The sequence below is a fragment of the Glycine soja genome, chromosome 2, assembly GCF_004193775.1.
Source record: "Glycine soja cultivar W05 chromosome 2, ASM419377v2, whole genome shotgun sequence".
Taxonomy (NCBI): Eukaryota; Viridiplantae; Streptophyta; class Magnoliopsida; order Fabales; family Fabaceae; genus Glycine; species Glycine soja.
The window spans coordinates 8344515-8407978 of record NC_041003.1 but is presented as its reverse complement, the minus strand read 5'-3'; the positions used below and the strand labels follow the sequence as shown (position 1 = coordinate 8407978).

The 63464-nt window shown below is 31.5% G+C and overlaps 5 protein-coding genes and 1 pseudogene across 5 annotated transcripts; 2 read left to right on the top strand and 4 right to left on the bottom strand.

The window, feature by feature from the left end:
- The first annotated feature begins 8466 nt into the window (after positions 1 to 8466).
- Positions 8467 to 11547, top strand: LOC114385398 (F-box protein At2g39490-like). Its single transcript, XM_028345464.1, has 3 exons — positions 8467 to 9447; positions 10827 to 10988; positions 11088 to 11547. Exons 1-3 carry the CDS (start codon positions 8653 to 8655, stop codon positions 11307 to 11309), a joined length of 1179 nt encoding a protein of 392 aa, XP_028201265.1. The 5' UTR covers positions 8467 to 8652; the 3' UTR covers positions 11310 to 11547.
- A 12248-nt stretch (positions 11548 to 23795) lies between these two features.
- On the bottom strand, positions 23796 to 24619 carry LOC114385391 (zinc finger protein ZAT12-like). Its single transcript, XM_028345451.1, has one exon. It carries the CDS (start codon positions 24496 to 24498, stop codon positions 23956 to 23958), a length of 543 nt encoding a protein of 180 aa, XP_028201252.1. The 5' UTR covers positions 24499 to 24619; the 3' UTR covers positions 23796 to 23955.
- Positions 24620 to 30135: 5516 nt separating this feature from the next.
- On the top strand, positions 30136 to 35448 carry LOC114385383. Its single transcript, XM_028345439.1, has 6 exons — positions 30136 to 30324; positions 30440 to 30573; positions 33045 to 34448; positions 34542 to 34610; positions 34691 to 34889; positions 35202 to 35448. Exons 2-6 carry the CDS (start codon positions 30571 to 30573, stop codon positions 35270 to 35272), a joined length of 1746 nt encoding a protein of 581 aa, XP_028201240.1. The 5' UTR covers positions 30136 to 30324; positions 30440 to 30570; the 3' UTR covers positions 35273 to 35448.
- Positions 35449 to 36682: 1234 nt separating this feature from the next.
- Positions 36683 to 43909, bottom strand: LOC114385374 (2-oxoglutarate dehydrogenase, mitochondrial-like). The gene is made up of 9 exons (XM_028345426.1): positions 43594 to 43909; positions 41858 to 43473; positions 41537 to 41763; positions 41103 to 41435; positions 39967 to 40213; positions 39209 to 39337; positions 38071 to 38286; positions 37840 to 37963; positions 36683 to 37337 (listed from the first exon to the last, which is right to left on the bottom strand). Exons 2-9 carry the CDS (start codon positions 43430 to 43432, stop codon positions 37099 to 37101), a joined length of 3090 nt encoding a protein of 1029 aa, XP_028201227.1. The 5' UTR covers positions 43433 to 43473; positions 43594 to 43909; the 3' UTR covers positions 36683 to 37098.
- Positions 43910 to 45241: 1332 nt separating this feature from the next.
- On the bottom strand, positions 45242 to 48156 carry LOC114372356 (annotated as a pseudogene).
- Positions 48157 to 50068: 1912 nt separating this feature from the next.
- LOC114385364 (ras-related protein RABE1c-like) lies at positions 50069 to 54677 on the bottom strand. Its single transcript, XM_028345415.1, has 8 exons — positions 54412 to 54677; positions 52382 to 52454; positions 51814 to 51914; positions 51435 to 51500; positions 51070 to 51167; positions 50823 to 50885; positions 50647 to 50739; positions 50069 to 50437 (listed from the first exon to the last, which is right to left on the bottom strand). Exons 1-8 carry the CDS (start codon positions 54482 to 54484, stop codon positions 50354 to 50356), a joined length of 651 nt encoding a protein of 216 aa, XP_028201216.1. The 5' UTR covers positions 54485 to 54677; the 3' UTR covers positions 50069 to 50353.
- Positions 54678 to 63464: the final 8787 nt, after the last annotated feature.

Below are 63464 nucleotides of genomic sequence, written 5' to 3'. Positions count from 1 at the left end.
CATTTGGATATACATACATACATACACACACACACACACACACATATATATATATATATATATATATATATATATATATATATATATATATATATATATATATATATGTTTTATTATTCAGTTATTGCACTTTATACATTAAGGTTATTAAATGATCTCATTGAGGTAAAGTAGGACAAGCTAAAAATAGACGTGTACAGACCACCTTCATGTAATTTTCATGCTACATATTTCATGATGAATCTATGTCATTTGATTATGTTAGCATTAGTGATCATTGATGGGTTTAGTTGTAATTGATACAATGAAAACTGCTTTGTTCTATGTGCGGATATAATCAATGAACAAGATTTTTGGAATATGCTCAAGGCATGTAATGACAAATTTTGAGCTCATAAAGTCTAACACATTCATAAGGATTGTAAGGATATATATATATATATATATATATATATTTGTGACCAGTGGGAGATTGTTAGCAATTTTGGGTCATTGATCGAGGTCGTACCCGAATCAAATAAACATTAAAAATGCAGTATCTAGGAAGTGATTCTAGGCCGTCTCCCAACGAGCAATGGTCAACGTTCATAACAAATAGTAATAAAATAGTAATGAATGGCGGGGTGTTTGTTTTTGTAAATTAAACAACGAACAAGATTTAATTAGAAAATATCATAATTAAAACACGTTGTTTCCCCTTGATTCACAAGCAAGTCTCTTATCCTAGGTTACGAGAATTTATCCTTTATCAGTTCAACCACTTAATCCAACACTAAATTAAATTACTAAGCGAAATTTAACATAAGGCATTCATTATGAGATTAAGCAATACATACACCAATTAATGATGAATGAAACTGATCATTAAGCATGAACATAAATTAAGCGCAGAGACAATTAATCAAGCACTAAACATGCATGGATTAATAACAACAAATACAGAGTAATTGGTGAAGAGGAAAAACTGATCAGAATTCAATAGTAATAATAAAAACTCAAAGAGAGTTGTGCTTGATCCTCAAGAGAAAATAACGCTTGAGACTTAGCCTTCCATTAATCAATAGAAAATGAAATTGTAGTAGAAAACAAAGAAAACTAGAATTATTCTCCAAAACAAAAAAAACTAAAACGAAAGAGAGAGCCTAAAACTAGAACCTTGGTGTTGTTATATAGTTATCAGTCCCAAAGTTTACAAATCTGTTTTAAGTCCAAGCCCATAAATAAAATAAAATCTAGATAAGATAAGACAAAATCTAGATGAAATACAATCTAGATAAGATAAGATAAGATCTAGATAAAATAATATCTAGATGAGATAAAATCTAGATATGATAAGATAAAATCTAGATGAAATAATATCTAGATGAGATAAAATCTAGATAAGATAAGATTTGGTAGAATAGAATTGTCTGCTCTTTTCAAGTTCAAGCCCAATTCCGAATTCAAGCCCAATTACTTATAATTCTCCTGAAATTAAATTAAAAACACAAAATTAATCCAGTAGGCCCAAATGATAAAACTACATAATTAATTTGACAATTAAGGCTAATCAGTAATTAAAATGATGACAAAAAGGGTTAAGAAATATGAGAAAATGATGACACATCAGTCATACATACATACATACATACATATATATATATATATATATATATATATATATATATCACATAATTGAATGAGTTAGGGCTATTATTTTGTTAGCCAAAATACTAAAGTGGTCTAATCAATATAAAATTATGGCTAAAGACATATATGTCATGAAAGGCTAATTGTGTAGATACCATTAGTGATATTATAATTTGATGAGGGGCCAAATTATAATTATCAAATTTGGGGTAAATGATGGCAGTTACCAATACAAGAGGTTATGGTCCCGGTTTGTAGAGAGAAGCGACAAAACATACAATTTTGCTTTCTTTTTCTCTTTATCCCCATCAGAAGAGAAAAGAAAATTCTGAGAAGAAAATAAAGCTCTCTACATCTAGAAGATCATAAAACCAATCTTGATCCTCATCAACCTTTCATCATTCCATTATGGCTAATCTAGGTACACTTCCGCATTTAGTTTTCATCATGATTTTGAGTATGGGAACACAATGTGGTTTTATTCATCTTTATGCAGTCATTTCTCTTTACATGGATAGTAAGCATGTGGTTAGGATTGATGATTGTCTATTAGAATCAAATTAGGTTGATTGATTGAATCCCAACATTATCTACTCCAAAGTCTTTGAATGCGCCACCACCTATGCATCGTGGCTCCACCACAGTATCTGTATTCTCAGGGTCAACAATACCTCCCCCAATGTCAAAAAGCAACATATGCATCAAAATCAAATGCATCATGATGTGTTGTTACTCGTTAATCTTGAAATCAGACATCTAAAAATAAAGCAATGATCAGTTTGTATGGAAGGAAAAAATCATACTCGCAGAATTCAATAAAAATGTCTAACTCACATGCACACAAAGTGTTCAACTAAATGCCTCAATGAAAAACGAAGTTAAAGAGAGAAAGTTCCTGAGTTTGAAGTAGGTACAAATGTTGTTGTGGGAGAGTTAGGAGAGGGAAGGTGATGAGGAGAAGAGAGGCGTTCGTTCACCGGAGAGGAGGGAACTGCCACTAGAAATTTCCACCTGTGGCGACGAAGGGTGATCAGAGTGGTTTCCTAGATGGGGTTGGGAGAATCTGGTGTAACACGACCTATGATAATAAGATAGATCTAGCCATTAAAATTAATGGTCCACTATCAACCACCTGTTAAGGTGGCACGTCATCTCATTGATGCCTCTAATGTGGTTTCGCACATGTATCACTGACGTGTCCAATCAACGGACAACGGACATGTCATCACGTTTTGGATGGAGACTATCTTTCAATTTTTTTTTTGAAGTTTTAGGAATCCAATGAGAAACAAAAAAATTTCAATTACAAAATTTGGATATATTTCATAATTCTTCAACATATTTAAGCCTTATTTTATCATTGTCTTATATATTTTAAAAATGTTGATAGGGTTTCATTCATTTATTTGTTTACATATAAAATAATGTAAAGGTATTTTATTTGAACTAAACACATTATATATTTTTTAAATAATTGAGATAACCTTTTTGATAAAATCTTTGAGATTTTTACCATTAGGAGATGTTTTTTTTCTAATTTATTGAATGGGGACAATTTTTTGAATTATTTATCAAATGAGAGTAAGTCATATGGATAGTTACGACTTGAGATATAGAAGTCATCATATGATTTTTGGGACTTTATTTATTTACTTTTAACGAAGTTGTATCCATGACCACAATTTTAGTTATTTTTATTTTATTTTCAGGTTATGACTTCGAAGTTGTGTGATGGTCTACGACTCTAGTTTTGTATTTCCTCGTGCTTTAAAATTGTGCATTGTATATCTTTTGTAACTTTTTTCTTTCTAATTATTTGTAAGTTATTTATTTTCTATATTTATGTTTCTAATATTATTAATTATTGGTTGCAAGAGAATTAAAAAAAAGATGTAAACAAAATACTTAAATTAAAAAATGTAATGCATTGAGTTTTTTTACTTTTAATATTAATAGTGGGATGATGTCCCATAGGAAGATCAATCACTCGTATATATAATGAGATAGATGAATCAATTCCAAATAAGTCTAAGAAACACTCATTGTATAGAACTGAAAGACGTGATTGTGGTAATTGTCAATATAAACAAGTTGATCCCTAATATTGTGCATACTTTCTATTTTTATGTTTGTGGATAACTTATATTGTTTCATTTATTTTAATATACTATGTTGTTTTTATTTTAAGAAATTTTTGTATTAGTAAATTATTTTCTTATTTAAATTATTTTAAAAAATATTTTTTTATTGTTTTTTTAGGATTAATTGTCAAAATTAAATAAGTTAATAATACTATAAAGTCGGAGGACAATTCAAGACTTTAAAGTTGCAAGATATTAGCAACTTTAAATTCATGTAGTTCTATATGACTTTAGTACATTTAATTTCAAAAAGAAATAAACATTAATAAAATAACAAAAATCATAAAATAGTTTATGACTTCATTAAAAAAACAAAAACAAAAATCTCAAAAATCACACGATTTCTGTATCTAAAGTCATAACCTTCCATACGACTAAACCCCACTTGGTAAATAATTCATAAACTATCCCCATTTGGTAAATTAGAAAAAAATTGCCCCCTAGTGATCAAAAAGTCACAATCTTCTCCTTACCAACTATACCTTTAATATAAGCAATAAAGTTCCATCTACACTATATGAAAATTGTTATGTATACTTGGTTTTTGCACTTAAATTAAATAGCAATTATCTCATTTTTTTTCTCTTTTAATGCTCGGTTTGATAGAAAAGATAAAAATTTCGATTGTTTTTTTTGCCTTCAGGAAGTTAATGTTAATGAATTTTATAGTTTTAGCTTGTTTTATAGAGTTTTAGTACAACAACAATGGACTGAAAAATGTTAGAACTTAAGCCGTTCACTTGGTGTGCCTGTGCGCGCTCAGCGCGAGAAGTCCAACTTGGAAGAACATGTGTCAAGCATCTAGTGGTCATTGAAGTCAGATGTAATGTGCATGACGCTTAATGTGTGCACATGCAAGCTTAGCGTGTGGGGTCTTTTGAAAGAAATAAGATAGTGGACTGTTTTTGAGGAGTTTAGAAGGGCACCGTTCAATTGAACAAGAGGAGATTGCCTAGGGCATTTTTCTAGAGTCTAAAACCACTTTGGGAGCTCTTCTTTTTTCATGTTCTCCATTTTCTTTGATTCTTCTGGTTTTTGGTCTCTCATTACCATGAGAGGCTAACTTACCTATTGTTGGGGGCTTGGATACCAAACACTGATGTAATGATCTCTACTATTCATTTAATGCTATTTTAGTGTTATTGCTTCCTTTCTATGTTTATTGATTTGTTTATGGTTTGATCACTTATATACATATGTGTCATAGTGTTTTAATCATTGAAAAATGTTTTTACACTAAGAACTTGAAGGAACTTCTAAGTAACCCATATCTAGGGATGGAATGGTATTGATTAGCCTTATTTATGCACCTTCACTCTTAAAGAAGTTACTTGGTTTAGCTTTCTAAGGGATTAGTAACTTAGACTCTTTCACACGAGAGATCATGACTAGAGTATATTAGTTGGTGAAGGTAACAATTGTAATAACTTTAAATGGTAAAAAAATATTAACATTACATCAATAGTTCATTTGGTCGGTCAAGCATCCAACACTCCTATAAAATTTACACCAAGTTATCATTTTTACCTACAAAGTGTTTATTTTTCTTGTATGTTTGAACCTTGCTCTATTTTTTATGTCTTTTATTACTCTTGAACCTTATTAAATTTATACACTTTTATCTTGAGATATATTAGTTTTTCTTCGTTCCATTACTTAAAATTTGGTTTATACAAACTACTAGCCAAAACAAAATCCTTGTAGACTCGACACTCAATCTTATCATTTATTATTGCTTGTATGTATTGGTACGTTTGTCAAGGAGTTAACATTACATTGGACAAATACTTTCTCTCTTCCTCTCTTTCTATATATAAGACTCAATTGTCTAATTCATCGAAATTATGAAAAATGATTAATTTATTTGGTAACAATAAATTTATCTTAAATTTATATTTTTTTTCTAAAACTATTCCTATAATTAATATTCTTTTGTAATTGTTTGTCAATATAGTTTAAAATAATTAATATAAGAAATATTATAAATTAAATTTTAAAAAAAATTAAAAAACATCATTTGAAATTTGAGTCTTATAAATAAAAACAAAAAAGTCACTCACATTGCCTATTAACTTTTCATGACAACATCAATCAAGATTTTAAGGCAACAAAAAAGCCAACAAACGAACAAAAATAGCTTTCAAATAATGAACCATCCATACTATATTTAAATATTTGAATAGTTAGTAGGAATAACAAAGAGGAAAAGTTAGACACATTACAAGAATTACACATTGTTATTATTCAATATTTTTTTAGAAACATTAATAAAGTATTAAATATATACATTTAATATACTTAATAAACTTAAGAGTTTGTAATTTATTAAAATATTGTTATTTTTTAAGAAATGAATATATAAAAATAATTAATAACTATATTACATACTAATTAATAATTAAAAATTAAGTGAATATATGAACCAAGGAGATAGTGTCTTAGCATCTGAGATAACAATCAAAGGATATCACAGATCAAATACATTACATATAACATAAACAATTGTAGCAGCTAGTCAAAACTCATTTGATGATACAATTGTATCATTTGAAGCATAAAACTCACCTAGACTGAACATCTTCCTTCCCCCTTATCGTAAGACAAAGGAAATCCCAGGGTTCACTCTTGTCATCACAACATAAAAAAAGACCTTCAACTACAACCTACATAATAATAACAATAATTAAACAAAACCAAAAAATCACACAAACTAACAAACCCTAATTGGAATTGGAATAATAAAAGAGAGTAGACAGAAAACATGTGTTTGTTTACAACTTCATTTTTTTGTCCCACTCAACAAAGCAACCGTTGATATCTAAAAAAATTGAAACTTTGGGGGGGTAAAAACAATGAATCTTAAGAATCCATGATTTTGTTTCAGTTTATTTTCTGGTTAAAAATTGAAGATTGAAAGTTAGAAAGTGAAAAAGGGAAGTAAAGACCTACAAGTAGGAGTGAATGTACCGAGAACCTCTTAAAAATTGAAGATCGAAAGTTAGAAAGTGAAAAAAGAAAAGTAAAGATATGTAAGTAGGAGTGAAGGCAACGAGAAGAGAAGAGAATAGGAGAAGAAAGAAAGGAAAAGAGAAACAATGCTTATGAGAAAAAAGTGGAAATGAGAGTGTAAAGGAGTAGGAAAGAGAGAGAAGGAAATGAGGATTTTAGAAAGCATAAATTGACAAAAATAACCTCAAATTTAGATAGATGTCAACATATTAGAATATCCAATTTTATCTTTTCGACAATCTATTCGTTTGCATAAAATATATATATATATATATATATATATATATATATATATATATATATATATATATATGAAATGAGTGAGTGTTGTGTAGATAAATTACTCAACTTTTATTAGGAAGGCGTGTCGTGTGGCGTGAGCACTAGCAGGATAGACTTTGGTCCCACGTGTATTTAATAGCTGATACTTTACAAGTAATTATTTTGTTTAGGACGACTCCCTATGTATCATCATTCATCACTCAATTCTGGATTCATTGCAGTCACGGTTTTCACACATTTATTAGCTACGTAGTTATGATTTTTAATTAGGTTAAAGTAGTTTTTTTATTCTTTTAATTCAATTTATTTTTTAGATTTAATTTTTTAAATTAATTTAATTTGATACTTCAATTCTAAAGTATAACTGATTTTAAATCATTACAAAATACATATTTTTAAAAAAATAGATCTATTTTAAAAATGAGAGAATAAATTGATTCGATTTTAAAAATTAGAAAATGAAATTAAATAAAAAATTAAATGATCAAATTAAAATAATAAATGAGAAAGAAAAAAACTAATTTAATCTTTGAAGTATTCACTTTGAATTGTTGAATTAAGATTGAATAATTTATATATACTTTTTCTTCAATAAATTCGACTTAAAACATATCTATTTAAGATTTAAATTCTCCAAATTTTATTTGATATAAATTCGATAACTGGCTAAATGTGTGAACACGAAGCCTGCAACCAATTTAGATTAATCATGACTTTTCCTACACTCTGAATTCATGGGCAACAATCTGTTCTAGAAGAAACCAATTCCAAGAGGACCACGAAATCCTCAGAGTCCATTCCTTCCATCAGCAAAATTGTTACTACCTTGACCTCAACATTTGTACTTTTACTACGCCAATAGAACTGGTCCTCGCTAAGCTTCTCTCATGCAAACCTCGATGGTAAGAAAAGATTAAGAAAAATCTAATGGGTCCATTATCCATAGATACAAGCTTTGCGTCAATTCAAATCAACAATTATTAAGAAACCTTGATCTGCTGAAAGATTTCTAGGTCAATTATAATATAAAACTCAAATCACGACTTTAAATTAAAGATATAGAAGAATTTGCCAGTTATACAAGCTACTCATTTAAAAGCCACCGAAATAGTTATTGCCCCCCATTTCACCATATACATATGTTGTCGTAATGAAGGAAAAGTCCAATTTTGATTAATGAAGCGGTTACAGATAGCATTTAATAGCCTTCAAGAAATTTTTTTATAGAGATAATCATACTTAAATTAAATAAAATTACGCATAAAAAATTAGATAAAATTATTATTACGGACAAAACTCTTTTTAAGTATTTAAAACACTTATAAAAAAAAGTATTTAACTTAACCATATATTTATAACTTGAATTTGAATTTGTAATCACCGGTTAAGATAAAATAATCTCGTGATAATTGATTTGATCCAACACTCGATCGGTGGTAGCCTCCTCTGACAATTAATTACATTTATTTGTTTTACATATCTCCTTGTTGTGACCTGCATAGTTCACATGAATTTTAAAGTTACAAATATATAGATGTCATTGTAATCTTAGTCCAAACAAGACCATACTGAAACAACAGATTCATTCCATATGGGAAAGGATCTGTTTAGTAATTTACCAGACGAAATTCTAGGTCGCATAGTTTCATTTCTACCAAATGAATCATCGCTAGAAACCAGCCTTCTTTCTACAAGGTGGAGGGACCTGTGGAATGAAGCTCTTGTCAAACATGGAACTCAAGAGGATATCATAGGTGTTGTTGCTGGTTTTATCACACGTTTTGAGGAGTTTGATCCATTGAAGCATCCTAGAAAGCTTCAATTTCACTTTGCTGAAGACAGTGTAGTCTCAGCAACCGTTGCAAATAATAACAAGCTTATGCTTCATTTTTCCCCTTGGAAAGAAGAGATTCAAATGGGGTATGAGTTGGAGTTCAAGCAAACTAAGCAACACATAGCCACCTACCAGTCTTTTCCTTCCACTTTCTCAGTCAAAACCCTCTATTTGAAATCGGTGAGTTGTTTCACAAGTAATATTGCTGCCTCCATCGTTTCAAATTTGGAGCATCTTCAGAATTTGGTGGTCATTGACTGCAAAGGGTTGGAATCTTTGAGTGTTGACTCCACCTCTGAGCTTCACATGTTAACCATCTTGGATTGCTTAGAGTTGAAGACTCTCCATCTCAAAACTTCTAGGCTCAAGTCTTTTCGGTATCGTGGGCCTCTTCCTTTGCTTAGGCCAGAATATCATTTCAACCTGCGTGATGCCATGCTTGATTTCAGATTAGGACTAAGCTGCAGTGGTTTAAAGACCAAGGATTTTGATGCAACCCTTTTAACAATAAAGAACTGTGAAGTTCTTACTCTGTGTAAATGGACTTTTGAGGTATGTCATGCTTGTTTAGTTGCAATTTTTTGTTATTTTTTCTATACATTGAGAAATCACACCATGGGTTGAATCTCTTGTTGGGAATAAATATATATATCTAAAATTTAATTCATCATGATATCAATTTCAGTAAAGAATTATTATTTATTTTATTATCATATTTATTATTTTATTAAATTATTAATTTAACAAATTCTTAATTAAAATTAGAGATTTGTTATGATGATAAAGATTATGATAATGAGAAATAAATTTTTTATAATTTTCATCTAAATTATTTTTTATCGTAAGATTATTATGAACATGACATCAATAATTCGGATAGGTCAATATATATATATATATATATATATATATATATATATATATATATATAATTATCGTTATTGAATAAAAATTAATAGATTTTATTTATTAAATTGCATATATAGATGATATATATGTGGATGTCATTATTGAACTGACTTAATTGAAAATTTCTAATAGTTAATATTACATTGATATGTCAATTGAAAGTTCTCAAGAAGAAATATAATAATTTCCTTTGACATGAGATTATCATAGTAATTAATAAGTTATTTGTTATATTTTAACTTCAGACACCTAATGCCTTATGACACTAGTTGAATGAATATTGGATATGATTAATCAAGAATTAATGATTAAAATATAATATATGATATAATTTTTATTTTTATAAAGATAAAGAGATATATAATTATTTTAAATCTTTTCTTTTTTTCTTTGAAAAATGATCCAAATTCATATCTCTTTAACATTATAAATAGAAGTGAAGCATGTAGTGAATTAAATCACACCAAACACAAACTAAAAAGTTAGTTTTAGACATGAAAAGTAGAAAGAAAATTTGCTCTTTAGAGTTCTACTCATCACAAAGAATTGATAGAAAATATATTATCTAGATGTGAACACAAATGAAGTCTTCACATTATTGAAGAAAAATTTTGTTCCTTCATGAACACATCTTTAAGCACACAAACTTATTTTTTTTATTTATTATTATTGTATATTTTTTAATGTAAAATAAATAATAATTTTTTGCTACAAGTATTGATAACATATGTAACTATTACCTCTACCTATATGCAAAATTGTGTGGGTTGACATATTCTTACAACTTTAATATGGTGTCATATGCTAAGGGTTTCTATCACCATGTCCATTTGTATAGAAAAATATGCGGTGAAAGATATCAACCTCTAAAATGAATATTAGAATTTTGAAAGATTAGTTTTCTGATTTTTGACTAGAACATAATTAGGTACATCCTGAAAAAGAATGTTCTAAGATGTCTCATTTTCTTTTATGCTGTGAACTATGAACAATTTAACTCCAAAAAGGTTCTCTTTTTGTAGGAATTAATATGGCCATCGATTTCTCCTCTATCTGGGAGCTTCATATTCTATAAATTAAGAGAGTTATGGTGGATTGACAACTATCATGAGGATGAATACAACACAGATGCCTTGTTCTCCTTCTTGAAATTATGCCCTTCCTTGGAGCATCTTTTTGTGACTGTAAGTTTCTTCCTTAGGGATTAATTGAACCTGTTCTGCTAAGCTTTTTAGGTTTCTGACATAATTCTTTTTTCTTTTTTTTTACCGATTGATGTGCAGATTGATCCTGAAAGTTATTCGGCTGGAGGGTCCAATTCATGCTTAATGAAAGGGACTAAATGCACAGAACTGGAACATCTTAAACTGATAAAGTTTATGGGATTTTCAAGTCGAAAAGATGAAATCTCATTGGCTAAATGTTTAATTCATCTAATCAAGGGAAAGCCTCCAAAGATAAAGACTTCAGATGGGAATTGCTTGGATGCAGTGTTTGTGCAGTGATTTTAGATTTCTTCAACGTTTTCAAAAGCTAGTCCAATTCAACAATCTGTTTTTATTTTAGATTTCTTCAACGTTTTCAATTTATTTATTTTTATTTTTCAACTGTTTTGTAGGTTTTAATTAAATTTGACTAGTTTTAAGCATTCTTGTTTTGAACCCCACAAAGAAAGTCTAGTAAGCCTTAAATACGGTTCCTTACTCCCTATTATGGAAAAGAAGTCAACGATTACAAGATCAATATTCAATAGTACACTCATCGAAATATTTTCTGTTTCTGTTTGTTGCAATGAACAATTATAATCAAATTTAAGAGTCGGTTTTAACTACAGAACAAATAAGACAGATAAAGGAAGAAAAAGGAAAAGTTACACACAAGATTACCATCTTAAATCTATAATAAAGTGATTTATGTTTATAAAGTTTTATGTAAAAAAAATTGTGATAAAATTAATATAATATTTTAGCCAATACAAAATTTTCATTTTTAGAAGTAAACTTAATTTTAATTAAAATTTAATTCAAAATCACGTTTATCACCATCAAAAGCACATGAGGATGGGGTTATCAACCACCTAACCGGCTAACCCAACTTATAAACATACGATTATTAGCCCTAAAACTTTTATTGCTAAGGTTCCAAAAGGCGAAGCTCTTTTCGATCATATCCTTCAATCCCTCCAAACGATGAGATCATTATCCTTCCGCATCCAAATATACTTAATTGAACACCCTACAAGTAAGGAAAAGATCCATAAATCGATTTTAGATTAAAATATGATATCAAGTTCCATGACAAGAAACAAATCGTCACAACTTTGAGCAATCAATTTTCCCAATGGCAAGTGAGGAATGGAAGTTGCATGAGAAGTCACCTCAGCCCGATGAGTAGTTATTAGCACCTTTAACCTCATGACCTTGTGTTGTGACTTGTGGGTAACCAAGGATAATTGGAACTGACCAAAATGAGAAGAGAGAAAAAAACAAAGGGAAAACACATGTCATTTTAATAAAAGTCATCGCTATCTAAAAGAGCAAAGCCAAAAAGAACAAAGTTCAATAAACTAAGAATTAGAAAATAATTCAAGTCTTTAGAGTGTGTTTGGATGGAAAAACTTAAAATTTTGAGAAATTTTAAATTCTAAGAATTTTAAATACTTTAATTGAAATTCTTTTATTTTCAAATTTTAGTGTTTGAATAAAAAAAGTTAAAATTATGAGGTGAAAAAAAATGAATAAAAAAAAAGAAAATATATGATTGGTGTGCTAGTTATACGTGTTTCTCTACGCTTAGACCCGATCGATGTTCCATAATCTCATACTTGAAGAAGATAATTTCAATTTCTCATCTTTTAGAAAGAAATTAAAATTTCAGATTTTTAGTTGTTTAAAATTTTGTTTTAAAATTTCAAAATTTTAAATTTCTCACAAAAAAACATCCAAATAATAAATTCTAAATTACAAAAATTCAAATTCTCTAATAAATTACTTTCCTCAATTAAAATTCTCTATCCAAACATAACGTAATTTTACTTGAAATTTTAAGTTAAACTGCAACAACTTATATGATGCCTTTAGCCATTGTGCAATTTGATGGGGGCATTTATATCAGTTAAAAACTATGTCCTCTTGAGAAGAGCTTGATTTTGGAGTTCTGAACATGCATGTAGTTGCAAAACATTTAACTTTGTAAATTGCTTGTCTTTTTATTGTTTGGATATTTATGTTTTAGGTGGTTTGGGGTGCATACAGAAGTGCATGGGGACATAAGTGAACAGATCTAACAGTTTCAAGGATTATTTGGTGGAAGGGGAGTGGATTTAGATTGCTGGATGGTGGTGTGGTATGCGGTTGTAAGAACTATCTGGTGGAACAGTAATACAATGATTTTTAGGTAACAGCAGATGCAGTTGCAGTGTCTCCAAAATTTGGAAGAGGTTAAAGTTCACTCGTGGAAGGGCTCAAGGCAAAAAAGAAGGGATTCACTTATTCTGACAGATTGGATGAATAATCCTATTGAATGTATCAGGAAATCAACTTTTTGATATGATATGTAGGAACTGACCAGTGATAAATCCCTTTTTGATAGATTGCAATTGGTCATAAATTTAACTTTCCAAGCCGGTAGATGTCAAGATATCTTGGGCTAGATCAATTTAATTCACTGACTAAACAGGTGCATTTGACAGTTCTATCCCAAATTGTAATGTAATTGGGTTTAAAATGAGAAATCAATGTAAGAAAATACATATAGAATAAAAAAACATTGAAAAGGGACTTTGATAAACAAATTATGGATTTTTAAAGCGCTGTAGAATACCTGCGCACTATTTTATACAGCGTTTTACCTATAAATAAATTAACGCTGTAAAATATGATTTTTTGGCATAGTTATACTTCTGAACTCTGAAGAGGGACTTCAAAACATGTTCTAAGCTCCCAACACTTAACAGTTAACATGCTAGATGGCGAAGTTGTGGAGACAGTGATAAACAAATTATTTTTTTTTCATCTTCTTCTATTAATAATTATACACTGATATAAACAGCTTTCGACAGAAAGTGCCTTAATATTAACATGATAAAAAAAATTTAAAGTTTACTGCGCTTAATGATAAAATCATAAAAGCACTGAAGAGTAACTCTTTAGTGTATGTAAGTTTATAGTTGCTTTTCCTACTTTGTTTGTTTTAGGATTATTATTTCTACACCATTTAAATTTCTTTTACTCCAATATATTTTAAAAAATTCTAACTTTATCTTTTTTTTTTTCTTTTCTCCGTATAGTCTATACGAATTAACGGCTCATATAGATTCATAATTCGTATGGATTTATTTATATATGTAAAAAAATATTATTAAATCAAAATTAATCGTTATAAAATTTCTTATAAAAACTTATATATGTATTAAATATATATTAGAAATTTTAATATTATATATAGCGATGTTAATTAATTTTTAATATAATTGATTTATTAGTCTAGTTGATTAGAGTGTCATACTAATAACCTAAAAGTCATAGGTTCGAGATCTGCATGCATCATTAATTTTAAGTTATTTCGTAAAATATATTTTTAATATAATATGGGTCATAGGATTATATGTGAGAGTATTTTTTATTTTTTCATTTCAGTGCTAGGTGTATTAAAAAAATGCTGAATAGAGGAAGAAAATCCTTTGTTTTATTGAATTGGGGCCTGATAAGTATTCAACTAGCCCAATCGTGTTATCATAGTGGTTACGGCCCAATTAATGGCTTCTTTTTCTTGCCTTGGATCAGAAATTTGAGACCTTTTTCCTCTCTCAAACTTTAGTTTTTGGTCAACCCTCTCTTTTGGAGGCTACTTCTTAAGAAAGTTGAGCTCGGCCCAGACTTCATTAAATATGTTCTGTTTATTTTATTTATTTATCAGGCAGCTTTTTTTTTTCCACAAAATATGGTTGTCCAAACTTTTTCTTTTAAGCCAAACTTAATTATTTATATATATACATGTTTAATCAAACTCAATACTAAAAATCACCAAGTACATAAATCAATTGACACAAAATTATTTTTGTTTAACCAAAAATATTAAATTCAAGTTTAGAGGGAGAATTTTACCATACCATAAAAAAACTCAATACTAACTGTAATTAATAAATTTTTTTAAAAAATTATCACGCTTTATTTATTATCCATTTTATTTATTTATTTAGAGTTAATTGTTAAAGTGTTAATTAAATTGGATTATTTTAAAAAATAAAAATACTCAAAATTTAGATAAAAATAAATATATAGACATAGTAAGGGCTTAAACTGTTTTGGTCATGTTTTAAAATTAGCTAAATCAAAATGACAGATTTGATTCGTTCAATACTTCAATTGACCGATATAGCTTGATTAATCTGTACATGTATATGAGGTGGCGGGTTAAATATATTTGACTGAGAGGTAGATATCAGGACTAGGCATGACAACGGGTTCAAATTTGTGGGGCCCACTTTGGATCCATCCTGATTTTGATTGGAAAAATTCGAGTCGATCGGAGTTGGAGTTGGAGTCGGGTTCAAATTTTTCCTAATAGCCAAAGTTGGGTTTGGATTTTTCTCGATAGTCAAAGTCGGATTCGGGGTTGAGGATGAGATTATTAATATCCACCTAAAACCCGCCTCCAAATCCGTCCCGCTAATAATTAATTTATAAAAATATCATTACATATATATAACATATTAAAACATGAAACTATTAGATTGAATTTTATGTTAATGTTGGATTGGATTTTATGTTGTTATGTACAATCTAAAAATATGTTATGGTTGCTATTTAAAATTATATTTTTCATTTTATGAAAAATTATATATTTTTATAAAATTTTATAAGCAGGTCGGAGGCAAGATGGGACGGGAAAAATTCAATCTCGTCTAGAGCTGAGATAAGATAAATATACACTCCATTAGATTAATCCGACCCGACCCATCATGTTTACCCTGCCTAGTTAGTACATCACCAACTACAATTACCATAACAACAATAATAATCAAATAAAGTAACAAAAGGAGAATTTAAGGTGCATCCACGTATTAAAGAAACAAACAAGTCAAAGAAAGTAATGAAAGTCTAAGCAATATTACAAAAGTAATTTATTAACCATGGTCCCTGCGGCCAGATTGCTGCACTAACGGTGGGGAGTGTTGTTGACTTGAGGCAGTGTTGCGTTTTTTCTGCAACTTCTTTCTCATCTCTTAATTTCTTTCATATTAATTACACTTCAAAATGGAAAGTAACGAAAAGGACAATCACTTTGCCGATAATTATACGAGGAAGACTGTTTACTGTGATTCGCCTTTCTCAAACTCAACAACTTATTTTAGAAGATACATTAATAAAGTTAATAAGTTCTTATTGACAAAATTAATAGTTAATATTACGAATATTTGTACAAAAACCATATATATAGTTAGATTTTTTTCATCAACAGTATATTATGTATTTTATTCATTTTTTTTACTATAAAAGTATATTTGAGTTTGAAAATCTCACAGTTGTTTCTGTATTTTGGTTTTTAAAACACTTGTTTAAAAATAATTTTCAAGTGTTTTTTGTTATACAATGACTATGACAATAATAAAAAATAAACTTAAGATCTCATGCATATACTACCTAAACCTCTAATCACTAGATCAATCCTAGTGTACTTTAAAAAAAACGATCCTAGTGGTTTTTTTTTTTTAGATTTAATAAAATTTGGACGAAAATTTATTTTTGATAGACTTGGATGAGAAATTGATTACTGTATTGTCAAATTATTTAAAAAAAAAAACAGGTTTCAAAACAAGAAAGTGAGAAGTGAATCAACAAAAACCCTAAGTTTCCACTTTCCACATCCACAAAAACAAGGGGCTACGCATTCTGCTGTCGTTTTGATCACGATCATGTCTTTTGCCTTCTCATTCAGACGGCATTGATCACGCCGTCGCTTAAGTGGCTTCCCAATGTTAATTAGGTTGGCAATATGAAGATTGGTACTGACTCATTGCTATTGCTCCAGACTAACGAGTTTGACCTTCTCTTGTATATTAATTTATCATTAAAATTTTGTGTATGCTTAGTCATACTTATAATTTCATTTTCTTTTGTCTTTTATGCTATCAAAGTTGTTATTGTTTTAAAAAAAATTCAAAAACTACTTCAAAAGAACTCTGGTACCCTTTTTTTTACTAAAAAAATTGTCAAATTATCAAATGCTAAGATTACCTTCATTATTAATACAACTTTTATTTATCTAAACAAAAATTAAACTGTTACACCAACTTTATAGTGATATCTTTTAACGGTTCCTTACCACGAAACTTAAATTGTTGTTGTTGCTTGTAGAAGCAATCGAAAAAGTAATTAATTAAATTGCTTGTGTTTTATTGTTTTTCTTTAAATATTTTTGGGATGTAAAATCAGATTGGCTAAAAAAGATTGTTTTAGAATGAAATAGATTTATAATCACAATGTTCAATCGAAATTAAAAGAAGTTTAAGACTTTAATTTCTGAAAAAAGTCAAAATAAAATAAGCAAGAAAATTTAAAATATATAAGTGAAGAAGAATAAATATAATAAAAAAAGACAAAAGAAGAAGAAGTGATGGTATGGAATAATGAAAATACATACTCTTATTTCTTATCATTGAAATAAGATCTAGTTCAATTAATCGAGTAAAGTATATATTAATTATTATAAACTCCTAAAAATACATGTGTTAGGCATTACCCAAATTTTGGCTAAATGAAATTCAACTTCTTAGTAAAGAATTATTATTTATATATAGACTTCTTTACCTTCTTATTAAAGAAATACGGATAAAAAATGATAATGATGGAAGATGCATGTCTTAGACATTATCAAAATTTTGTCTAAATGAAATTCAACTTCTTATTAAAGAACTACTATTTATATATAGACTCATCTACCTTATAGGCTAAATTTTGACTAGTTGTTAAATATGTTGTACTTATTGATTATATTTAAATGAAATTCCTTAATTTATCCCTCTAAAGTTATATGTTTATCACATTAACTTTTCAAAAATATTATTCTTCAAAATAATCTTTCAAATATTTAAATTGTTATCCTATATTTTAGTCCTTTAAGGATTTGTCGTTAAATTAATTAATTGCATAAAAATTTAAATCATTGCTACATTCATTCTTACGGAGCACTAGTTGTAACAAAAATAATTTTTGGGGTACTAATTTAGTGACAAAATCTCTAAAACAAAACTAAAATAGTAACAAAATGATATTTGAAGAACTAATTTGATGACTAATTAATGTCTTGATATATATGTAACTCTAGAGAATCAAATTATAATTATTTTCTATGTTTAATAAAAGATCATGTTTGGTAAAAAAAAATTAAATAAAATATCATGTTACATAGTTCCCTAAAATAACTAATTAAGAAATATATGTTTTTTGAAAGTAAATATCTATTTAATTCTTTTAATGCATTAAAAATAGAAAATATTAAATTGTTTTATATTTTCAATATAATAAATACTTCTTTTTTGAATATTTTATTAATAATAGATTAAAAAAATTGAGGAGCATTTAAAAAACTCTTTTTAATAGGTTAAATTTATAAAATAAGTCACAAATATGTGCATACCGTATAGGTGGAAAAACCCACTTAAATTTAACTTGTTGATTGTTCCAGCCTTCCATGCATCATGCGTGTTACTAATGATATCAAGTGGCTTAACACATGTACAAGAAAAAAAAAAAAACAAGTGGCTTAACATTTAACATTAGGTACAACAATGTTAGGTATGCATAGCGTGTATTGTTTTAAGGAACGTTTCAAACAGGGAAAGACAGTATATATATAGACTCTAGATTCTCTAAAATCAAAATATCACAAAAGAAATATCCGTGTTTATATTTATTGAATTACGAACGAATAGAGCAATTCAAAGATTCGACACTAGAGGATCAAATGAAATAATTAGTTCCATTTTATAATAAACGTTTTTTAATTTCCTTTAATATAGTGAGTTTGGTATGGTGGAGAGAAATAGAAGAGAAATGTTTCGCATTTAAATTAAAGAGAAAATAAAATGATTTTAAAAAAAAATGTTTTTAAAGACAATATTTTTCTTACTTTTTTTACCTAATTAAATAAAAAATATCATTATTCATATTTTTCTTCTTCTCTATTTTCTTTCTTTTAATCCCAACATACCAAGTGTTTATATTGTTTATTGTACTTTATAATATATCTACATTTTCAGGTTTCTATGCGGTGAACTTACCATGATATAATCAGTATACAATACTTTTCTATACGGTGAACTTACCATAATATTATGTTCAACGTGTTTTTCTAACGCCGATCTAAACATGTTATAAGTTAACAGAAAAGTGAAATCATGTACGTACTCAGTTTATATCTCATAACTTTGACCAACTAAAATCGACTCAGAGGAATTCAAATAATAGATATTATAACTTTACAATAACATGAAATTGAATATAAGTAGTTGATCGATTGCGTTTACCTTGATCGAACAATTTTGAACGCAAAAAAACCTTCAATAATGGAAGCCGCGGGTGCACCTTTAACATAGGAATTTTTAAAGCTGCTATTGAAATCCATAATGTATCTTATTAGTTATAATCTGTGACACTGATATATTTCCTGTTTAGCTCAATTGACGGAGAAGATATGTGAATTATTGTAAATCTTTTAACATAGTCTCTAATTTTTATAGATAAAAAAATTACTCCCTTTCTAAATAAGACATGTATATGATTAACAACAACAAAAAAACAGACATATAGATTTGCAAATAGTTACTATACTAATTAAATGCATATCATACTAATTAATTTAGATGGTTTGAACTTATAGGATGTAGCTTAGTTAATAACACACTAAATTTATGAAAAATAACTTAGTTTGATCCCACAAATACATTTAGATGATTTGAAATGCAATAATTTACAGTAAAAGTATTATACATCCAAGTCAAATAAATTTTTTTCTATTTATAATGATTTATTTTAAAAATTTAGGTTTAATTATACAGTTATCATCAATTTATAAATTTTATCATTTAAGATTTATTTGATGCATTTTACCGATATATTAAACGTGTAACAAAGTGTTCATATGTTCTTAAGAAATAACATCGTTTTGTTACCAATTTTTATATAAAAAAAAACATTATTTTTTTTTATCAACAACGTGAAGATAAAATATTAAAAATAAAAAATATGATAGTTAAATTACGTATAAAAAAACTTTAACGATAAAATTCGTAACATGATCATTAATAGTTGAACGGTAAAATAAAATATGCGATTAAGTCAAAAATTTATTCTTTCTCAATAAGTCATTTACCTTTTCCTATATTAAATATCTCACGCTTTCTCTCTCTCTCTCTCTCTCTCTCTCTCTCTCTCTATATATATATATATATATATATATATATATATATATATATATATATTGATTCAACTAATTTATTTCTATAATTTTTAAAATTAAAACTCTTTTGGAGGCTACTTCTTAAGAAAGTGAAGATGCAAAATTCTCTCGCTCACCCATGATTTATGAAGTATCCTTAACACGGTGTATATGATAAGTCTCAAGTAACTTCATGTGACCCAGCCGCAAGATCACAAAACGCATTTTCACTCACAAATCTGGTCATATCATATTTCAATTGTGACTCATAATAGGACACCATAAGATTAATATTAGAAGTGATGGCTTGTGTGAAACCTATATAAGTAAGAGGTCAGCTTGAGACCAAGAAGCTGCTTTATTAATAATAGGAAAAGTTAGACCAAACTACTGAGATTTCCCAGCTGGACCAATTAACACAGTCTTTGCAAGCTACCTACTTTCTTATACCCATCATATAGCTACACATTACTTCTAGAATTAGCATAGTTTACCCTTAACTCGTGTTTCAGTCTTTAAGGCGTACAAATAACCCTTTCAACCTTTTTTTCACTGTATGATCCATGCAAGTCAAGCCAAATTAAAACCAGTGTTTCTATAACAAAACCAAGGAAGCACTGCATTCATGTAATTAAAAGAATGATTTTTTTTAGCGAAAGACATGCAATATATAAATATTAAGATACGCAAAAAACAATCAATCACTTATATTTTTATTTAAAATAATTAACCACAGTTATTTTATGAAAGTAACGTGTGTGTTTGATAAGGTAGAAAAGTGAAGGATTGATTTTTTAATTCGAAGATCTAGATCTTAACTAGCCGACACGGATAAATAATCAATTCTCAATTTCTTAATTCCTCTTTGACTATAATGTTCAGGCGGTTATATCGAATTAATATAATAGTTCCCACGTATTGTTCTCATTCAATGTACGTATTTTAATGAATCATCCAAGAAAAACCTTTTTCTTCAATTTGTCATTTGCCGGGGGTTCAATAAATGTGGCTTAATTAATTTATTATATATAATAACTATGAAACTTCTGTAGCTACTTAAATTTCTGAATCAAAGTCTCGAATGCGACTTGACTAAGCAAAACGATGAAATTACAAAAGAGAAACTTTGACAGTTAATATGAGATGATGGATATTGATGGCCATAACGATGGTGACTGTGTTCACAAAAGTCTACTGTTGTTAGTTGCGCAATTACGCACAACGGCATAATAATAAGCACAAACAGTCGATTTTCTTATTAATCAAGTAAACTTTGCCAACCTAGCTACTTTATACGTCAGATCTTTGCTATCATATTGCAGAAAAAACGTTATTACAATCCCTTATAATTTTATGAATAAATAATAAATATATTAAACTGTATATTTTTTTTGCACTATTAATTATTCCATCACTAACTGTCTTGTACGTAATTATATAAGTTTATTGATTTTATAAAAAAATAATTTATATACTAACAATGTAAAGTAACTATATATTATTATTTAATTATAAATCATTATATATATGATAAGTTGATTGATTTTATAATAGTTTTTTTTAAATTATATTAATATTTTTTATTGTTTAACAGTATAAAATTTTTTACATTAATAATACATGTCAACTAAATTCTAATTTTATATAGGCAGTTGAGGAGGTTAACAAGGTTTGTCATTTATGTGGTCGGGATTAAAGAAAGGAGCATTTTCTAGATTACTTCGTGTCTCTACCTGGTGTAACTTGTAGTAGTATCAAAAGTTGTCACCATCGTCAATATTATCCACAAAAAGTCTAACTATTTGGACAACCAATGTGTACCTTGTGTAATTTGCCATGGCATCAAAAAATTGTTACCGTCACTTGTGGGATGATTAATTTCCAGAGAAATTGTGGCCCTTTCTAAAAGACGTAATGAAGAACAAAGATAAATAGAAACCAAGAAACACTTGCATGTTAAGCACATGGTTTACTATGAGTTTGGTCTAACTTATGTGGTCTACTTTTGAGCTTACTCAACTAACTCTATCTACCAACAACAACTGTATGAGTATTAAAATTCTTCAACACATTTTAAATTAATGTGAATGAAACAAATTGATTAAAGTAATCAATTAGTAAACTTCTAGATGGCAGCTGCAAAGATTAATGTATTTCTGTATTGAAGTGCACGGCACTTGGTATTTGGAAATTTCCTTCTAGACTTTATATACAACGAAAAATTAATTCAATGTGCATGATGTATAATTAGCTGGTGATTCAAATACAAGCATTTTATATAATCTCTATTTTTGACAGAACTTTATATAATCTCTATTATTTAGGACATCGTGAGTTTTGGGAGTTTTTTGTTTTTTGAATTAGTTTCCCACTTATGAGACCTTTTTTTAAAAAAAATTAAGATATGCATTTTGATTCTTGTAAAAAATAAATCCTTATAAGTCCATAAGTAATTATAGAGAAGTTAGATGTAATTAAGAACTTTTCAAAAACTTTTTATTCAGTTTAGAAACTTTTTAAACCGTTTAGAAACATAACTTATGCAAAAAAAATGTTTTTCTTTAAATATTTATTAAGAAATATAGTTACTCAAATTCAGTTGATCAGTGCACTGGATATGCATGATGGCTAATGATGCATAACTTTTTTTTATGTAAGTCGTTCATTATTTTTCTTGTTAAAAACACAGTCGGATATAAAATACGCTTAAGCAGGTTGTTTAAATATTTTCAAAGAAATTGAATTCAACAACTTCATACAATACGTTTAGAAAATTAAAAAGGTGGATCACACCGAAAAAAGAGAGATGTCGAGACTCTGAATTTATGAGACTATAAATTTGATGGTAACTTAACAAAATTAATTGATATTATATACATCAACAACATGTATTTATTTTTCAGTAATCTATCGCATAAGAACTATACGTTAAATATGTTTGACTTTAAATAATTATGAGTTGGATGAGATAAGTGACTTCTTAAAAAATTTCTTAAATAACATATGAATAAAGATAAAACACGCTAAAAAATTTTGTACGAAAGTCACCGAAAAATTGATAATGAAAGGCATTACATTATCTTTTTCGAACAAACAATCATTTTTTCATATCTTTTAATGGTAAACTTTAAAGGATCAACCTTGTTTGAGTTTAAGCTGTACAAATGTAATCGTGTTCCTAATTAAATGGGGCCAAAGTGGATAAGGATTTAACTTAGATATATGTTTTCTGAAATTTTTATATATATTATTAGCTAAAACTAAAATCAAATGATATTTTACGAACTAAAACTAAAACCAAAAAGGACAAATTAAGGGAGATGCAACCAATTAGTTCATTAGCCAATTAGCCCTGGTTATATTATATGTATGCAAAGAATTACCCAGACTTGTAGTGTGGCAGTTAATTAGAAGCAAACATATATTTCTTTGTTATCAATTCATTAATTAACTCAATATGTAGGCATTGCCAATGTCTCGGACTCTTCAAACAAATTTTAGCGGAATGGCTTGGTTTCTGTTGCAAATATTTTTTTCAGTGACTCAGAATATCACGAAGGTTCTAATTTTGCCCAAGAAGTGAACAATTTTTCAGACAGAATGATAAACAAATATTATAGACGATAGATTAAAAAAAAACAAAACATTCATCTATCTATGATACATAAACTATACCTCCCTAAGTTTAATTAACAGTACTCAACAGATCAATCAATACAAATAATCAACAAAAGTAGTTGGCTTTCCAATCTTCAAAAACTCCAAATCATTCTCAAAGGGTGTCAGATTCAAATCCAAAACCAAAACTCTCTTGTTGTCAGCTTTCTTCTTGGGTGATGAATCAAAACTACTACCGCCACTACTACTACTCGTAGCCGTAGCAGAATTGTACACGTTGTTTCCATTCAAATTCGCAGCTCTATGCCTCCTCATGTGGCCTCCCAAGGCTTGCCCTATAGCAAACTCCAACCCACAAATGGAACACTCATGAGTCTTAGGCTTTGGGGGTGAATCATGAAGCAATTGGCCTTCAATATTATCTCCAGCCATCAACCTAGGCTTTTTATGACTAGCCCTGTGGCCACCAAGTGCCTGAAATGAAGGGAATTGCCTATTACATGTTTTGCACTCAAAGACACGGTTGTTCATTGAAGTGCTTGATGAGTAGGTGGCCTCAAATTGATCACCTCCACGAGAAAGCAACATCAAACAATTTGCCATGGTTAAGCTATCAACCTCTCTTTCTCTCTTCATGACGACTAACCAAAACAAAAATTTAAATATGGCCGGGTGCCTTGCTTTGAATTAAGGTGTGGAAATGAATTGTGAATGTATGAAAAGGGAACAAAGGTATTGGAATGGAACTCTAAGAGACTAGAAAGACTTGGTATTTATAAAGGCTACTTCTGGTTTGGTACGTAGCTTGAGAGTGTTGAACACTCCTCTAACAATAGTTGACTTTTTTTAAATAATTCTTTTTTTATTTAACATTTTTTGAATTTTTTTTTGTGTGTGTGAATGAATTACATATGTTTTTTTACAGACCACAATTACTCCAATTAAAGTTGGGTGAGATCATGATAAATGAAAAAGTTTCCTTTAAAAAATTTAACGTAACTAGCCATATGTATCTAGATTAAATTCGAGATTATATTCATTAAGCTAAAAAAATGCTATATTAGACTACAAACATAATCAATAATTTGAAATTGACCCGTAGATAAACCCAATTAGTTAAAATTTGAAAATAAAGTTAATATAATTTTGGCATGAACTTCAACATATAAATTTTATGATTACTATATATCTTGAACACTTGATCGATTAGTTACGTCTGTACACACGAATTGGTGTGACATGAATGTGCATTGAGACTTTGATTACTTGTGAAATAAGCAAGTGTGACTGCTGCAGCAATTAAAGCAATTAAATTAGATGTGCTGAAGTAAGAAGAGGTTACTACTTAGGGGTTGTTTGGTGGGAAAGGAGTTTGGTGCTAGTACGTAGGCATGACAGATTTACTGAGACAAACAAGACGAAGCGAACTAGGCTTTTGTTTTTAATGATAAGGATTTGGGAGGGGCGGCACTACTACTATTACTAAAACTGTGATCAGTGTTCAAACGTTGGAGGAAAATTCTAAGGCCAAGTTGTGTCGCTAAATCTAATAGAAAGGTATGAAAAAGGAAGCAGCAGAGGACCTGAGTCGGAGGTTATAATAGTTACGGACCTACACGTGAAGATGACTTCCAAAGCATCTAGAAATCATGTTCCACGTTGAACATAATATAAAATTCAAATACAAACAAATTTCTCTTCGGTAAAATAAGAACAGAAAGATGTTCATATTATTGTCTTCTTTTAATAATTTATTTCAAGTAATTTTTCAAAGTTGAAACTTGAAAGTGTCAATAGTTGTGTTCGCAGATACGGGTTTAATTTAAATAATGATATATGTTATTTTCTAATTATTATTCCATTTTCTAATCATCTAGTTTTTTTTTACTTGGTGGGTATGTGGATTGTGAATTACGATGGGAGAAAGAAAGAAAAAATTAAAGAATGTAGTCAGTAAAAGAAATAAACTCGATTACAATAATTCTCAAGAAGGCATTATATTGATTACTTTAATATTGTTCATCATTCTTAAATATTTTTTTTAATAATTTATATCAATTTTCTGACCCCGCACAGTTTCTAAAAAAAGTTTGAAATCATTTCTCACACTTTCTCGTAATATTACATTACTTTTATTATTTTAAACAGCTCAATTATTATTTTTTAATCTAAAGACTTTAAAAAGTTTTTAAAATGACTGCAAAACTTACCTCACTCTTTTATAATTATTGTAGGACAGCAAAACAAATGATACAATTAAAAATATTTATGAGACCTACCAAAAATAGAATGGTTTAAACATCTACAATACATATATAGTTATTTATATGAGTTAATTATCATAATTTGTAAACCTTATAATTTCATATAAATTTAGTTATTTAAAAAAAAATCATTCAAATGCTAAAATTATTAAAATGAATAATTAAATTAATATTGTGTATCCTACGATGCTTTAAAATATTTTATTTATAGTATAATATAATGTTATCAATATAAATAATAATTTCAGGTCATATATTCTAGTGAGAAAACACCTTAAACAAGATTGCTTAAAATTTAATAAGGCTTGTAATACTATCATTGAAAATACTCTAATTATGTGTTAATGGTAGAATTTATTGTGTAGAGTTGTTATTTGAAAAGTAACTTTCCGTTTAAAATACCTCAAGCAACTCAAGTTTTACTTTTTTTTTAGGGAGCTCAAGTTTTTCTATAACATAATAATTTCAAAATGCTTCTTAAAATTCTTTTTTTATATATAAAGAAATTGATAAAAAGGAAAGGCATCCTAGCAACACATGCAGTTTTACTCATCAAGCAAGATCTTAGTGTCGTTAATATCGAATCAACATCTATAGAATGCCTCCCAACCTTATTGTTTGATGCTTTACTCACAAAGCAAATTAAATTTTATTAAAGATGCCTTTAGAATAAAATTTTATGATTTTTTGTATCGTAAAATGCAGACTATACTTTAAGAAAGTGTAACTTTAATTTAGAAGCTATTCAAAAGCACTATATGTAAAAAATTTAAATTCTACTAATGACAAAATGTTATTGTAAAACTATCATATATGTACGGTACCATACACACATGTATCCAATCATCAATTGGTCTAAAACACTAATTTAATTGGTCTAAGCTGGATAATGTACAGTACAATACACACATGTATCCAATCATCAATTGTTCTAAAAATAAAAGTGGTTCGATGTAATTAACTTGCTATTGGACATTCAGTCAAAAAAAACTTGTTGTTGGACACAATTTTTTTTACAAGGTTCCGTAATCAGTTAAAATGGTTTCTTGGAACTTATTAATCCACTCATCATAACAAACCATTCCTATAGTATATAAAAGAAAACGAACTGAAACTAGAAATGCATGGTTCAATATGGCAAATAAGATCCATTGATCCAAGCAAGGTAACGTGCAGGGAAAATTCTTCCCATTACGCGTGTCTCGCTCTCGCATATGTTAATAGTACTATTTAATTGACCAACCCCTATGCTCATTGTAATAGGTCTGATGTGGACCACATAAGTCAATGGGCCTCAAGCATCCTAATCCATTAGGTGCTTTGGATTTGGATCACAAATTGTTTCATTCAAATTCTTGTGCCAACTTCCAACTAAATTGATTGACCAACTTGTACGTTATTATCTGGAAGGCACCTTGCAACTTGCAAGCTGCACAATTTCTGTGAAGTTTACGACACTTCTAACCTTTTCTACTTTTCTACCCTTTTTCTGTCAAATTTCTAGAGCTTGTGACAAAACTTTTCCAATCTTTGATTTTCATGTTGTACAGCTTTCTTTTTCTTTTATTTACCTTTTGTTTGTCAAAATATATCAAATTAACATGATAAACTGTATGTATATTAATTTAAACGCAAACACCCTATTTATTATTAGTTTCAAATTTGTTAAAAATCACAAAATTATTTACAAGTTCCATTGATAACTTTGTAGGTCTTAATAAACCAATAAAAAAAATATGTTAAAAATGTATTAAAGAGTGTGTTGTTATCTATTGATAACTTTGTTTCTTCTAAAATTGTTTAGAATATTTCACACATATATATAGAGAGATAACTCACGTGCAGATTTTTTTAACTAACTTTGGCATTGGTAATCATGTGTTTTTTTGGTCCAATTTAGTCCCAAGTATTGTTCAAAGGACTTCTACACTAGGATTACTTGCATATAAATTTTATTTTTTTATGTTGTATGATGGATTTTAGTTTGATGTCTCATGTCTGTTCTTGTTTCTCCTTTATGTTAATACAATTTAAGCCTTGCAGTTTTTCTCAGTTAGGATGAATGATGCCGACACAGTTGGAATCAGTCTCCTCTAACCGGTTACTCATGTAATCCTTTACTAATTATTTTTCTTAGTTTAGTCCTGTCTTAGGAATATAACAAATGGAGAGGATCTGAGCACGCGTAACTAATACACTTGTGCTTATTAGGAAGTGACGTGCACCAAACATTGTACCTGGCTGGCTCTACAGAGACAGGGAGCATGTACGAGAGATGAACCGATTTGTTTTTATGGTTATTAATTGATTTTGTGAAATATCCCATGGCTGTAATCCACACTCTAATAACGCTTATATACGCAGTGCATGAATCAGGTTCCACCCCTTACCATGTTTATGGGGGGAACTGTGTCCTTTTCCTGTGTGTTGTGCTTACCCTATGATATATGATCACTGGATTTGTAATCTTAAATCATTGGGTATTCAAAAGTAAAGTTAATCATGATATGAATATACTTTTTTCTCTCTCAAAAAATTATAGTTATAAGATTATAAATTTAATAATCAAAATTATATATTTTCATTATTTATTATATATAATATCATAATTTGAATTGAATTATTTAATTATTTTATGCCACTATATTTAAATTTAAATTTAATCTTTTTTAAAGAAAATGAAAATTTAATCTTAATTCCTTATTACTTATACAGTAAGCATCATCATTAAAATCGCATTGATTATTAAGGTGAGAGTCTAATTTTAATTTGACAATATTAGTAAAAAATACTTAAAATTTTGTAGATAAATTTTGTCAATTTATAATCATGACTAGTATTTTAGCACATACAATACACAAGATAAATGTTATTGTAATAATATAACTAAAATATAGAATTAAAAAATATATTATAATTAAAAATAATAATAATAAATAGATATTTTAGAACATGTCAATTATATTTTTTTATGATAATAATTTATATTGTAATGAGGTTATTTTTAATTTGATAAATTCTTTTAGAAAGATATTAAAATTCAATTTTGAAATAAACATGTCATTATAAATTAAAAGACGTAAGAGATTAAGAACTTTTTAAAAAAAAAACAAAACAAATCCCTAAAAACACACATTCTCATTTAATACAACTGAACCAACTTATACAAAATTATTAAGTTTAATTAAAGGTCTTAAATTTAAATATTAACTCAAATAAGAGAATATTTATGATCTATACCAAAACATTAAAGATAATTATTTAAATTTATATAATAAGGATTAACTATTATAAATATAATTTTATAATTATAATCGTTGAATATATAATTGTGTGGAGTTATTTTATCTTTATCAATAGTTTTAAATTTAAATTTTGAGTGTATAATTAATTAACTATTAATTTTTTTTTTACTGTCTATAGTAATTTTATACAACTTATTTAGAGTTTAATAAAATATAGATATATCATCACGTGAATTCATATTCTCAAAACACAATATTGTCTATAATTATTTTATATAACTCAAACAAAAATATTTTTATAATTTTATTGAAGGATACGTGTGATTTAATATATACATATGTTATTATAGAATAAAACGTAATTTTATACTTACAAGTTTCAAGTAAGTCACTTCAAAAAAGTTTCAAGTACATACCTTGAAAGCAAAATCCGCGAAACATTACTCTCACGCCTCAGGAATTCAAGTACAAAACTTCGGCGGTGCATGTGTTCCTTCACCACGTGCCAATCACACCATGACACGTCACTAACACCGCAAATGCGAAGCACACATTGAACCTATCATAATTCTCCACGTGGCACATCGACGAGGTGCGATCAGATTAATTATCTATGATGCACAATATACACCCCTTCGAAGAAGCTTAGGGCAGTTCAGATTCCCCCGAAGACGGAAAGATCACATAGGTAGACACGTGTACGGTAGAGACGGCCATAGGAAAATTGGTAACCCTACATATTCCCGCACTATATCTTTGATCCACCCTCCCTCACTCACTCTAAACCTCATTTGTAGTCCCAAACACTTCGTTTTGGAGTGAAACCAAGTGTTGCTGTCAACGGAGGAGCGCCCACACTGGAAAAAAAAATCTCCGGCGATTGTTCCACCGAACCTCTTCCGTTCTCCGCCCTGATCCTGGATTCAATCGTCGATTCCAGTTTCTCATTCTAGGTTATTTTTTCTTCGCTATTTTTATTTTATTTTATACATATTAGTTCGACCAACATCGATGATTTTGAATTGGTGATTCCGTGGAGTTGATCTTTATATGGTTTTTGTGATGTAGTTGATCGAGTTCGTAGGTTTTTATGGTGCTTCGTTGGACACACGGTGGCGATTTGCATTACTCAGTGGGTGGTGGTGGCACCGTGAATTATTGAGTCTGATTACACTCGTTTTGAAAAATCAAAGAGAGAAATGGTAGGTTCAAGATTATGATAAACTATTTGCATGCAAATGCGGGGTCTGGTATATGATTTTGTGGTTGCCTGGTTGTGCATGATGGTTTGTATGGTACTCTTGCTATGTCCTTTTTTTAAGCCATTTATGTAAAGTAGTATACTTGAAATTTATATATTCATTTTGGAGTTAACGGATTTCATGTTTTCATGTTCATTTTATGGTTTATCGGTTTATTCAAATTGTTGGGGGTTGGGGTGATTTAGCAGTGTGAATTTTTTAAATAGTTCTATGACACTTTTTATAACTTCAATTATTTAATCAGTGGGGTCACCAGAATAAAGAACTTGTGAGATATTATATCGTGTTTGGGGTGGCAGTGAGGTGAGGGAAAATCAATTTCAATTTCATAGTGGGTGCAAACCAGCACATTTTGGTGTGGAAAAATCACGTTCTTTACATGGTTTTAGGGGAGCCACCAGGATTTTGAAGGTATCCAAACACGTTATTAATCGGTTACTGTATGGGGAGCTTACTCATGAGTTAACTTTTTCTACTTCGATATAGATTTTATTGTAAATGTAAAATGTCAACATTTTGTGCAATGTGTTAAATGAATTCTGGATGTCATTTTAATATTGTTTCTCTCTAGTGTTTTATAATGTAAGGTATAATTATCATTTTAGAGTAGGGATTTTGTCCAATGTGTTAAATAAATTCTGGGGTTGCTGTAGGCTGCAATGGCGTGTTTATATGGTTGAATTTTGGCCATCCGCCTTTAGGGTTGGCCATGGGTCTAGATCAACCTGTGAACCCGATCAATCCGAAACGAACCAAGAGCTAAAAATCAGTTTGGTTTGGTTTGGTTTGGATTTTTTTGTCTAAACCCGATGACTTTGGTATGTTTCTCTGGTTGAACAATTTGAAACCTGAAAGAATTGATCCTAACCGAACATTAGACATTATAAATCTGCTGTCAATTCCTTTCTCCAATCTTACTCACTGCACCTGCTTACCACCAGCTTAAAGTCTCTATCCAATTCCTCCTTTCTTTAACTAAAAAAAATTAAAATGTAAGGTAAAGACCAAAGCTGAACTCTCTCTTGAATGCCATGGATACCAACCCCGGAACCTTTTTGCTCCTCTTCTACGTCATGTGCTGCCTCCCTTCCCTGACTCAGATCCGCTGAGGAACCTTTTGCTTCATATATGAATATATGATCAACTGGGCTGTTGTGCAGTGGTGGAGCCCCAAACAATTTTTCCAGCATTTTTCCCCATTTTTGGAGGATTCTTATTTTTTATTATTAAACCTGACTGCCTGATCCAAACAAACCCAAACGACATCTGGTTGGTTTGGTTGGGGTCATTAACAAATTTTTTTCGGAACCAAACCAACCCAAACCGATTGAAATAAATTGGTTTGGACTAAAAAAATCCCATAACCAAAACCAAACTGACCTGTGGCCACCATTATTTGCCATTGATAACTGATAAATTTATAATTAACCATAAAGGTCATAGTTTTTAAGCAAAATATCCAAGTAAATAAAGATTAAAGTCAAGGAAACAAACAAAATTCTAAAGACATTCATATTTCAAAGTTCAAACACAGTGACATCTTCAGTAGAAAGGGTATTGCAGAGAAAAGAATAGAGGTTGAGGGTTCAGATATGGAACATAGAAAACTACATACAATTAAGGATTTTTTAAATTCTAAAAAGGGTAAGGAAATCTCAACTTTGCCTCTAAACCCCCTCCTAAAAAGTAAAAATGACGTTGGTTTTTTGGGCAAAATAGGATTTATGGAAAGCCTCACAATAGGACTGCTAGAACCACTATTTTGGCTCCGATTGAGGCCACTACTGTTGCTATTTGAAAATTCACCACACCTACAAATAACTATCGAGTCAAGTTCGGTGGATGAAATGGAAAAATGTTGAGTATAAATTTTTATTTCAAATGTCCAAAGGAATATCTACCAGACAACTACAAGAGCTATTAGTGAATGTTTGGAAGTGTAAAGTTTAGACAAGGGCAAAAAATCAATGATGGGAATGATGACATGGATACGTGAACATACCAGAAAATGTAATATTAGGAACAAGTATATTTAGGGAAAAGTTGTAACAGCACCTACTGAAGATGAGTGAAATTTGCTTGTGGTGATTTGTTCATGAGAGAAGACAAATAGAAGCTCCAACAAGAAAGTGAATATATTGGAAGATAATGCTTAGTTATTGTTCTTGTTGTTGTATGCAATCTGCTGGGCAGCTTTGCTGCATGTTTTCTATGTGATAATCAATCTGGTAATCTGTTTGTATGATCTTGATGCTGAATTTGTTTTCAGGATACTATAGTTTCTTTATTAAAAGTTAAGAGAAATTTCTGCTGTGATCTTTGTCTTTTGGTTCCTCAACAGTTAGTATTTTTTTTCAATATTGCAATTTCTGTCAAATAGGATAAAAATGATAAGCTGTGATTTTTTGCAGTCTTATCAGCATAAAAGCTTTTGGATGCCACGAGATGCTGGCTGCATGGCTGAAGAAAATGTGGGATATGAAAATTCTTCCAGAGTAGAATCCAAGCGCAGTCATAAGTGGTTTATGGATGCAGGTGAACCTGAAATATTCAGCAACAAGAAACAAGCAGTTGAAGCTGTTAGTGGCCGGCCAGTTTCTGGAGTTTCACATGCAAATGTTTCCCAATGGGACAACAATTCAGGATTTCACTCAGTCACAAGTCAATTTTCTGACCGTCTTTTTGGATCTGATCTTGCTAGGACTGTGAATTTGGTTGATAAGAATGTGCCATCCATTGTAAGTGGAAATCTGAACATGGGAAGGAAGGATTTTGAGCATCAATACGGTAATGATCCTTCTGTGGGATTGTCAATGTCTCATTCCATAGCAGACACTTCATCATGTCTCAATTTTGGTGGCATCAGAAAAGTTAAAGTTAATCAAGTCAGAGATTCTGACAACTGCATGCCTGCTGCATCTATGGGGCACTCCTATAGTAGGGAAGATAATAGTACAATTTCAGTAGGTGCTGGCTACAATAAGAATGATGGTGGCAATATTTCATTGGGTCCTACTTATAACAATGTAAATGACAACACCATTGCTATGGGGAGCAGAATGAGTAAGACCGATGACAATCTTCTTTCAATGGCTCACACCTTCAATAAAGGGGATGGGGGTTTTATGTTGCTGGGCCACAATTATGGCAAGGGAGATGAAAGTATCTTATCAATGGGTCAGCCCTTTGACAAGGGAGATGGAAATTTCATATCAATGGGTCAATCATATGAGAAGGAAGATGGCAATTTAATATCTCTGGGCACCTCATATACCAAGGGACATGAGAACTTTATACCAGTTGGTCCAACCTATGGTAAATCAGGAGAAAATTTCATAACTGTTGCTCCTTATGACAAGGGTACTGATCATATTATATCACTGGGTCCAACATATGATAAGGTGGATTCAAATATTGCATCAACAATTCCATCATTTGACAGAGGAGATTCTAGTTCATTACCTGTGGGTCAAAACCACCATAAGGGTCAGAACAGTTCCATATCTTTCGGAGGTTTTCATGATGACCCTGGACCAAATATCCCTAGCGGAATCATTAGTGGCTATGATCTGTTGATAGGAAGCCAGAACTCAGCTCAAGGTATGGATAGCCAGAACGACCTGACTGAGACAAACACTGAATCACTTGTAAATAGCATTCCAAAACCCAATACTAAAAATGATATTGTTAAGAACAAAGAGCCCAAGACAACCAAGAAGGCTCCTACTAACAACTTCCCTTCAAATGTCAAAAGTCTACTGTCAACTGGTATTTTTGATGGTGTTCAGGTGAAATATGTTTCATGGTCACGGGAGGTAAAGTGTGTTTTAATTTTGTCTTTGCTTTATTTCTGAGCTGTTGTAGTTTTATTATAATGTTTTTAACATTTTCAAGAATCTGCACGGCAGAAAAGTCTTAAGGGGATCATAAAAGGAACTGGGTATTTGTGTTCATGTGACAACTGCAACCAGTCAAAGGTTAGCATTTCAAATCACAACATTCTGATAATCTGCATAATCCAGGTGATTGTGCTAATATATTAAAATCTGTCATGAAGGCTCTTAATGCATACGAGTTTGAGCGTCATGCTGGTGCCAAGACAAAACATCCTAACAATCACATATACTTTGAGAATGGAAAAACCATCTATGCTGTTGTTCAAGAGCTGAAAAACACTCCTCAGGATATGCTTTTTGATGCTATTCAAAATGTGACTGGCTCTACCATCAACCAAAAGAACTTTCGAATATGGAAAGGTAACAAGAACTGTCAGTTTGCTTGGTCATGTCTTTGCTTCAGTTATTCATGCTTAGATATAAAAAAAACTTCGTACCCCATTGCCCAGAGGCTCTTCGCTATGCGAAGGTATGGGGGAGGGATGTTGTACGCAGCCTTACCCTTGCATATGCAAAGAGGCTGTTTCCGGATTCGAATCCATGACCAACAAGTCACCAAGGCACAACTTTACCGCTGCACCAGGGTTCGCCCTCATTTATTCATGCTTAGATATACTAACAAAAAAATTCTTCAATCTTTTCTACTTCTAATATGTTTTTACCCCTTATCAGCATCATACCAAGCTGCTACTCGGGAGCTTCAGCGTATCTATGGAAAGGATGATGTGGTCATTCCGTCTTGAGTTCCCTTTTCTTCTTAAAAGTTCAGAACAGTGGTAGATATGTAATCTGTTCATAGTGAGTGATTGGCAGGTTAATATTTTAAAAGACTACTTAAAATTGAAAAGTTTTAGCCAATGCTTCTTGTAGGAACTTGATTGTTTTATTAATAGTAATGAAGATGTCTTTTTGTGGTTCAGTTGCATTCTTTCCACTACAATTTGCTGATGTGTTGTCACCTTTGTTAAACTCCTTGCAAGCCGTGTTCTTTAAGAGATTCCATCCAGTATTGGGATTGCGGGTGGTCACCCACCCATCCCATCTCATCTATTATCTATTATGTGTAAGAAAACGTGGTATGTTTATGTTGCGCATTGTGAGCTGTTGACAGTATTGCACTGTTCTTATAATTTTCGTTTAAGGTATATAGATACCTCTAACGTATAACATCATAGTCGACACTGTTAACATCTATATCTTTCCCTGTAAACTGATAAGTCTAATATTACAAAGCGGAACTCAGATTTCAATTATATATCTGCCAGAAGTTTAAATTGGAGTAAATCATAATATTAATTCCTAAAATTAGCCCTTGAACTAAGGAAACTCTATATAAGTCCCTGAAGGTGTAACTTGCCTATCACAGTAGTTTAAAATTAAAAAAAAAATGTATTACTTGAGTGATAATACTAATATAAATTTCAGGCGATAACTACTTAAAAGTTTTTGGAGAATGATGACCTGAGTTTGGTTTCCTTGTCGAAGTTTTGGACTACCAGTGGTTTACACTCCCTATAACTTGATGATGTAATAGGCAATATTCATTTTAATAATTGTTAAATTTTATAATGGAAGTACTTAAAATTTTAAAATGGTATTTCAATCCTTCCTTGAGCCAACTTCGTCTCTTACCTGTGTCTAGATGAAAAACCATTCTTGTTGCCAGACGAACATTATGAACGATAACTCAAACCACATGTCATCAGAGGATTTACTTTCATTTCCAAAACATTGTCGGAAATTTTTCCTACTTCCAAGGTTTGGTCAACATATTGTCCTACATTTTCTTATATCACGTTTTCTTACAGATCCCCTCCTGTTAATTTTAACAAGATCATCTTTAAATTGTTTATTTTTTGTTGATAAATATTAAATATGCTTTAATTAATGTCCATAAGAAACAAGAAACGAGATTATGTAAAAAGACATCACGTTATCTTCCTCGTCTACAGGATTATTAAGGTTAAAATACGGTAAGTTTTCATCTCTTCAATTTCCCGAAGTTGAAATGTTTTATAAAGAAGCTCTACAAAGCAATGGCATCCATCTTTCTAGCAAGACTAAATTATCAGACAAAGATCCATAGGATGAACTCGAATTGATTCAAGAACCATATCAAAGTTGATTTTGAATTGATGGTATTAAAAGGCATATTTGAGAGAAAAAAATTATGGGGAACTCTTGGCCATGATCCTGAGGCTATATTGCCAAGGCATGCCTCTGGAAAATGGAATTACATAGTCACAAATTACGGAAGATGCTTTTCCAAATTACACAGCATAAATTAAAAAAAAAAATGGTAATTCCCAAGGCATCAATTCAACTAGTAAGCCAACCACGCCTTTGCTATCGCAACAAGGAAATATAAATATTTCAGCATACGTATGTTGAAATTCAGCTTAACATACTTTTTGTAAGGAACCAAAAGAACATAAAAAAAGGTCAAAACTTGAAAGCAAATGTATGAGGTCGCCTTCCTTCCAACTATAGCCACTTACGTGGTGGATAAATTAAACTAAATGCATTATTATCACTCTCAAAAAAGATGGATGCATGTGCAAAGGATTTTTCAAAATGGGAAGTCGATTGGTTCTTGTTGAACGGCTTTTTCAGCAATCTCAGTCTGCTCCTTCTGGTGAACCTTGAGGAAGCCAGTGGCTGTGGCCGCGGATGGAGCACGACCAATATATTTGACATCGTCGTAACCTCCCCTATTCACAGCTTTCATTGAAGATATAAGTCGGGGTAAAACATAAGTGTATCCACCCATGTTCATTGGCTCTTCTTGACACCAAACAACCTCAGCATCTATACAAGAAACAAAACAGAATATAAGTATGAAAACCATAAAGGGGGCGAAACAGATATATTTCTAGAGACTAATTTCTATACATTGTAAATCAATCAGAAATTATCGTTGGTAAGACTTTCAAAGTAATTATTACAATTATTATACATGATGGTTTGTGATTGGATGTCAATGTAAAAATCTTTCACAATGTGAGTGCATACACTATTTCCTCATTCCTATAGCAAAAGTTAGTCATGCTTAACAGCAAAAAGTGAAATTATCTCCCTATGGGGTATGGGCTAGCTTTTTGTTTTTTGAAGTAAGGGGTATGGGCGAGCTATTTGGTAAGAGATGCAACATAAAGGTATAAACATAAACACTGCCTATAACAGAAGGACAAACAAGAAAATTATATCCTAGACAAAAGACAAATTATACCCCATACACACCTTCAACAAGCAAAATAAAGAAATCAGAATCTACTTCCAGGGAACATTTTCTACAACTAATTATACATACTTGGATATCGTTTAAGCTCTCGTTGGACAAGGTCATAAGGGAAAGGACAAAGCTGTTCCACCCTACATATTGCAACATCATTTGCATCAACCTTTGTTCGTTGTTCATCAAGTTCATAGTAAACCTGCAAGGCATAGTCGAATTTTACAGTCATAAGCACCTTCTTTAGAATGAAAAGGCATAAAAACTGATTGATACCAAGATAGCTGGTTTTTAATGAGTACCACATACTTTTCCAGAGCAAAGTACTAAACGTCTAATACCCTCCTCAACATCTTTGTGGGCATTTTGGTCTTTTATGAGGCGCTTGAATCTGGTTCCCTGTTTGTCAAAGCCTGGGTGGCCTTGGACATCATCAAACTCAGATAAATTTGATCTGCAAGCCTTGCTACGAAGCAGGTTCTTAGGGGACATTACAATGAGAGGTTTGCGAAAATCTCTATGTACCTGCAAGAACAAAAGCAGCAGAGTATGAGAAAACAAGGAACATAACTTTAAGTGATATAGCCACCATTAAATCAATTAATTGTTAATTAAGTGGACGACAAAGCTCTCCCTATCATGGAAAAACAAGGGATCTTGACAGTGGAAGCAGATCAGGTGGCAAGGAGCATGAAGGTCAAAGGTGATATCAAAGTTTCTCATGTGTCCTCACTGCCAACATCCTAAATTGATGTGGTGGAGGGACCAATGGAGGACACTCAAGTTAGACTTGTAAGGATATGGTTTTAGGTGATGCAGGAGATGATGATGACTGGATGGAAAGCTCAAAAGAAGAGATGGATGGAGAGCAGGCTGAGCAATCAAAGTCTAATGGAGAACCTCCTCAAGATCTTAATTCTAATGTTGACATTGAAGAGTATTGAGTACATGCCTAATACAAGTGATGAGTTAGCTGTCATTTCATCTACTCATAATAACCACAGTATGGAGTTAGAAAATGATTTTGATAGTGTTGGTTTGGCAGTAGATGTAGAGTAGATGCTGGAAGGGAATCTAATACGAATATTGATCATTTTTAGTGGACTCGTCAAATAAAAATATTTTTCTTTGGAACTGTTAGTAGTGCTTTCTTCCATTATTGCATGCAATATACGGATATCCACCATCCAGATTTGCTAGTGGTTATGGAAATTAGATTCTCAGAAGTTAGTGGTTTCTCAGGAGGGATTGTCGTAGCTTGGAATTCCCAAAATGTCACTATTACTCTCCTGTATAAGGAGTTTCAATATCTTCACTAGAAGGTGAGTTATACTGGAAGAGGAGATTGGTTCTTTACTTCTTTAGTCCTTCCTGCCCCAACCCCATTTACTTTTTGGGCTTCGGCCCTGTTGATCACTAAAAAAATAAATCAATTTACTGTACCAACCTGCCTCCTTAGAACATGGAAAAAATTAGCAGGAGTTGTGACATTCACAATCTGCAAATTACACTCCTGAATCTGCTTCCGGAGGGTTGGATCCATCTCAGGGATAACATGAGGGTTGTCATCAGCCATCTGCCATGAAATTAGTGAACACTAGTTACTTCAATACTATACAGATAAAATAGGGAGATGGACAGAGCACATACAACAAGACTAAAAAGCAGTTCGAAAATAGGCAGCAAGATAACATGGCTTAAGTTAATTGCTTGTTTACATGAGAAACATAATTCAAATTTCAAACCACTAATAAAAAATTCCAAAAAGATCTTTTTTTCACTTTTCCCTTTTGTATTATAGCCCACAGATGGCAGACTCTAAACCAACCTAGAATGCCATACTTCAAATGTGAAACTACTCTCATATCGTGCAATTGGATCTTCTTTTTTTCACTTTTCCCTTTTGTATATGTGCGTGCACTTAAGACAAAGCAGACAACATGCAATCAACAAAATACATTTTTATATGACAGTGCCACTTAGTTCAAGTTGACATATCAATCTCAAAGTACACCACATATAATAGGATGCACTAGAACCACCGATATGTGTGTCATCAATTTCATCAACCCAAATATCCAACACATACACAAGGAGGGCAAACAATAGTCAAAGTTGGCAACAGGATTCAAACTCAAGTAAATGGAACAAATCAGCTCAAAAGTATTCTCAAAATATAATTAGAACATAGATTCACAAAAGAACCTGAAGAAAGCGTTCCAATCTTGCACTTGAATGCTCTGGGCCCTGGCCATCATAACCATGAGGAAGTAACACAACAAGCCCAGTCTGACGGAGCCACTTAGCCTCACCAGAAGCCAAAAAATTGTCAAATATCACATGAGCACCATTAGCAAAATCACCAAACTGAGCCTCCCAAATTATCAATGAATTGGGATTTTCCATTGAGTAACCCAATTCAAATCCAAGAACACCAAACTCAGAAAGTGAACTGCATATTGTTTCAAAAATTTCTTAGAAAAGAGGCCAAAAACAGAAAATAATAAATCATATGTTCAATATAAGTAACGAGTTTTTTTCTGCCATTTTTGTAAATTTTTAAGATGCAATCTTGACATCAAGAAGACACATTGCAAGACTTGAAGAACAAAGCCATGAATATGTAAATCACATTAAAGGCTAGAAAACTAAGTATATTAACAAAGGAAACAAAAATCCAACGAATATTGCTGATAATTTACAATAAAAGTTTTGTATTAAATGTAATCATTAATGAATTCTTTGTATACTTTATACATAATGCAAAGCTAAACTGACCCGGCACTTTTAGTTATGTGTAATTAACAAAATGATAAAAGCCATGTGTATATTATCATTGAGTGATCCATATAACATTCCTAAATGATCGTTTACCTTTGCTCAAAATCACTGTGGCTGGGCTTATATTAATCCAATTTATTAAATATAATATATGAAATGCGACCCAACATTTTCTACAGAATTAACATTTTATTAATAAATTCAAACAAAATTCTATTTAACTCACAAGGGATCAAAGCATTACATATTATACAACTATAATACAGTGACCAGGATTAATCATCAAAACACAAGAGACCATGGCTTATAATAATTACAAAAGAGCCTTCTATTAAAAAATTTAATGATTGGAAAACAGGAAATTCATAATAACTGTTAAGTGAAACAGTGTAATTGTAACTTCTTCATGTACTTTTTAAATTGTAACACCAAGAAATCAGAGCCAAAGGCACCACAAGTTACAGAGGTTTCCTATCCAAAAACTAGGATACCGGTGATAATATAATAGTAACAAAGCTGAAACAGGCAAGATAACTATATGTATATAGAAGAAAGATTACCTATTGCTAACAGTAAACATCTCTTCGTCTTGGTTCATTATAACATGGTCCAGGGGACAATATTTCTCCCCTGTTGTCTGATCGTGAACTACAGCATGGCGGTGACTAAAAGTTCCTCTTTCAACATCCTGACCACTTAATCGAACATGGTTACCTTCAATAAGCAAGGTAGCATAAGCAAGCGCCTCTGCAAATCCCCAGTCAATATCTTCCCCAGTTTCAATCATTTGGGCCCGTTGTTCATAAATCCTCTTCACTGCTCTATGAGGTGTGAAATTTTCAGGGATGGTTGTGATTGCTTTTCCAACAGTTTTCAAGATCTCTGGTTTCACACTGCATGGGATAGATCACAGACTTCAGCAGTGTTGTTCAAACAATAAAAAATACTAAACAGAAAAAAAAAAAAAAACAACACATAAATTTATCTTCCATACCCAGTGTTTCGGATACGTGAAAGCTGTTCAGGTGACTTGAAACCAAGCCAATATGCTGAAAGCCAATCTCTTCTTTTTGGAATGTATTCTTTGCTAGCCAAAAATTCTTCATTTAGAATTGATGTGACCTTCTTGTGGATCCTATCAATTTCTTCTTGTGTCAACTCCCCTGATTCCAAAAGGTTCTTCTCATAGATCTCAAGAGTTGATGGATGGCTTCGGATTACCTATATCAACCCCACAAAGTTGCAAATTAATTAACTTGTCCAAAAGTAATATGAATACAAAATGAAGAAAAACATAATAAACAAAAGGGCTAACCTTGTACATTTTAGGCTGAGTGAAAGATGGTTCATCAATCTCATTGTGGCCAAATCGACGGTAACACACCAAGTCGACAACCACATCAGAGTGGAAAGTCTGGCGCCACTCTGCAGCAAGTTCACAGGCATGAACAACTGCTTCAACATCATCACCATTCACGTGAAAGATGGGAGCATCCAAAGCCTTGGCAACATCAGTGCAATATTGTGAAGACCTGCCAGAAGTCGGATCAGTTGTAAATGCAACCTGATTGTTAAACACGATGTGAATCGTCCCACCAGTAGTGTAATTTGGAAGAGCACTTAAATGCAGGGTTTCATAGACCACACCCTGTCCAGCAAAACTTCCATCTCCATGAATCAACACACCCATGTTCTTCGTTCTATCCACGTCATTTGCGTAATACTGCTTGGCTCGAGTTTTCCCAATAACAAGCGGATTGACAGCTTCCAAGTGACTAGGATTTGCCACCAAAGACAAATGAATCCTCTTGCCACCCCTAGTAGGGCGATCATACGATGTCCCCAAATGATACTTAACATCTCCAGTTCCAGTGTAGAGTCCAACTTCCCCCTCAGGCTGAAGACCACCGCTAAACTCGCAGAAAATCTGCCGCAGGGGCTTCCTTACCACATTCCCCAAAACATTCAGCCTCCCTCGATGTGCCATTCCTATAACTATGCTCTCAACCCCAAGATCAGATGCCCTATCAAACATTTCCTTCATTCCGGGAATAAGAGTCTCTCCACCCTCAAGACCAAACCTCTTTGCAGAGGTCCACTTGGTGGCCAAGAAGTTCTCAAACAAGGAACTCCAAGCAAGCCTATCAAATATAGCCTCACGCCTCTCCCTATTAAACTGTGTAGGGGTGGGGGTCTCAATCTTGTCCCTAAGCCAATTACACTTATGACGATCTGCAATGTGCATATACTCATATCCAATGCTTCCACAATAGGCCTGCTCAAGCCTTGTCAAAATGGATCTAAGGGTTTGCACGGGGCGATTCTCGGACAAGAAACCAGCCATCCTCCACACCCCTAAGAAGAACTCTCTATCAAGATCAGCCTCAGTGAAGCCATAAAGTGCAGGGTCCAAATCCTCAGAGATTTGCCTTGGTTCCAGATTCAAGGGATCCAACTTGGCCTTCATGTGACCATTAACCTGGTACGCCCTCACCAGCAACAACAACCTCATACTTTCCTGAATTGTCTGACCAGAAATTCCAGGTGAGGTTGTTGCCTGCCCCACAAAGTTCCTGAAGAAATTGTCCCATGACTCATCCACACTGTTGGGATCAGCCTCCCAAGCCCTCTGAAGCTCTTCCAAATACACACTGCTTGTGCCATCTAAGAAACTATCTGTTAACTTTGAAAGAGGAACCGCACGTGGAACAGGTGCAGCTTGTTCCTTGAAAACCGTGCTGTGGAAGCTTCTGCTATATGGTGATGACGATGATGATGGTATCGATGGAAGGAACCTTGCCCTTGACACAAGGTATGTGGATCCACCCTTGGAAAGGGTTCTCCTAATTGCATGCTTTGCTATGCTAGTTCCAGCTCTAAACCATGCCATGATTGATGGTGATGATGCCTTTCACTATCTCCTCAACACATCTGAGACAGCCATATACACATACCCAGAAAACAGTTAGTCAAAAAATATATATTTTAACAGAAAATAGAAGGAAATAAGAATACCCAGAAAAAGAAATGCGGTTTGTTTGGAGGATTTACATGGGATCGAGTAGAGGGAGAGAAACCGTTCAATTGGGAAGGATTGGAGTGAAGAAAATGGAGAAAAAATAGGGTAATGAGGAAAAAAGGAGGCCTGGTGGCGTTGAAGCAAAGCGAGTGAGAGAGAATTGAGAGTGTTTTTTGCTATTTTATGGGGAAAAAATTGGAGAGTTCAAGGCTTTGAATTGATTTAGGTTTCTTCGCTTCCTTCCACGTTGGATGGCTGCGTATTCTGTCTCGCTCGAACAAAAGAATGTGTCACTGCCCACTGCCCCCTTTCTCTTACCCTTTCCCAATTTTCACGGGTCCTTCTTCCACCCATCTATTATGTATTAAAAATCTATTTGAGACCCAATGAATTTAGCTAAATTGATAATACTACTGCAAACATATGGAGATATTTTGGGTAGCATCTAAAATCTTAATTGCGGTCATTTCAAATAAAAAATAAATATTTGAGAATAAATGAGAAAGATATTTAAATGATAATACGATAATATTAATCGGTTCTACTAATAATTGGTTTAAAATATTTTAATTAATTCTATCAATAATAATGTAATTTTTTTTACATCATATTTATTATTCACAGAAGATAATCTTTTTATTTTACTAAATTCCAAAACAATTTTATTCGAGATAGATAAAATTATTATAAATATAATTGTATGTCAATATTTTAATTTAAATTCCCTTTCTATTATTTATATATAATCAGGAAATTATTATTATTTAATTTTGACAAATTTTAATTGATAAAAATAATTATTTAATTTTAGGTTAATTTAATCCTAAAATACATGTTCATAGTCATGTTTATTTATATATTTTATTGACCTTTTCACCTTCTATCTTCGGCTTTTTTTTTTTTTATCAAAAGAGACTGCTCTAATCTCAATTCCATTGCTTCTAATCATTATTTATTTATATTCATATTATTAATGTTCCTCTCTTAAAACACACTGTATCTCTATTCATGTTTTCTTCATTTTATGAAATCCCTCAAACATATAAAGTTTGATTTATCCAAATAAATAATTTTCATATTGGCTTAACATTTGTTTCCTCTACATTATTTTTTCAATTGCTCTTTTTACTTCCTTAAGAATACACTAAAGAACTATACGTTGCATTTGCAAAGAAGAACAAATAAACTATTTGATTTTTTTTTTAATTTATTCTTTTATTTTTTTAAATGCTAAATTTGATTTTTATCTTATTTTTTATTCAATTTAATCATTTATCTTTTAAAAAAATTATTTTAGTCTTTTTTTTTTCAATTCGATCATTCGGTTCATTTAAAATTAAAATCATTAATCATTTTAAAAATAATTCTTTTTAATTAAAAATGAAGGAAAAGAGAAGAAAACTGAACCAAAAAATTAATTTTTAAATGATTAACAACATCAATTTTAAATAAATTAAACTAAATAAAATAATTAAGATAAATAACTAAATTAAACCAAAAAATAAGATAAAGAATATAATTAAACTTTTCAAAGATAAAAGATTAATATGAACAAACAAAATAAAATAAGATAAATGATAAAATTAAATTTTTAAAAAAATAAATGATCAAACCCAAAGAAAAAAATAAGATAAAAGACAAAATAGATCATTTAACCTTTTTTTTCTTTTCAATTTTCATCTACAATTCAACATGTTTTGAGAATGGTTGAAGACTAAGGGGGTGTTTGGTTTGACTGTTTTGTGTTTTCATTTTCACTGAAAACAGAAAATGGTGATGAAAATGTGTTTGGTTGGATTTTTGAAAATATTTTCAGTGAAAATGAAAACAGAAAATAACCAGAAAATGAAAACAATAAAATTTTGTTTTCAGTTAAAAACATGAACCTTATTTTAGGTAAAATGAAAATGCGATGAGAAGGAATGTAATTTTAAGCAAATCTAAAAATACAAAAAAAAAACAAAAAGTCAATATATCATAAATTTTCAGTGTTTTTATTTCCTAAAAACAAAAAACAAAAAGTCAAACCAAACATATTTTCAGAATTCTAATCTTTTGAAAATGAAAACAGTTTTCAGAAAATGAAAACAGAAAATAAAAACAGAAAATGAAAATGCAAATCAAACACACACTAAGATTCTCCTCCTTCCCTTCATAATTCAGATCATGCAAAACAGATTCTTTATGTGGGACAAACCCAACCTCCTTCTAATCTCTGAAGCTCATTGAAAATTTCCTTAGCCAATGGGTGTGACTTGTCCCCTAAATGAAATGCCTGTAGCTTCCCATTTATTTCAATTACACTGTAACCAAGGTCCTTATTCAATCCTTTCTCCTGCATTAGAAATCGAACATGTGCAACACAATCCCACAAGCAGGAGCAAGCATAAAGATTAGAGTTGTACATAATGCCCTGTATTGTATGGATCCAATGAGAATAGCTTGTTTGCAGCATATTCTCCCAATGTTACACAGCAATGGATCTTGCATGCACTCAGAAGTGCCCCCCATACACTTACACCAGGTTCAATGGGAATTTTCATTATAAATGCACAAGCCTGACCCAGATAAACTGCACGTCCCAGGAGATCAACAACACAAGAATAATGCTCATTGCAAGGCTCAATTTCAAAGTCTTTCATGCAATGGAATAGCTCCCATCCCTCTTTTACAAGGCCAGAATGATTGCATGCTGTGAGAGCCCCAATAAAGGTGACATCATTTGGGAATACCCCTGCTTGCTTCATTGCATGGTAAAGATTAATGGCTTCCTATCCTTGACCATGCAATCCATATCCCATAATCATAATAGCACTCCACATAGCAACATCCTTAACAGAATTACGATCAAATACCCTGCAAGCAAATTCCACACTTCCACATTTTGCATGCATATCAATGAGGGCGGTATTAACAAAAATGTCACTTCCATATTTACTCTTGCTAACATAGTCATCCATCCATCGGGCTTATTCGAGGGAACCAACTTGCGCACTAGCTAAGACAGCAGACCTCACAGTGACAGAATCTGGTTTAATATTTCTTGAGATCATGTCACGGAATAGATGCACCGCTTCCTCAGCATGGCCATTCTTTGCATAGCCAGATATCATTGCATTCCGCATAATCACGTTTGGTGTCTTCATTTGATCAAAGAAAGATCTTGCGCAACTGTCACCAGCCCACATTTAGCATAAAAAGCTGTAAGAGAGATAAGTAAATCAAGTTCATCTTCAAGACCCATTTGGATGACACAGCCAAGAATAGATCTCCCTTGTTCTCAGTCATCTACATCAGTATAAGCCCTCAGAATGCTTACCAGAGCAATCCAATCTGGTTTCACATCAGCATTTCTCATTTGACCGAACATTCTCAATGCTTCCACAGCTTTCTCATTCTGTGGATATCCAGAAATGATGGAAGTCCATGAAACAATTGTTCTATGGTATAACCCATCAAACACCACTTTTGCCACACCAATATGACCACATTTAGCATACAATGACACGAGGCCATTCTGCACAAACACATCTGACCCAAACCTATATCTGATTATCTGCTCATGAATTTCACAACTCAAACCAAAATCTAACAACTCAGTACAAGCTGTTAGTACATGAGGAAAAGTGAATCCATCTGGATGCACTCCTATCCATCTCATCCATCTATACATTTCAACAGTGTCCCTGAACATATTCCTCGAATAACTCCTAATGATGGCATTCCACATAAACACGTCAGGGTAACAAAATTCATCAAACAGCTTGCGAGCATAACAAATTTGTCCAAGATTTGAACTCCCATTAACCACTTTAGTCATGAGAAACCCATTATGTTGCAACCCGGAGATAACTAACTGGTTATGTATTTGATCACGGTGTCTCTTGTGGGTAGAATTATCAATAAGAGATGCGTAGAATGAGTCTGAATTGAAGCAATGGCCATGGTTAACAAAGTGTTCAGGGTGAAGAGCTGATGAAAAACAAAGATATTTACAAACTTGAGGACCAAGCATCTGGGTATTTGAGAAGTTGTAACCTTTTCATTTTTGGTTGTAAGGGGAGATATGCTAAGGACTTTCCAAGCCATAGAATTGTGTCCATTATCTTTCAATGTTTGTTTGCAGATTCTGAACTCATATCAACAAAAGCAATTCAATTTAGATCAATGGAGACTTAACCTATTCAGTTTCTGGTTTCCAGTTTCTTGAAGCTCGATTTAGTTCTGGTTTCTCATTCCCAATCTAAATTTGAGCACATTGAAGCATTTAATCAAACATGTGAGCTACGTTAAGAGAGGTGATAACTGATAAATCACGTGTTATAAGAAACAATACTTCAAACCTTCAACAACAGAAGCCCACTCCACAGTTGAATTCCCAAATAAATAGAAAAAGACAATTAACCGAATAGTAATAGAATTCAATCACAGGTGGTCTTGCCATCGATGATCACACAAGACACGTAACTGGCACTTGTCTCTTTTTCTCTACGGAGAGAAGTGTTGAAAAAACGAAAAGGTTGTATTGGAGTTAAAAGAAAGAAGAGAGGATCCACATGGATTGCGTTGCAGATCTACGTTTGGTTTTGGGAGAGTTTGAGACTGGGGTTGTAAACTTTTGGTTTAAATAATCCGTATAATTGATTTTTTTAATTCTTATATCTTACATTTTAATTCTCTTTCATGTAGTTTGAAAAGTGATTTTTTAGTCCTTAAATTTACATTTTAATTTTTTTTAGTCATATAATTTAAAAGTGATTTTTTTAATTTTTATATTTTATATTTTAATTCCCTTTTAATTTTAGACATCAAAATATAAATACTATTATCAATTATAATTAACTACAAAATTATTAATAAGTCGTAACTATTATAAGATAATTTGTAATAAAAAAAATAGTTAATAATTTATAACTAACTATTTTTATTTTTATATATTTTTTTAATAAGAACTAAAAGATAATTAAAATACAAATTATAAGATTAAAAATATCACTTTTAAACTATAGAAACTAAAATAAAATTAAAATGTCAATAGGAACTAAAAAACCAACTTTCAAACTATAAAAACTAAAAGGTACTTACAAGTTAAAAATCAAATTCTGAAAACTAAAAACTATCACAAGAGAAGCAGAATTGATTAAAAGCTCTAGGATGAACCTCATTCCTATAGATGAAACAGTTTCTACTGATTCCGAAATATATTCCATAGTTAGTTGGTTCGATTATACGTCTGAAGAAGAAGAGTCTAACAAAGACTATAAAATATTAAATGAATTCACTAGAAATGAATACACAAATCTATACCCGGTGGATGACAAATATAATTATTATGGAGAAATCCTTGATGATTTGGGATACAGCCTAATATTCAAAACATAAATGACTCTGAACATGAAATATAATTTCACATAGGACCAGATCATAAAGACTGTTATTTCTGTAAAAGATATCCCCACAAAACATTAAGAGCTCACTGTAGTTTATACTATAAGAATTTTTGCAAGACTTGTGTACAAACTATTTTGAAAATAGAATTTTCAGACTTTAAGAAAGAAAATGATTCTGGAAATAAAATTATAAACAATAGGATTTCTACTTTGGAAATCAGATTGAACCAAATAGAAAATAAAATTATAAACAATAGGATTTCTACTTTGGAAATCAAATTGAACCAAATAGAAAAAAATGTAGATTTTTTTTATGAAAATTTTGAAAAAAAACATAATTCCAAAATTGACTCTTTACAAAACAAAGATTGCATACCTATAATTTGTAACAAAAAGAACAATAAAAGCCTAAATATTTTGGTAAAAATAAATTTTCCTAAAATAAATAATTTTGACCAAACTGAAGTAATTTTACAAGCTTTGATAGATACTGGTTGTTCTTTTACTTTCATGTGCAAAAGTGTTGTGCCTCAACATAATTGTTTCCGAAGTAATATAATAACTAAAACCTGAACTATGTCCGGAGATATAATAACTAATTACACAGAAACAAGAAATTTTACTATCCAATTATCTACAACCTGTGATATTTTTTACAACAAAATCTATAAATAAAACAGATGTTGTAGATTTTCTAAAAACTATCACAAATTATCAATTTAAAATTGAGATAATTTTTAAAATTCAAGGGCTAATATAAAAGTGGAAGAAAAAATAAGACCCTCAAGTTAAAGGATTAAAAGCTTAAAATGCTCACCAAATAAGAAACTAGCATTTTCAATTTTTAATTTTTATACAAAAAGCTTTGGTAAACAAAAATCTATAGTCCACACATGACACACCTAACCTAACATCTCTAAAAGCATATTTGGATTACCATTGCTTAGCCATTGGAGAATACACAATGTGCTTTCAGAGAAAATTTTCCTTCTTATCTTTTATTCTAAACCTACTTTTGAAAAACTTGCACGGGTAATCCAAACATGCATTAAGCCGACCACCATCAACTTAAGATCGTCTGGAATATAATATTATTTGCAACAGATAAAAGCTTTTCTAATGATCAATCTGAATCGAAACTTCCGAAAGATTTTCTTTTAAGAGTAGGAGTACAAATGAAAGAGGAGAGAATGGAGCAAACGAATTAATCACAACAAATCCGACAACTAAGTAAGCAAAAAATTTAAAGCACTATCTTCAAAACATAGTCTTTGCAGTTGGGAAATACAAGGACAAATACATGCTCCCACTTTTAAATGTCATCAAAATAACTATAGCACCCATATGAGGGCAAGTGTTGAATCTGCACCCTCTAACTGCAGATTCTGATCTGTTATTTGTTTCATGAACCACAGCAAGCCGATTTTTGAGCAGCTAGACCCCCGGTGGCTGCCTGGTCGGGTTGGTTAATCTTGATAGTCTGAGGCTGAACCACACAAGAAGAAGATACTGTCATCATTCAGGATTAAGAAAGAAGCAGCAATTCCATGCACTTCCTTCAAAAGTTAGAATTAAAAAAACCCAGATATTTCCTTAACAAGTTTTACAACAACTAGAATTTGATGATGGCAAAATTTTAGTCTTTCAGAAAAGAAATAAGAGTACAAATGAAGGACAAAAAAGTCAACAACATACTTCAGCCTTAGAATCTGTGTCTGCAAGCCTTTGCTTGATATCTCTTGCTATTGAAAAGAAAACCTCCTCCACATTCATGTTTGTCTTCGCACTCTGCAAGAGTTCTTCCATTGTAAATATAATGAAGTCACAATTTATTAAATGAAAAAAGTGATTGTCAAACAAGCTCTACTCACGGTTTCAAAAAACTTGATACCATACTCATCAGCAAGGGCTTGACCTTTGGAGGTAGGCACAGCCTAGAGGACAAAAAAGACCCTTTGTTGGAATAAAAGGAATACAGGCATTACAGAGAGAATGCTCAATGTTATAGCACTATAGCTGTGAACAAATGTTGGCTTGAGCAGAGTAGATCATGTATCATCTGCTCCGGCCAACCAAATTATTAGATGTAGATAGAAAAGGACCCTCCGAGGTACATACCCTTTTACTTTCATCCATATCAGCCTTGTTACCCACAAGTATCTTGTTTACATTGTCAGAAGCATGTTGTTCAATGTTGCGAATCCAATTCCTAATATCTTAACATATAGAAGCAAGATATGTTAAAAATAAAAGGAAGAAAAAATGGATAAAAGAAACTTAACCATAAAAAAACAGATTCATTTGTACACATAATTCAACCTAAATACACAAAAAGACGGTCAAAGGTAACAAGAGAATGGGGTGAGGGGGGAGAAAGAAGAAAACACAATTCAAAGGGTCAGCTGAAGCTCTCATGCATTAGTCCATAAATAAATACAGAAAAATATCAGAAGAATTTGAATGTGATCAGGAAAAGAGATTACTGTTGAAAGATGCTTCATCCGTAACATCATAAACAAGCAATATGCCCATGGCTCCACGGTAATAAGCTGTAAAAACGAGTCACACTGTAAGAATTTTTTCTTTCATCAAAGAAATGGATGATTGCAATTAAAGTAGAACATTTATCCACATTATGAACTTAAATTACAGTAAAGTCTGATCAAATTTATTAGGCAATTAAAGCATTTTATATTCTATGTAAGTGTAAAGCAACTCCAAGTTCACTTTAGATTTATGGGCTACGAAGTGTGCTTAAACTTCTATGCCTTCTATATATATATAAAAAAAAAACCAAAATTGAAATGTGATTAAACTTCAAACATATTCGATTAGCTAGATTGCAGAAGACAAAACAAATACCTGTGGTAATAGTTCGAAATCGCTCCTGACCAGCAGTATCCCAGATTTGTAACTTAATGCGTTTGCCATCAAGTTCAATGGTTCTTATCTTAAAATCAATGCTGCCAAAATACAGTAATATAACATGGTTTTATTTCCATCAACAAAAATATATATATCAGCTTCTTTGAAATTGTGAGTAGACAGAGACTAAACATATAAGACCAATCTGATACCCCCAACATGAGAGAATTCTTTTTCATCAGCAAATGTTAGTTGTTAGTCTTGTTAGAATGTAAGTGGGTGGGATTCGAACCCATGACCTCTCCCTCCCCCCTTCTCCCTTCAACCACCAAACCAACCTTAGAATTTTAGAGAGAGAATGTGTATTAAGTATAATGTTTGATAAGTATGACATGTAGCATGAAGTCTAGACATTGCATTAAAAGAGAAATCCGACAAATATTCAAGGCAGCCTTATTAATTACTTGGAATACAATGCTACAAGAATCTCGGATAACAGAAGACAGTAGCCAGTAGATGCTATAGCATTTTCACATGGTATAAAAGAAAACCAGCAGATACTAACCCAATGGTGGTGATAAAACTGGTTGTGAAGGAACCATCAGAAAATCGCAAAAGCAGACAACTCTTTCCGACACCTGCAATTGTTAGTCAGATAGCTATTAAAAGAAGACAAAACTTCAAGTGAAATACAAAAAAAGACAAAATAAGACACCATGATCAATACACACACATTCACATGCACAAATACATAAAAACAAACATAAATATGTATATCTGTATATTTGGGAGAGTATTGTCCATATATATATATATATATTACATTTTGGAGGCACTGTGATACTGGACCTTTACCTGTGGCATGTTGCACTTTGCACACTAATCAACCTGCTTTCTATTTCTCAAAAAAAATAAATTTTCTAAAATAACTACCAACTTAACAAAATTTTAGAATGAGGTACAAAAATTAAAATAACTACCCATTAACTATGACTTATTTTATGGATTATTTTTCAACTTCAAGGCACCAACATACAAGCATATTTATCTATTATTTATGGGTGCATATTTAAGTATTACATACTATTATCTATATATACAAAAATGACCAGTGAATAGTCAATGACTCAAACAACAACAACAACCAAGCCATTATTGGAAACCAGACTATCTCACATTTAACACAAGTGGTACATGCTCAGTGTTCACATATTTAAGTTCCTAGCAAACGCCATAATTCATAACACTGACTAGTATAGCATAGACTCAAACCTACTATTAGATGAAAATCATTTGTGAGACGTCCTAGAGTTTGCATGCTAGTCATTGCCACATCATGCATATCTTTTTCATTTATAAATCAGACATATATTATAGGATCTCCTTCTTTCTCAGAAGCCTTCCATGAAATTTCTCACAGCACCCTATCAAAGGCAGTGTTTCTAGATCAATGATATAGGTCTTCTTGTTTCCTTATGTATCTTTCAATCAAGCCCTGCAACAGGCATATAACCTTTGCGATTGAGCTTCTTGGCATAAAACCAAATTAGTACACAAGTCTCTTGTCTTTAAACAATTGTTTAGGGTACTTTTGGGGTAAAATTGTGATTCCTCCTCCATTTTTTGAATGGATTTTTTGCTTTAGAAAATAGGATTTGAAAACCTTCTTCATTCACCATTGCACAAAAAGCCACATCTATTTTCACCTCCATTCCTTCACACTGTAAGTTTCATTCTTTCTTCTATGCTTAGACTTCCCAATTCACATTCTACTAATTTTAATCTAATTTGTTATGTTCTTTTTCTATTAATTTAACCATCATCTTTCATCTTTTGACCTCATTACTAAGTTCTTATTATTCTTAAATTGATGATGATTGTGTGTGAAAACTGTGACTTATTATGTTATAAAGAGCACAGTTGTCACTCTTGTGTGTGTAAATTTACACATAAAATGGCATATTTCCTATGGCTATATTCTCTTCTCATGAATAGGTATTACCCACAGGCATTTCCTCAAACCTACCTATCTCATTGAACAACTTAAACCATGTCTAGATGAACTTCTCAGTGAGCACTTTTAGGAGAAAAAGTTAAGAAAGTAAAAATGAATTAAGCTTCTATCATTAGTTAAAATCAACTTATGCACTTAAACTTTTGTAGAAGCTCTCTGGTTTAATTTTTCCAAAAACTGATTTTAACTTGGGAGAAACTTAATTCATTGTAACTTGTTATTCCCTTCTCTATAAGTGTTTATTGAGAAATTTATGTGAAGCTATACTTTATTACTTTTCCTCCCTAAACAGTTGAACAAGTTCACCGTGTATATCATCCTGTGGCCATTGCCTCATCTTAGACATTGTCAAATATAGCAACCACGTGTTAAAAGACAATTAACCAGATAATAGTAGCATTCAATCCAGGTTTAAAAAACATAAACATAATTAAAATGAAGCGTCTCCAAACTAATGAATCACCAAACCCCAGAGAAGAAGAAGAAAAAAGCAATAAGGTCCGAAATCTGAAAGAAGCTAGGGCGTTTGGTTTGCTTAAGAGGAGAAAAAAAAAATAGAGCGGAAAAAAGGGGTAACTAACCGCTATCGCCAATAAGAAGAAGCTTGATGAGGTAATCGTAATCGGCACGTGCCCTCGCAGGTGGTGCTGCCATCGGTGACTGATCACACAACACACGCAAACGAACTCCGAAAGACTCTCTCTCTTTCTCTCTCTGTGTTGAGAAAACGAAAAGGGTAACGGAGATCAAAGAAGAGAAGAGAGGATCCAAATGGCTTTTGCTTTGTTTCTCTCTCTCTCTAAACTGTGTCACCAGTTTCCGTTACTTTATAGATCTCCCACTATTTCTTTCTTTATTTATTCATCTATATATATATATATATAACCAAAATAAAGTGAGACTCTGGTATAATTGCGTGTTTGTATCAATGTATTCTGAATGTTAAAAAAATTAGATTTTGGCTTAAATAATCATCAGTTAGATTATGTCAACAACAAAAAATCATCGGTTAGATTTTTTTTATAAAAGAACTTTCTTATTATTTTCTCCGTGAAAAATAATCTTATTCAAGTTAAAATATTATTATACCTTTTAAACAAGAGTAAGATATTATTATAAACAACAAAAATTTCTCTTCAAGCTTTTAGCAATGTTGTACATCAAGAATTCAAACTGAAAACTATAAACTATTGATTAAGTAAAATTAACTCCAGATTAATTGACTGTTATAAAATTAAATACTTTTATATGAGTATCTTTTGTATTGAGATGATTTTATTTCAGGAATTATTATGTTTGGTTTCAGGATTTGGTTAGACACTTTATCACTTAAAAAAGAATATAGACTAAATAAAATATTTGTTATGAGGATCGAAATAGAAAATATATAATTAGAATGTATTAATAATGTCAAGTTTTTTTATATTATCAAATAACATATTTTCATATAGATAAATTTATTAATTTTTATAATGAATATCTTAACAAGATTTTTATTTAATTGACTATGTATTCACAGTTAAACTAAAAAAACTTAAGAGAACCAAGAACAAAAAAAATTCTATATAACATAGACTAAAAAGTCATTTAAATACTTTTTTAAATTTTTTTGTTCTTTTAAAAAAGAAATTATCAAGCTATGTCCAAGCCTAAACAGACAGTTGGAATTTTAAAATAACAAGAAATTTTATTTATATGAATGGATGAAAGCATTTCAGCTGAGAAAAAGTCCATGAAAGGTTTTGATTGGGAAATTCTTGAAGATGAGAGGGAAGTCCGTTTTCTTAGAACAACCCTAAGATAAAAAAAAAAATGAAATAGAATTTTTAAAAATATTTCAATAATTAATAGCATAATTGAAATCGTCAACCATTATTAATAACCGATAATGTTGAAGAAACGGAATTTTGGCTAAGTAACTTGTCACCCACCAGCAATTGCCAATGGTGACCGAAGCTTGTTACTAATTAGATTAGATTATTAAAAATAATATAGCAAATAGGAGCAAAATAATTGTCATCGATTGTGACGTGAGGTGATTATAAGGATGTTCACATGTGTGAAAACTCAAACAGAGTCAAATCAATTCAATTAGTTCGATTTTAATTTTGAGAGTTTGAATTAAACTCGATTCGATTCAATATGTGTAAACCCGTTAAATGTGTGGGATGCTTAACCGGCTCAGTTTTTTTAAGCCGTGATCCAACCTAATTTTGCATTGATCTGACATTTAATTAAATTTATTACATATATATATATATATATTAAATTATTAAATATATAATATTTTATTTTTTAAAAATACTTTACTAAATTATTAAATCAAACTATTCATGTTTTTTATTATATTTTCATCTTGATTTTATTTATATTTTTCATATTATTGTATTATTTGATTTTTTTTAAAAATAAAATATGGTATATATTAGCATTTAAACAATTCATTCTATCAAACAAATATGTCACAATTTAATTTATTTAGAGGACATTATCATATATTTACAAAGTTTAAGATAAAAACATATTATTTTAAAAACTTTAATTTTATAACTCACTTTGAATTGGTTTGGTTCATATTTGTTATTAAAATTATATAAATCGAAATCAACCAAATTCATAAAATTTTAATATTTTAATCTGATTGAATAACAAATTAAACCTATGTGATCCAACTAGTAAATGTAATATTCTAAAACTATTCAATAAATTATTTAGATAAAAATTACCTAAATATATGATTATTTAATCTTTTACTAAAACAAAGATAGATTTTTATAATCTCTTGAGGAGATGTTACTATAATAATAGTATTAGATTTATTTAAAGATAATAATAATAAAAAGAATTTGGTTTTAGCCAACTTATCAACTCCTGTACGTGAATGATAATTGGCTTTATTCTCTGGTAGGAATTGCATTTGATGATTGGATTTTCTTCATTTCCTCAAATGTATTCTCATCATAAACCACTTCTCATCTCTTCAAACCTTTAAATACATGCAATGATTTAAACCAGGTGCACAAAACAAAATCCATACACTTCAAACAGGACAAATATGAGAATTTACCATGATTCAAGTAGTTTATCATAATTTGGAGGTAATTCTGCTTTCCATAACTATTTGCTTTCTCGTTTTCCCATCATTGTACGGAATCAAAACAAGATATTCAAATACAAAGAGTTATTACATAACTAATGCACATCGTCGAAATTCAAAAATAACCACGAAACTCATGACCATTCAGATTTTCTTACATTGAATGAATGCAACTTGCTCTGGAAGTCGAGTGTCCAGGGTTGCAGAACGAACCTGCAAGCAAAGTCATTAAAATTCCTACATGTAAGACATAGGAGCCATTATCCAGTTATTCCCACATCAAATTCAGTCAGTACGTACTACTTCATGATTTTAAATGAAAAAGTAACAAATCAAATTGAAAACTTAGTCAACCATATTTATCAGCCTAGCACTCTTCCGAATAAATAAAAATTAAAAATAGATTTCGATTTCAATTTAAGGAAGGAATTATTGATGATACTTGTTCAGAAATGTTTGGTTTTTCATTACCGTTAGTCATTACTAGCAACATTGGCGGATAGAAAAAAAAATCTGAGTAGGGACAAGAAATTAGGTTTAATTATTATTTTAGTTTTCTAATTTATTTTTCATGTTTAATTTTTTTTTTTAAAGTTTCAATCTAATACTTTAATATATAAAGTCTTTTATTGACACTGAATTTCCTTAAGTAGAAGTATATATATCAAATGAGAAAAATTAATTTTAACCCTTAGATTATAATTAAAAAATGATGTATGGGATTAAAACTCCAATTTTTCTGAAAATAATTTTTATATCAGTTGTGTAGTCAATGTTTATATATCTGATATAAAAAGTCAATTTTTTAAACTAATTTTTAATTGATTTTAAAAATTAACTTTTAGATTGATTCTTTAAATAATTTATGTTAAAATTTATTTTTTTTTTATAGATTATTTAAGTGACTAATCTAAAAAGTAACTATTTAAATCAGTTAAAAAAAAAGTGATGTATTAAAAGTCTTTTTTTGTCTTAAAAATTTGTTGGATCAAGTGGCCTCAGAATAATTAAGAAGGGGGTTGAATTAATTATTCCTAAACCTTTACTAATTAAAAATTTACTCCTAAAACTTTTACTTATGTTGTTAAGAGAATAAGGAGTAGAAGATAAACTTAACCAAAAGTAAAAGCAAAAATTAGAATGCACAGCGGAAAGTAAAAGAGTAGGGAAGAAGGAGATAAACACACAAGAGTTTTTATATTGGTTCGGCAACAACCCGTGCCTACATCCAGTCCCCAAGCGACCTGCAGTCCTTGAGATTTCTTTCAACCTTGTAAAAATCCTTTTACAAGCAAAGATCCACAAGGGATGTACCCTCCCTTGTTCTCTTTGAACCTAGTGGATCTACCCTCCACTAGAACTGATCCACAAGAGATGTACTATCTCTTGTTCTCAGTCAACAACCTAAGTAGATGTACCCTCTACTTGTACCACAAAGGATGTACCCTCCAATGTGTTAAGACAAAGATCTCAGGCGGTTAAACCTTTGATACTTTGTGAATGGGGATACAAAAGAATTCTCAGGCGGTTAGTCCTTTGAAAACTTTTGTATACGGGAAAGGAAAGAATCAAAAGAATTCTCAGACTGTGTCGTTTTGAATTCTTTGACAAGGTAGAAGGGAGACACAAAAGAATTCAGGCGGTTAGTCCTTCGTTTTTTTGGAAAAGGGAGAAGAGAGACACAAAAAGAATTCATGCGATTAGTCCTTGGCGAATTCTTTTTGACAAAGGGAGAAGAGATGAAAAGAATGAATAGCACAAGTTTTCAAGGTTTAGAAAACCAGAAAACTTTGGAAAGCTTTTGGCACGAAAAAGAAGAAGAAGTTCAAAGAGATTCAAGACTTGTAAAAAGATTGTATTAGATTGATTGGATTGTTATAAAATGCAAAACAAAGCCTTGTTTTTATAGACTCTTCATGTCTGGTCAAGAGGACCATTTAGAAGAGTTATGACTTTTAGAAAAACTTAAAACCAATTTGAAAAAGTCAAAAACCATTTGAAGAGTTACATCTTTTGATTTATTCAGAAACAATCACTGGTAATCGATTACCGAATCAGTGTAATCGATTACACAAAGCTTTTATGTGAAAGCATGTGACTCTTCACATTTGAATTTGAATTTCAACGTTCAAAGACATTGATAATCGATTACCAAAACATTGTAATCGATTACAACTTTTTTGAAATCAATTGAAACGTTGTAAATTCATTTGAAAACTTTCTCAAATCCATTTTGCTACTGGTAATCGATTACAACAATCTGGTAATCGATTACCAAAACATTATTTTTTGCACAATTTCGCTGTATAAATGGTTACTTAACTTTGTATTACTATATATAAAGAAATTTAATATTAATTTTAATATTAGTACTAGATTTTTTTCATAATTTTAGTTTAATCTTTAATTTTACATATATTTATTTTTTAATTTTCATATTTTATTAATTAAATTATTTCTTGATGGTATCCAAATAAATAATATTACATTTAAGGTTTAATTAATAAAAAAATATACAAAAGTAAAAATTATATCAAAATTGTGGATTTTATAAAATGTAAACATTAAAACCATGTTTACAAAAAATAGAGAAACCAAAATTAAAATTAAAATTTTAAATGGATTAAAATTATAATTCACCTAAAAACTAATTTTATGTCATATTATAAATGTGAATAAAAGCTACTACAAATTATAAATGGGCCTACACACGGCCCAACCTATTGTAGGTGCACCCAACACTTGAAGTGAAAAACTCGTAATACTCCTGGCTTATTTTTAAAAAAAAATGCGAGACTCTCTCTCTCCCTCCTGCATTTCGACTTATTCTTCCTCAACCCGATTTGTTCTTCTTCCTCACCTTAGTCGTTTTCGTCTTCTTCTTGCTCACCTCACCGGTGTTTCTATTTGTCACCATTGTTGCCGTTAAGAGGAGGTTGCCGGGAAGAGGTTCTTCTTCTTCTTCAGCCATCATTGTTGCCATGAAGAGGAGCTTGTCGTGAAGAGGTTGCCGTGAGGTGCATTGAGGAGGTTTCTGTGAGGAGCAATGCCACCGTCCACCGTCGAGGGAGCTTCGTCACCATCCATCGTCGAGGTAAGCGCTGTAACCATGTCTTTTAGTTCATTGTTGCTGGAGTTAGGTTGATCTGCTAGGGTAGTATATTGATTCGTAAGTAGAGACATTAGTTTACGGATCAACTTGATCCGTAAGAAGGAATTTTAATTTTAAAAAATTCCAAATAGGTTATAAATAATGAAAATTATTTTTATTAAGATTTAGGGTTAGTTGTGAGGCTTTTAGGCTGAAGTAGAGTACAATTGAGTGATGAAAAAAGTTTGAAATCATGCGTTCATTATTTGATGAAGTTTCTCTTAACTTATTTGAGATAATGAATATTTATTAAGATATTTCTATGGACATAAGCAAGAAGTACTGAAAATGTTAAATTTGTGTTGTTCTACTATTTCTATTTTATGGAGTTGTAGTTAGTGTTTTTTATCCTTTGATGTGTTCTTCCCATATTTCTATTTTATGGTGGTGTTGTTAGTGTGTTCTTTCTTTGATGTTCATTGTACCTAAAAGGGTTTGCTTCCCTAACAATCGCATTCAGCTACTACAATTTATCATAGTCTGAAACTAATAGCTTCAATACCAATAGGAACACAATGAAAACGAGTAGTTTATGGAGCCAAAATAATCATTGATTATTACCTCAAGAAAATCATACAGTTGATACATTTTGGTTGGTTTCACCCTCAAACCAATCACACCTAAAACATTGTTGAAAATAGTAGGCTTTTTTGGTTTGTACTGTATAATGCATGCGTAGATAACATGTAATTGGATGTGTGCTTTCATGCTCATAGTTGTTATGTTTTGTGGTCAAAAGTTTATGCAGTAATTCATTTAAAGAGCATGTAATCATGATTTGAAATTAATATTGAGCTTCAATGGAACAAAATTAATCATTTAAAGCAAGAATGAACAAGAGTGGATAGTAGTAGTTGCTGGTAATGCACCAGGACTAACTCATGCACTTGCACTTTCCCTTTCATTTAACACTATGATTCAATTCGATTGATATAAGCCAATGATTTTCACTTTGTGGATGCCTCTTAGCAAATTTTCGTCATCGTTTAGGATCTGCAAATCATGGTTAGGACTAGAGGCCTAGGCCGTGCTTTAGGTACGGTTAGTGGTAGAGGTCTGGGGAGAGGTGATCATGATGATTCTGACGATTCTCCCCAGCGCCGAAGGCCTACCGCATCCGTACGTAGGCAACGAGTACCTGTGACTGTTACGGATGAGGCTGACGTACCTGCGACTGAGATTGACGTACCTGGTCCTGACTTAGCCTCAACTGAGGCTGGTCTAGATGCGGATGAGCCAATGGTAGAAGCTGACATTCAGGACACTGGTGCAAACACTGCTGCAGAGGATGATGTAGACACTGGTGCACAGGCTGCTGAGGATGAGCCTGAGGGATTTCTGGGTGGTCCGAGCAACCCATCTGTACTGACCGAGTATGCGGATCACGTCGCAGGCAGCGTATGGACAAGAGAGGTATTTATAATATTAAATTTTAGTTAGTTGTTAATTATACTTTATCATTGAAATTTGTTTTCCTTTAAAAGATGATGTTAACGAATTGTGAGTTCCTTTATACTTCAATTCAAGAGCGTCCTGAGTTGAAGTTATCCTCTCACGGGAGGAAGATGCATAGTTTAGGCAGGCCTGTCCCTACCATTGAGGGGCTAGTTGCTGGGACAGGACTAAGTCCTCTGATTGCGTGCTCGATAGACACTGGCGATCGAGGACTTTTGTTGTCGTTTGTCGAGCAGTGGCACCGGGAGACTTCTAGTTTCCATCTCCCTATGGGAGAGGTGATGATCATGCTGGGCAACGTCGCGTCTCTTCTGCATCTGCCCATGGTTGGCGACTTGCATGCCTTTCAGCCCGTGCACATGGATGATGTTGTACAGATGTTGGTGGAGTTATTGATGGTCACTACAGAGCTTCCAGGGCTGAGATAGGGCAGTGTTGTGGACTATGCATACACCTACAATGGGTACGTGATATCTATGAGTGGCGATGCCAGGCATGACATTGGACAGCTGCGACTCGCATGTTTCTTCTTCATCTTCTAGGTTGCACTCTTTTCGCTAACAAGAGTGCAACCCATGTTCATGTTGTGTTTTTGGAGGCCCTTCATGACCTCAATCAGACTAAGAGGTACGCTTGGGGAGTAGCTGCGTTGGTGCATATGTACGACCACCTGAATGATGCTTCTATCAACACCAGCCGACAGCTTGGTGGTTACATCATGCTGTTGCAGGTAACAAACATGTTTTTGATTCGTTGAGGTTTAACAATGTTTAACTTGAAATTTTTTTAGACTTTCATTATTAATTTTATGATTTTCATATTACCTCTGTAGTGCTGGATATACGAGCACTTTCCCTCAGTCGCAGAGTCCACTGTTGATCCGGACTACGACGAGGATTCACTGTGTGCCGGTAGATGGATTGCTATGAAGAAGACCGTGAAGAGCATACGTACACCGACGTACAGGGAACGCCTAGACTGACTCCAGATTCTGGATGTCTGTTGGATTCCATATGGGGAGCATCGACCGGTCCGGAACTTCCATATGATTTCATGCTATTCTGGTCTGTTGCACTGAGGGCCTGTTGTTGTGTATTATCGACCAGAGAAGGTCACGCGATAGTTTGGATACACCCAGACCATTCCTACTCTACCTGCCGATTCATGAGTGTCATTTGATGATATACACGACTGGTGGATGCACTATTCGGACCATATGGCTACAGTAGATGACATCTGCGTTGTGCTAGGGCAGTGTGCCAGCGACTACATGGACTGGTTCTTCTGCATTTTGCATTTTGCATCCATTCCGCATTTCGCATTCCATATTTCGCATACCTTGAAACCATTCCAAGAAGCCTCCTATATAAGGTTTTTTTGAAGACATGTCCAACGACATGTGTACTTGTTTCAAATGATGCTTTAATCTTCGTGTGCTGCAACATAATCATGTTGTTCATGGCATCCCACACACTGCATAAGTCTCCAAGGCTATTTTGTAACAATTTTTTTAAAGACGAGTGAGCAAATTCAACCCTACATTTCAAATACACAAATAACAATAAACATATACAATAATACAATTCCATCAATTCATCAACATTAATAGAAATAGTTGAACAATTTCATACATGTTTGTTGTTGTGTTTCCTAAGTGCATCACCTTATTAGTCCAGGCGAAAACAAATTTTTCCTTGTGTGGTATTATCCATGTTTCCTTGACATAGTCAACAAACATTGGCCAAGGTGAGCAAGCCATTTCGAACTTCTTCAGGCATTCATCAAATTGCTATTATGAAGGAGAATCAGTCAGACATCTCCAACAATCCATGACATAATCCCAAACATTTTTTTGCCTAATTAGTGATTTACATTTGGCCTTCACATTCTTGTTTATGTGAAAGCTGCACAACAAATTTGTACAATCAGGG

Excerpts from the sequence above, each read along its gene's own strand:
- LOC114385364 (XM_028345415.1), bottom strand. The coding sequence starts at position 54,484 with ATGGCAGCACCACCTGCGAGGGCACGTGCCGATTACGATTACCTCATC. Across the intron at positions 51,915-52,381 it reads AGTTTTATCACCACCATTGG|CATTGATTTTAAGATAAGAA; the intron begins GTTAGTATCTGC and ends GTATTTTGGCAG. Across the intron at positions 50,886-51,069 it reads ATATGGATGAAAGTAAAAGG|GCTGTGCCTACCTCCAAAGG; the intron begins GTATGTACCTCG and ends TTTGTCCTCTAG.
- LOC114385374 (XM_028345426.1), bottom strand. The coding sequence starts at position 43,432 with ATGGCATGGTTTAGAGCTGGAACTAGCATAGCAAAGCATGCAATTAGG. Across the intron at positions 40,214-41,102 it reads ATGTTTACTGTTAGCAATAG|TTCACTTTCTGAGTTTGGTG; the intron begins GTAATCTTTCTT and ends AACAATATGCAG. Across the intron at positions 38,287-39,208 it reads TCCATGTTCTAAGGAGGCAG|GTACATAGAGATTTTCGCAA; the intron begins GTTGGTACAGTA and ends TTGTTCTTGCAG.
- LOC114385383 (XM_028345439.1), top strand. Across the intron at positions 34,449-34,541 it reads ATGTTTCATGGTCACGGGAG|AAAAGTCTTAAGGGGATCAT; the intron begins GTAAAGTGTGTT and ends TCTGCACGGCAG. Across the intron at positions 34,890-35,201 it reads GAACTTTCGAATATGGAAAG|CATCATACCAAGCTGCTACT; the intron begins GTAACAAGAACT and ends ACCCCTTATCAG.
- LOC114385391 (XM_028345451.1), bottom strand. The coding sequence starts at position 24,498 with ATGAAGAGAGAAAGAGAGGTTGATAGCTTAACCATGGCAAATTGTTTG.
- LOC114385398 (XM_028345464.1), top strand. The coding sequence starts at position 8,653 with ATGGGAAAGGATCTGTTTAGTAATTTACCAGACGAAATTCTAGGTCGC. Across the intron at positions 9,448-10,826 it reads TGTGTAAATGGACTTTTGAG|GAATTAATATGGCCATCGAT; the intron begins GTATGTCATGCT and ends CTCTTTTTGTAG. Across the intron at positions 10,989-11,087 it reads TGGAGCATCTTTTTGTGACT|ATTGATCCTGAAAGTTATTC; the intron begins GTAAGTTTCTTC and ends ATTGATGTGCAG.